At 40.9% G+C, this 71,938-nt stretch overlaps 2 protein-coding genes, 2 long non-coding RNA genes and 8 other non-coding genes across 14 annotated transcripts in view; all 12 read right to left on the reverse strand.

Annotated features, from left to right (window-relative positions):
* Window positions 1-10,956: 10,956 nt before the first annotated feature.
* On the reverse strand, window positions 10,957-11,505 carry LOC124852347. The gene is made up of 3 exons (XR_007032932.1): window positions 11,430-11,505; window positions 11,151-11,204; window positions 10,957-11,053 (listed from the first exon to the last, which is right to left on the reverse strand). It is a non-coding gene; the product is annotated as an uncharacterized LOC124852347 (long non-coding RNA).
* Window positions 11,274-11,346, reverse strand: LOC124852507. Its single transcript, XR_007032983.1, has one exon. It is a non-coding gene; the product is annotated as a small nucleolar RNA SNORD47 (small nucleolar RNA).
* Window positions 11,506-11,526: 21 nt separating the features above from the next.
* Window positions 11,527-11,593, reverse strand: LOC118115702. Its single transcript, XR_004697597.1, has one exon. It is a non-coding gene; the product is annotated as a small nucleolar RNA SNORD78 (small nucleolar RNA).
* Window positions 11,594-11,636: 43 nt separating this feature from the next.
* On the reverse strand, window positions 11,637-14,618 carry LOC118114522. Of its 3 annotated transcripts, XR_007032935.1 has the most exons (10): window positions 14,527-14,586; window positions 14,025-14,068; window positions 13,832-13,879; window positions 13,613-13,656; window positions 13,102-13,150; window positions 12,861-12,910; window positions 12,645-12,671; window positions 12,423-12,462; window positions 12,202-12,251; window positions 11,637-11,681 (listed from the first exon to the last, which is right to left on the reverse strand). It is a non-coding gene; the product is annotated as an uncharacterized LOC118114522 (long non-coding RNA). The 3 variants fall into 3 exon arrangements; XR_007032934.1 differs by having other exon boundaries at window positions 12,423-12,671; window positions 14,527-14,618; XR_007032933.1 differs by lacking the exon at window positions 11,637-11,681 and having other exon boundaries at window positions 12,078-12,671.
* LOC118115711 lies at window positions 12,527-12,609 on the reverse strand. The gene has a single exon (XR_004697606.2). It is a non-coding gene; the product is annotated as a small nucleolar RNA snR60/Z15/Z230/Z193/J17 (small nucleolar RNA).
* On the reverse strand, window positions 12,739-12,821 carry LOC118115712. The gene has a single exon (XR_004697607.1). It is a non-coding gene; the product is annotated as a small nucleolar RNA snR60/Z15/Z230/Z193/J17 (small nucleolar RNA).
* LOC118115709 lies at window positions 12,980-13,058 on the reverse strand. The gene has a single exon (XR_004697604.1). It is a non-coding gene; the product is annotated as a small nucleolar RNA SNORD79 (small nucleolar RNA).
* On the reverse strand, window positions 13,219-13,298 carry LOC118115701. The gene has a single exon (XR_004697596.1). It is a non-coding gene; the product is annotated as a small nucleolar RNA SNORD24 (small nucleolar RNA).
* Window positions 13,725-13,793, reverse strand: LOC118115704. Its single transcript, XR_004697599.1, has one exon. It is a non-coding gene; the product is annotated as a small nucleolar RNA SNORD75 (small nucleolar RNA).
* On the reverse strand, window positions 14,211-14,290 carry LOC118115710. The gene has a single exon (XR_004697605.1). It is a non-coding gene; the product is annotated as a small nucleolar RNA SNORD74 (small nucleolar RNA).
* Window positions 14,619-30,197: 15,579 nt separating the features above from the next.
* On the reverse strand, window positions 30,198-57,964 carry LOC118114479 (protein crumbs homolog 1). Its single transcript, XM_035164913.2, has 13 exons — window positions 57,741-57,964; window positions 50,978-51,673; window positions 49,610-49,805; window positions 47,440-47,579; window positions 46,261-46,446; window positions 46,058-46,171; window positions 41,721-42,674; window positions 40,322-40,863; window positions 39,155-39,320; window positions 37,233-38,094; window positions 36,315-36,431; window positions 35,946-36,072; window positions 30,198-35,099 (listed from the first exon to the last, which is right to left on the reverse strand). The coding sequence occupies exons 1-13, from the start codon at window positions 57,808-57,810 to the stop codon at window positions 34,878-34,880; spliced, it is 4,392 nt and encodes a 1,463-aa protein (XP_035020804.1). The 5' UTR covers window positions 57,811-57,964; the 3' UTR covers window positions 30,198-34,877.
* Window positions 57,965-68,896: 10,932 nt separating this feature from the next.
* Window positions 68,897-71,938, reverse strand: part of LOC118115161 (folylpolyglutamate synthase, mitochondrial-like) — a 12,892-nt gene continuing 9,850 nt past the window's right edge. The window contains exons 12-14 of the mRNA XM_047341239.1: window positions 71,664-71,736; window positions 71,529-71,592; window positions 68,897-70,362 (exon numbers count right to left, since the gene is read on the reverse strand). Coding sequence (XP_047197195.1) covers window positions 70,022-70,362; window positions 71,529-71,592; window positions 71,664-71,736 — 478 coding nt within the window. The 3' untranslated portion in view covers window positions 68,897-70,021. The remainder of the gene's footprint in view (window positions 70,363-71,528; window positions 71,593-71,663; window positions 71,737-71,938) is intronic.

The following is a 71,938-nucleotide window of genomic DNA, read 5'->3' on the forward strand; positions in this document are numbered from 1 at the left end:
TTTCATATGCACCGACCCCACTCCTTTATCTGCCGCAGCAGGTGAGGATCAGGCAGCACTTCTGACACTCGTGGAAAACAGCCATGCACTAGGATATTCTGGCCCCATGCTGAGCCAAAAAATATAATATATTCCTTATTACTGCTCTTTATTTGAGAAGTCATGTTTTATGTGGTAAGTCTATTTCTGCTGCTGACCACTACATGATCAGACATTATATGAAATTCCCTAAATACCAAAGAGTGTGATTGTATCTCTGTTGTAAAATCCATATCAGGACCTTTGTATCTAGCAGACAAAACACAATTGATCTTCAGTGTTAGTTGGTGAATAAAATCAGTGATTACCAAAGCAATCACCAACCATCAGAAACATGTGTGTTTAATTTCCAGAATTAGTATTTCTGGCTTTGACAGTTTTTCATTGAAGACTTGCTTGTGAAGGATCAAGTCATTATCACAGCTCACTGGTCACGGTCACTGGGACCAGGGGTCTCGCATAATGCTTTGTTTATGATACACCCTGCAAGCAAAGCTCCTTGCTGTGGTGTGAAGACAAGTGGCTAGAGAATGTGTATGCAAGCAGAGGAAATCCGAGGGAATTGGCAGTAACAAGTTGTTCCAAATTCGGCTGAAAATAGTAAAAAGTGTGTGAGCAGTTTTACTTCCGCTCATTGATTTAAAGCTGTGTAAGTAAAATGTAAAAAGTAACTATGTGTATAACACATGTTCTATGTGTATGATTTCATTTTATGATTTAATTTAATATGTGTCGAACAGACAATTCCAATTATCTATAATACGCAAAGTAGGCTACAACGTTTATTGTGCTTATGCAAACTTGTTAAGATGCTAACATGCTAAATAAACTAAAACATTATACCCGGTAAAGCATTTTAGCATGGTTTACAATAAAACACTGCTTTGCCCATAAGTACCCTACAGTACCACAGAGCTGCTAAACTGGCTGTCAATATTGTTATTCCAAACCAGACTAAAAACTGGGCTGTCAATGTCAAAATTATTCTCCAACAATGAAATGCACATAGGACGCGGGGAGCTGCTCAGAGCTGTAATCTGCAGAAAACCTAATCAATTTTGACTGAAAACCCTGCCAAAGCTAAACTTGCATGGATTGATTGTTTTTTTTACTATATTTCACCTCGTAAAGTTGTCATAGCTCATATTTTTACACCCTGTGGGTGTATCATGAGCAACGTTGCAAGCAGTGAAAATATAAAAATATTAGTGTAGCTTTAATTCCTCATGTAACTGTTCACACTGTATATTTCCATTGAACGTGGCAGCTGCCAAGTATTGTAACTGAAAGTGTTTGTAACTAAAGAACAGTACATGAGCAAATGTTCCATATGGTGAATAACAGCTAATGGAAATGGGAAAGTCAGGCTTGTTTGACAGGCGGCTCTGCAGTGGCCCTTTCATCTTCAGCTTCATTAAACAAGCTATCATTTCTCTCTCCTTTCCTTTTTACACAGACTCACTTCCTCAGAAACACTGATTTGAAACCATTGCAATTTTTAAACTTTCACATTTGACAAACTGTGTACAGTGTACTGTGTGCTACTGAATAGCTGTTTCATGTTTTTTTTTAACTATCTGCAGAGCATTGTGACCTTTCGATACTGTAGACCACCACATTCACATTGACAGACTGGAGAGGTAGGCATGAATCACCCACATGTCGTTAAACAGGTTTAGCTCATACCTTTCGAAACAAAGTTTCTCAGTGACTATGATCGGCTCAGTCTCATCCCACTCAAACGTGCGGTTTGGTGTCCCCCAGGGTTCAATCCTAGGTCCCATTCTATTTTCCATCTATATACTCCCCCTTGGCAAAATCCTCCACAAACATAATGTCCACTTCACTGCTTCGCTGATGACACAGAGGTCTACATTCCAAAGAGTCCTAATGACTAATCAAACATTCCAACCCTCTACAAGTGCCTTGCTGAAATAAAACACTGGATCGCAAACAACTTTCTTCAACTAAACCTCTCCAAATCCAATGTAATTGTGTTTGGTCCCAAGTCCAGCACTGATGACATCACAACAAACCTTTTAGCACCATTTACTAATTCCTGAGCTAGAAATCTGGGTGTGGTATTTGAACCTGAGAACATGGACTGCAAGTGAGGAAAGAGGATGTGCACTTGGTGTTGATGGAGATGGATCCCAGAGGAGTGTCATTAAGGCAAGCAGGATGTCTTAACCAAAGAGTTACTTCTAAAAAAGGACACAACTCCATCCGGCACCTGGACTTATTGACACTGTCCATGTTTTCTGCATCAAGCATACATCCACCGGTACCTGCACAGAGTACTGCTGCGGTCAAGCCAGCCTCCACTGTGAAACACTCGGTCAAGCTAGCCCCCATTCATTTTGGGGTGCACATTTTCTGTAAGCATTATGTTATGAGCATATTGCCGTGATTTCAAAATAAAAGGCGACCCTTCTGTAAACAGGACTTCACAGTCTATGAATCCAGGAATGAATAATGATTCTCTCCATAGCATTTACTTTAGAAAAACAACCAGCAGCAGGTCTATAAAATGGCACTGAGCAAGAACAGGTTGTAAATCTGCATTTTCAAAGACTATGAAATATTGGTTATAGTCAGGAAGCACTACACTGGAGCTTCCAGCCATATTCAAGTTGTGTGATGCATTATCTATTATCTGTTGTCTACAATAATCTGTGACGTATTTGTACGTTTTGTCATTTCTAATGCGGCATCTACTTTACAGAGGGTAACAACCTTCTACAAGACACCTTATGATCCTTTACCATCACATCCAAATAGAGCACTGTGTCAAGCATACAAGCAGAGGCCGAGGACAAAAGTAAATTATTTGTATTTATTTTGTCTAATAATAAGTTCTCCTTAAAGAGTTAACTTAAAAGTCTGTGATTATTCTGAGTTTGATTCATCAAACTGTCTTAACTGCAAAAACCTTTGTAAATCATTTGTTTCAAACTGATCAATTCCACCATGATTTAATCAAAATGGCCATATACGACTGCCTGTTTTGCTTTGTTTGTAGGAAAGTTTAATTCACTAAAATGTCATAGAGTTTTTAAATAGTTTTAGTTTGTAGCTTCCAGTCAGCAATCAGAAACCAGCAAACAAAAACATATCACTTTTAGCAGCAGAGAAGCATTTTGTTTTCATGACATCCCTCCACTGGTGGAGCTGTAATTAGACCAACATCATATGAGGAGAACTCCCACACAAACGCATTATCCCATCATGCCCATTTCTCCACTTGAGGGTAATTTCATGGCTGCAAGCACTGCTGATGTGTCACTCTGACTAGTCTCTCTGAAATATTATTTCTGGTGTACAAAAGATGTCATCTCACTAAATATATATTAATTTTATCTGATAGATGAAAGAAATGTGAAACTTTAAATGTGTCAGTAATGCTAACACTTGACTCAGTCCTAGGTACTTCCAGTCCCAGAGTTCTTTCACTTTCTTTAGATGTTTTCAGATTAATTGATTGTGTTTCCTTGTCGCACTTTTATAGAATAGCTCCAGTTTCAATCAGAAATTAAATAAATAAAAATGCTGTGATGGAAATTCATCTTGAGATTTGAAATAATGAAATTCTCAGACTGGAGTTGCCTTTGAGTCTTTATAATAGTAAGCTCTGCAGAGGTTACACAACAAGCACGGGTGCTCAAAATGGAACTGGCCGCAAGTTCACAAAAGCCAGAACTTATACAAAGAGGCGTTTCATAAAACATAATATGAAAAAAGACATGAAAGACATGAGATCATCTGTGTCTGTCCGTCCGCTGTAGCAGTTGGAAGAAAAACATCACCAAATAAGGGCATGCACCCTGTTGATCAAGGTCATAGCAGTGAGACACCGCCAAATAAGGGTTCCATCCTGTCAGGTAAACAGTATCACAGCAGTGAGACACCTGGTCAGGGGATTTCCACTACCTTAGACACTGGTCAGTTGAATTTTCCACTACAATGCTTACGTGCTTCTTCTCCTTTTATGCACCTTTATCCAGTGGAGCTCCGTTCACGTTGGCCCTGTTAATCCCTACATTAACTTAGCCCTCAGGTGATACCCTCACAAGTGGACAGCTCTAAGTGTATCAGTTCACACCTGACATTAGAATGCATCTCCACATGCCTCTCGAGTGACCACTTATGATCGGAGCTCCTGCTCGCCTCTTCCTCTGTTTCTCTCTCTCTCACACGCACACTCTCTCACGCACACATTGACAATGGACCCATCGTTGTCAAAATGCCTACAAATAACAAGTAACCGTGTTAAAATGCTTATCAAAGCCGAGGTAACAGCAAAGAAAACATTGGAGTTGGACAAGTTTGACTGTCCCAGACAAATACCCTGTCCCATTTCACCCCTTAGCACTACCACTTGGTCCTAACCCTTCGTTTTGTGGGTGTTTTCCCATTTCTCTTTGTGATGTAGGGGTAGTGGCCATCAAGCCCTTCAAACACCCCTTCCAATGTTGTTTATTTTGGAACTCCCGACTGCTTTACGAACGGACGAAGCGAATCAGTATGGGGACCCCTCAGTTTCAGGGGTACACTCCCAGCGAAGGGCACTTTATAACTAGGGGTCGGGCCAAGGGAGATGAAGTGGGACAGGGCCACAGTCTTAAGACACACACAGAGTGAAGCAGAGAAGGAGAGCCTCCTTGACTCCTGACAACCACTCTCAACTGTGAGTGACCTTGAGTGCTATGAAAGGCAACTATAAACTAGGGCTACGTTGTAGCACTAACGGGCCCGAGCACAGGCAATTTAAAGCCTGTTGCGGTTAGTGGAGAGAGCGATCATTGAACAAGTGCACGTCTCCACGTTGCATGCGTTTTGCGCACTGCGGCAAGGACAAACGCTTCACTTCCTGCGTCCGTCACGTGATGTCGATCGTTCCCTGCTAATTGCTCATTACGGTCCACGCTATCAAATACCACATCACACTGTGAAAATTGTATGTAAATCGAATGATAGTTGTAAAACAAAGCTTACTTCCTGTTGCCAGTAGGTGGCGCCATCACTATTATTACATACATACTAATATATCTGTTGAAGAAGGGGCTCTGATGTAGCATGAGCAATTTTGTGTCAATTGGACAATGTTACAACAACTTAATTATCACACTGATCAGTAGGTGGCGCTAATGACCCTGCACTAATATTAATATATGGAGCTGTGCAGGTCTGGATTGTGATTATAGGTCAGCATTTGGGGTCCGGTAGCTATGACACTGAGGAAATATTGACACATAGAGCTGTTCAGGCTTGATCTCTGATCATGAGACCGAAGTTTGGCAGTGATAGGACAATGCACACTGTAGTTATGACAACATCGTCTCCTTTGGCGAAGGATGATCCTTCGCCGCACCTCAATGTTTACACGGTTTGAGGAAATGTCACAATTCTGACCATGATCCAACTGAGCTCATTTGAGCTGTATATTGTAAAGCAGCCAGGAGCAGTGCATCAAAGTATGAAACATGTCACTTCCTGTTGCCAGCAGGTGGCGCTGTGATTTTAAGTCATGATTTCTGTGTAGATGTCATCAGGCCGGGACTCTTGTCTTACATGTCTAGTTTTGACTCGATTGGACCAAATATATCTGAGATACAGAACCTTGTGTTTTGATGGCGTGTAATCAAACTTTGAGGCAACGCCACGGTCACACCATGTGACGAAAAATCGATCTTTGAGTTAGTTTTTATCTCCATCTTGTTTAGATGACACTCATCTCAATTTGAAGTTGATCTGATGAAAGCCCTACGACAACTTCAAAGTCAAAATGGCGGGCTTCCTGTTTGGTCTAGCATATCTATCCAAGAGACTTATTTGTTTGTTATGAAAAGACACATGTCCCCATCGATTTTTGTACATGTCGGCCAATCGTGGTGCCGGGGCTGCCCTTTAGGGGGCGCTAGTCAGTTATTTTGCCACGCCCATTCCTTAAGGTGGCGCAAGGTTTTGGTCATCGATTAAAAAGAGCAGATAAAACACAAATTAATATCTTGACAGTCCAGTTCGGTCTCCTTATTCAAGATTCAAGATTCAAGATTCAAGATTCAAGAGTTTATTGTCATATGCACAACGATAACATTAAGCAGTCGCTTGCAATGAAATGCTTGGGTCACAGGCTCTCTTATAACAATTCTCAATCAAAATTTAAAATTTAAAATAAAATATACATATCTAAAATATATATATACACCTAAAGAAAAAAAGAAAAACAATAGTGCAAGTGTGTGCAATAGTGCAAATATGCAATAGTGCAAATATGCTAAGGTGCAGAGTTATGACAGATTGGAGGAGTTTAAAAGTCTTATGGCCTGGGGATGAAACTGTCTCTGGGCCTGGTGGTGCGGGCCGGATGCTGCGGTACCGTCGGCCCAAGCGGCAGCAGGCAGAACAGTTTATGGCTGGGGTGATAGGGATCTTTAATGATCCGGTTGGCCTTCTTCCTACACCGCTGGGTGTAGAGGTCCTCCATGGATGGTAGCTCCGTCCTGGTGATGTGCTGTGCAGACTTCACCACCCTCTGTAAAGCCTTACTGTTCAGAGCGGTGCAGCTGCCATACCAGGCGGTGATGCAGCCAGTCAGGATGCTCTCTATGGTGCACCTGTAGAAGTTGCAGAGAATCCTGGCATCCATGTTGAGCCTCCGCAGCCTGCGGAGGAAGAAGAGCCGCTGTCTGGCCGTCTTCCTGATGGAGTCTGTGTGGTTGGTCCAGGTCAGGTCATCACTGATGTGGACCCCGAGGAACCTGAAGCTGCTGACTCGCAGACTATTCCAGTCTTTAGAACTGGAAGGCTCATGTTTGTCTTCTTTGTCGAGGGGTTCCCATCCCTGTGGGATCGTGTCTCTTTCTCATCCTCATCCTGATTGGGCCCGTTTGCCCACTTGTGCCTTTTCGATTGGCTGCCAGTCGTTCACTCCTTCTGACCTTTGCTTGGGAGTCTTCTGGTCTGTGATGTGGATAAGAAAATAATTTAATTCTTGATCTTAAAGCAGTGATTTGACATTTCTAAAAATGCACATTCTAAACTGCACTTGGCTGCAGATCCATAGTTAATGAGAGTTTTATCATTCTTCCCATTAAACTCTGAGCAAAAAACAAGAATATTTACCAAAATGTTGAACTGTTCTTCTACAATATAAAATGATCAAGACAGGAAGATATTTCAAACACTCACATGGTGCCACGCTTTGCATTCATTTTTGAATGCTTCTCATCTGTCATCCCAGCAGGGCTGCGCTCCTTGGCTGGGCTGGCAGTGCTGCTGGAGGCGTCCTCTTTCAGGGACATTTGAAGGACCACCTGGTCTCCATGTCCTCCATCGTCAGAGCTTGGATCCTGACAGATGTCCATCAGGTCCTTACATGACTTCACACTGGAAGACAAATGAAACTGCTGAGCCAAACACCTTAATCACCTTATATCTCAGATATTTTTTAGGCATGTCTATCAGCACAGACTTACACAGACCATCTAAGCACAAACTTACTAGAGGCTGTTTCTGAATGAACCCTGAAGGTGGCTCATCGTGATGAAAGGATGCTGCAGAATTCTGCTGGGGGTAATTCTTCTTAACTGACTCATCATCAGCATCTGAGTCATTAGGTCCAAAAAGCACTGCAGGTCACAGTATTCTGCTTGGACGTCTTCTCCCCCGAGCGGATGAGTCCCCTTTAACAAGATGAGGAAAACCAACATTGTTACATGTCCTCGTGTTTGGATTATGAAAACGTTGTGCTGTTATAAATTCATCCAGGCTGTTGATCACAAACGAGAATTGAAACTATTGACTGAAATGAAGAATTGTTTCATTGAGATAGTTTGCAGTGGATGGCACAGGGGAAAGAAACACAGACTGAAGGAAAGACACCATAATTAGTGAGCTAGTGGAGCCAGCTAAGTGGTTGTAAACTACTTTCTTACCATAAATCTGCCTTCCATCCAGCGTCTTGGCCAGAACGCATGAGGTAGGAAGTTTCCTTCATGCTCTGGATCTCTAATTGCAAACGCAAATTGCCTCATCTGTGGAGAAAACACAACATTGTGAGAGTTAGTTAACTTCAAGTTTACATTGTTGATCATGTACATCAGGTGCACTTCTATTACTGAGACATATGGATGAAGTGTCTCTGATTTGTCTCATTAGTAAAAATCAGTGAACTTCTACTGGAAACCCTCTCACTATAATAATCAAGTGTGTGGATTTAAAAATACACAAACATCACGGCAGAACTGTACGTGTTTGTTGTGATTTAAGTGCAGATACTGACCAATTCATTCTCATTAGAGGCTGGGAACAGTGGTCTGCCCGTAGACAGCTCAGCAGCAATACAGCCGAGAGACCATACATCGATGGCCCCGCTGAAAGGTTCTCTATACAGAACCTCAGGAGATCTTAGGATAAGAAACACAAAACATATTACTGAGGTTTTAAAATGTACTAAACTCCTTGTTACTGTCAATATGTTACTGTCCGTTTCTGAGACATAAACCTGACATGCCAGCGTACAGGACTTGTCTAATTAATTACAGCAAACACAGCTGTCCCAGGTATACAGATGTGCTGTCAGTTACCTACCTGTACCACAAAGGCTGGAGGAGATCACCGATCTGTTCCTCAGGATCATCGAAGGCTAAACCAAAGTCAATGACTTTAACTTTGAGTGGCTTCCTGACATGATCCACCAACATGATGTTATCTGGCTTCAAATCTGCATGGATGATCCCTGCACTGTTCAGAAATTCCAAGGATGTAGCCAGCTGAAATCATGAAAAACATAATAATAATCATGAGCTACAGAGTTATTTCCTCAACAACAACCATAACAGACACATTTTAGCGACCAAGTTTACCCTTCACCCTACAAAGCAGTTAGTGTAAGAGCTTGAGTTTAAAAACAAACCTGCTGTAGAATGGGGCGGATCTGCTTCAGCTGAAGGTGTTGACCCGGCTGATCTGCTTGAATTTCTGCAGATCCATATCCAGGTGCTCAAACACAAGACAGTAATGTCCCTTGTAGGTGAATGACTCGTTGAATCTGACGATGTTGAACCTGTCTGAGTGGAGCGCCTTCATGGTTTGAAGGGTGACCTCCTCTTCCTTGGCGCAGTCAATGTTTTCCATGCTTTTGATCATTTTTAAAGCCACCGTTTCATCGGTGGTCACATTCCTGCATTGGATGACCACTCCATAGACGCCATTGCCCAGGATTGTCTGTGCCTGGTACTGTGTAGTGGGGGAGGGGATCAGGTCTCCTACATTGATTTCTAACTCACTGTTTTGAGACATGGTGACAGAATAGTTCTCCTGTTGATTTTTGTTCATGTGACTGAAGTGATGAAGCTGTGTGTGCCTATATACCTTTCACACGGCCTATATACCTCTCACACGGCTTTGATGTCTAATTAGAATAAAACCACACAATCAACTTCATGCCTTTGTAGTGATTTATTTTCTTTTATGTGAATTTTCTTTCTTCTTTTCGTCACAATTCTTTTATTTTAATCTTTGTCAACCATCGTGATTTAAACAGTAGATGGCGCTAATGCACCTTGATGTCGGTTGCCACCCGCAAATAGACCACAAGGGTGGGCGAAGTGAAACACTGCTCAGCGAAATGACACATAAACACCGGCTGAAATACTAAAACTGCCTTAATGGTAGTTCTCACTCCTGTATGTTTTTTACTGGAACATATTTTTTAAGCTAATACACCCACACACATACAATCTTATCTCAGAAAATGTCTGTTAATCAATATGTGATTTTGTGTGTGTACAAATTTGGAGGTCTTTTCCAGTATAAACATTGACCTTGTCAGGACCAGTAGACCTGACGGGACCAAAGCTCAGTCCTGATGAGGCCAAACTTCATTTCTGTGTTCCTGGTTAAGGTTAAAGATCAGATGTGGATTGTTGTCAGGTTAAGGTAGAAGGATTACGTTAGGCTGTCCATTATGAATGGAAGTCAAGGTAAAGTCTGAAGCATAGCTCTGTGTGTGTGTGTGTGTGTGCATGTCTATCTAGTTATAATGGCCCATCTTGGTTCAATTCATCATTGTGGGGCGGTTTTGCCTGGTCCTCACAGTCAATGGGTTGTTTGAGGGTTAAGACTTGATTTTAGAGTTAGAGGTAGATTTGGGCTATAAGTAGATTCAGGTTAGGTATTTAGTTGCAATGGTAAAGGTTAGAGAATGAATCATGTCAATGCGTGTCCTCAGAAGTCTAGAGACGAGCACGTACTCAAGAAATGTTCTCCGCAATAAAAAAAAGGGATCAGTTTGCCTACTGTCTTTATTTGACCTTGATTTAATGTTGGGTTCATTATGAGTAGCTGTTAGCTTGAAGAGTTTAAGAATCACGCATTTGTTCATGCTGTTGATTTCTTGCCATGTCTATTTTTATAATTGAAAGCTGGAACCTGAAAGTGCACATGAAAATTAAACAGAAAAACAAGGCCCATTCAATAGATGAGCTTAAGGCTTAGGTTGTAACTGATTAAAAACTAAGCACATTCAATATAAAAAAATAATCTCATTTCCACACATCAGACAAATTACCCCATAGCCAAATTATTTTGAGATCAGTAAGAGGCAAAAAAACGTCCTAACGTTATATCAAATACCCCAGATCCACACAAATGTAACGGGTTCTTTGAGACATGCCTGACCCCACACTATTTCATGGCTATCAGTTGAGGTTTTGCATAATCCCTACAAACTGACTTAAGTAACCTACTTAAGTTAAAATGAGTCTTGTTTACATTTTTGCAATCACATTGCATTTTATCATTGATTTCTGGCACAATGAAGACTTCCAATCACTGACCAGCTCTGTAGTTGAGTCAATTATACTTTAAAACACAATTTCCATATTTTTCCAAAAAAACAACATCAATATTTCATTTTGAGTATTTTATTGCAACAATGTTGAAAACACATTTGCCAAGAGATATTAAATTGTCTGCAGGTCAAACTCCGGTCGCCATAATACCACAGAATCTGAAAAAGAGGCAGCTTTGTTTTAATATCCAGAACAATAAAGTCTATTTGATATCATCACGACTCAGATATTGTACTCTAGCAGGCTTGTACTTACCTTTAGAGTAAAACATCAGGCTGTCTGAGGGCCAGAGGACATTACATCTGCTTTCTGTGGAAAGAAACAAGTCTTTTAAAATAAAACCAGGTATCAAGTAACAAAACATTTGTTTTAGACCACAACCTCAGAGAAATATGGAACGGTAAGGTATAATCAAGAGATATCATTTGGCAGAATCTTGTCATCACAGGTAGTGGTCCATTTAAGCAGATTTTCATGTCAATATTTTCTATCAAACCAACATTGGCACTTTGTCATAGACTTTGAAATACTTACCAAGGTCAGCCCAAGAGATGCAGCCTTTTCCTGGAGAAGAGACAGAAATACCCTTATTACAAGTCAGTGATTGGTCTATTAGCTTCAAGTTTGCAGGTTACTCAGCAACAATGTTGTCCACATTACAAGTTCAGGTCAGACATTTGTTAAAGACATCACTGAACCAGCAAAAGCCATTTTGCAATTCTCTGAATTCTCCCCTCGCCAACCTCGTCTTGGCCGTTCAGTCGGATCTCAGAGAGCGATCAGAACCTGCAGACGACAGAACAGCATAAGATGAGTATGCACAACATACATGGGGTGAAGCTTTCTACGTTGACCAAATCAGATAGAGCTAATATAACAAGACTCCATGGTTTCAAGTCAGTCGTCATCTAGTCATCACAAGGTCAGACTACAGGGATCATGAGGTTCACTAAAACCAACCAAGTTCCCAACTAATGAACCAGAGCTGCTTGCTCAGACCCAGATGAGGTGGAGTTCAACCAGCAAATGGAGCTGGTGTCAGTTGTAAATGAATTTACTCCAATTCATGCATTTTCCAATTTGACTTTTATTTCCACTCAACATAAGTTTACATTATGAATAGGTATCCCAATTAAATCCTGCAGTTCTAGCCTAACTACATACCTTTTATTTGATATAAAGTGAAAAAAGCCAACTAGCAGTTTCAGTCTTGACAACTACCTGCTGATAGCTAAAGGGCATGTTTGTGTCCAGCTCCACTTGTCATCTGGGACTGAGGTTCTACAGTTTTTATTTTCATACTCACATTGTTTGTGTGACATCTTCTGCACCCAACTGCCCAAGATCCCATTAGATCTGTAAAGTAAAAACAGCTTCAATTATGATGATTGCAGAAACTAGCAATTTTATCTCTTGCAACAAGTATCAGATCAGAAACATGACATATTTCCTCAACTGGATCAGCGACCTGATTCACATTCATCACGCCTGAACATTAGCAACATTTGATTTGAATGTGAGACGTACCAACAAGGCTGGAAGTTTAGTCGGTGGAGAAGTCACATGTCTGAGGAGAACAGAGGGGACGTTAGTATGCATAATAAGCTGTTTGGGCTAGAGGACAATTACAGGTGACACATCAGCTAGGAGCGAAAGACAAATAGATCTTCTTCATTGTTAAATCTGCTGAACTATGGTATCATCATTGTGTCAAACTTCATTTAAGGATAAAACTTCAGTCTCACTCACCATAGCATTCTGTAGCCAGAGAGGTTTCTGAAAATAAACAAGAAATTCAATTAAAACCAAATCCCATTTGAGGAGACATTGGAGGTCATAGAAGCCGACACATCAGATAGGAGCGAAAGACAATAGTTCTTCTTCATTGATTAACTGTGCTGAACTATGGGATCATCATTGTATCAGACCAGTTTCAAAACTAAACCGGTAAAATCTTAAACTCACCAGTAGCTCATACTAGAGCGTTCAGACCAGATGCACAAACACGAGACCGTCTGCAAGACAAACACCAGAAGTTGAGAAAACAAAAAAACCTGCAAACATACAAGCTTTTCCTAAACCAGCACTGCATCAGAAAACAGTTCTCTTTCACCCTTTATCAGAGAGATTCCCATTGTTTAACAATAATCATCATTAACAGTTTGTTTTGGGGCAAAAATGTCAAGATAAAAGTCTAGTTCGTTACCTTATTGAATGTCGTGAACGAAGAGTGAATTCAGTCAGTGTGATCACACCTGCAGAAACAAAACATATATACGTGAGCCATGAAAGAATCTCAGGACGTCAGACACGGCCTCATCAGTGCCTCAGATAATAAAACATGGTGGTTGCTGGTATCATCATCGTTTGATCAAGAGTAGCAAATAAATGTCATCAGCAGCACAGGGATCACGTGCAGACCGATACTTCTCTGGAGGTGTGGTCAGAGTGGAGCCAAGACTGCACTTTGAGTTTTCAGATGTGGCTCTAAAATCAAATACTTGTAAATTAAGAGATTTGAGAGTTATTAAACTGGTTCAGATTTAATGGATCCTGTTAATAAAAGGATGCAAGTTATAAAATACAATTGTCAGACTTAAGACCAACAACTGAGGCCTCGTCTTTGAGCCTGGTGAAATGTTCAATAGCTAAATAAAGATTTGCAAACACCTCAAGAGAAACAGAAGCCATCGACATTTAGAAAACGTGAGCTTTACCTCATCATCCCCAGCTTCTTCACACCTCTGCATCATACTCCAACCTGCGGATACAAGCGCATTTTGGTATTGTCCACGTGACACCGAGAGCATGGTGCACAGCGGAAACGGAAGTCTCCGTCTAAAGCTGCTCAGAAATCACTTCTGTCCACTACTCTTATAATTGAAATCATCAGCGACTTCCACTTTGGATTAGTAGAGTTTAAAAAGTACAATTACCAGGGATGCATTTGATGAGTCCAAACGCCTGGAAACACCCGTTTGAGCCTGAGGAAAGAAGGGCACGTTAGTTGAAGGGGTCCGGGACGCCATCTTGAGTAACTGGAACTAATCTTTATTTATCACGACTGATTCAAACTCAGTGAGAAGTTTCAGAAACTACTGTCCATCTAACCTAATAGCTTTTACTTACCACGTGCTGTTCACCTTCATTTTGAGTCGATGTCGCTGACGAGTCTGCAAAAAGATGGGAAAACAGATTAAGCACGAAACTGATTGAAATAGATGCAGCCATCTTCTGACTGAAAACATGTCCACACCCTAAAGTCTGGCAGCGCAGGAGCTCTGCAGTGAAAACGGCCTCTTTGTGTCTCAGTGTCCCACGCGGTCAGAAAGTTGGCGTTTCCTCACAGTAGTCAGATGTCCCTACCAACATTTGTTTCATCACACTGCGATGAGACGAGGCCGAGCCGAGCTGAGCTGAGCTGATCTCAACCCGCGCTAAGCAACACGTGGCCGAGGCCTGCTGCGGCTAACCAGGCTAGCATCAGCGCCTCACAGGTCAAACCCGTCAGTGCACAGAGCGCGGGCTCAGCAGAGGAAGTTACATGAATACACATCAGAGTGGAGACATTAAAAGCTAAAAGACAAAGTGACGACACGCAGCACAGAGACACGTGGTGGAGGAGACATACCTGTTGCACAGAGAGAGAGCCGGAGAATGAGACTGAGCTGCTTTTGCCCTTTTGCCCTTTTCTCAAACATAGAAAACAGCCCTTAACTACCCGCCCTCACGGATTTACTGAAATGAAATGCGCATATTCGGCAGGAAGGCAACTCGACTGACTGTTGTTTTGAGAGTAGATCTCAAACAGCCTGGTTCCGGAAGTAAAAGTCCCATTCTGATTATATAGTGTTGTACGGTGGCCGAGAGAGCTCAACGCACTGCAAATTAACAAAACACATGCAAAAAAACAACTTCATCAATTTGACGACACGTGGGCTGCAAAATAAAGTCCCAAAGCACGCAAATACAGAAAAGCGCCACAAATAACGAAAACGACACCGGAAATGTTTCCTGGGGACCCAAAAAAGTGATGAACCTGCCTGTAGTTCGGTGCTGTGTGAAGTTATTGAAGTGTGCTACTCGTCAGTGGTGATGGAACTTCACAAAGAATCACAAACATTATTTGATAACAACTAGAAGTAGGGCTACGTTGTAGCACTAACGGGCCGAGCACAGGCAATTTGAAGCCTGTTGGTGGAGAGAGCGATCATTGAACAAGTGCACGTCTCCACGTTGCATGCGTTTTGCGCACTGCGGCAAGGACAAACGCTTCACTTCCTGCGTCCGTCACGTGATGTCGATCCTTGCCTGCTAATTGCTCATTACGGTCCACGCTATCAAATAGCACATCCCACTGTGAAAATTTTATGTAAATCGAATGATAGTTGTAAAACAAAGCTTACTTCCTGTTGCCAGTAGGTGGCGCCATCACTATTATTACATACATACTAATATATCTGTTGAAGAAGGGGCTCTGATGTAGCATGAGCAATTTTGTGTCAATTGGACAATGTTACAACAACTTAATTATCACACTGATCAGTAGGTGGCGCTATGACCCTGCACTAATATTAATATATGGAGCTGTGCAGGTCTGGATTGTGATTATAGGTCAGCATTTGGGGTCAGGTAGGATAATGCAGAGTGGATTCACAAAGTAATTCCTGTTTCATGGTGAATCAGTAGGTGGCGCTATGACACTGAGGAAATATTGACACATAGGGCTGTTCAGGCTTGATCTCTGATCATGAGACAGAAGTTTGGCAGTGATAGGACAATGCACACTGTAGTTATGACAACATCGTCTCCTTTGGCGAAGGATGATCCTTCGCCGCACCTCAATGTTTACACGGTTTGAGGAAATGTCACAATTCTGACCATGGTCCAACTGAGCTCATTTGAGCTGTATATTGTAAAGCAGCCAAGAGCAGTGCATCAAAGTATGAAACATGTCACTTCCTGTTGCCAGCAGGTGGCGCTGTGATTTTAAGTCATGATTTCTGTGTAGATGTCATCAGGCCGGGACTCTTGTCTTACATGTCTAGTTTGGACTCGATTGGACCAAATATTTCTGAGATACAGAACCTCGTGTTTTGATGGCGTGTAATCAAACTTTGAGGCAACGCCACGGTCACACCGTGTGACGAAAAATCGATCTTTGAGTTAGTTTTTATCTCTGTCTTGTTTAGATGACACTCATCTCAATTTGAAGTTAATCTGATGAAAGCCCTACGACAAGTACTTCAAAGTAAAAATGTGGAAAATGTGGAAAATGGCCACTAAAGTCAAAATGGCGGGCTTCCTGTTTGGTCTAGCATATCTATCCAAGAGACTTATTTGTTTGTTATGAAAAGACACATGTCCCTATCGATGTCGGCCAATCGTAGTGCCGGGGCTGCACTTTAGGGGGCGCTAGTCAGTTATTTTGCCACGCCTATTCCTTAAAACCATCTGAATGTCTGCAGAGGGGGGCTGTTGTTACACAAATGTAGTTTGAGGGAGGTTGAACCTCCAACACCGAAGTTATAGTAATTTTGTGTGTCACGGCGAGTTGATGAAATTTGACGCCACGCCACTATTATGGCGTTTGACGAAAAGTCACAGTAATCTTATGCCTTCATTATCAATGTCTGGAGACCCATTTGACACAGGTTGACATGGCTGCGAGCAGTGGGTGAGGAGGAATACCTCCAAGTGTAAGACGTTCCAAAAACAAGACATTTCCTGTTGCCACCAGGGGGTGCTGTGATTTTAAGTCATGATTTCTATGTAGATGTCATCAGGCCGGGACTCTTGTCTTACGTGTCTAGTTTGGACTCGATTGGACCATGTATGTCCGAGATACAGAACCTCGTGTTTTGATGGCGTGTAATCAAACTTAGATGCCACGCCACGGTCACACCATGTGACGAAAAATCGATCTTTGGGGTAGTTTTCATCTCCATCTTGTTGTGATGACACGCATCTCCATATGAAGTTGATCTGATGAAAGCCCTGGGACAAGTACATCAAAGTAAAAATGTGGAAAATGGCCAATATGGCCACTAAAGTCCAAATGGCGGGCTTCCTGTTGCTTTTATCCAATTCACCTCTGACCTTTTTTGTTTGTCTGGTCATGATACAGCTGGGCTACGATTTTTGTGAAGATCGGTGAAAGCTAACTGAGGGGCTTTTCCTTAGATGGCGCTGTTGAGCCATTTTTCCACGGCCATTTCAAATTACTCCAGAATACAATTACTTTTTGGGGTTTTGAATTCCCTGCAAAGTTTGGTAACAATTTGAGCATGTCTAGGCCCTGAAAAAGCCCCAAAAGGGAAATACAAATCCTTCGAAATACAATAGGGCCTCCCACCGGAGGTGCTCGGGCCCTAATAAAATGTATTATTATTGCTATTGTTATTATTATCTTCTTTGGAGACCCAAGACAGTCCAATGTCAAACCAACTTCTGTCCAGCATTCGAGGCCTAATTTCCAAGTCAGCCCAACGACCAAACGACAATCTCTGTTAATTGGTGGACCGCTCTTCAATGAGAGTGCAGGGAGGCTCTTATATGACACACTCCACAGATGCACACAAATCCACAAATCCATGGTTTTAGAGAATACAAGACACGTTTCAGTACAGACAGAAGCTGGTTCATAACCCAGATACAACATCTACAGTGTTGGATGTCTTCCCCATGATTTCCTTGAAATATCTTGATTGGTAATGATATCTAGGCTATAGATTATTATAACACTGTACTGTGATTGACACTTTCATTCATACTGTACAGAGGAAAGAAATAATGAATATTCTGTGAATTGCATTAACCAGCTCACTTATTTTAGACCGTTTGATAAGCAATACTCCAATGACAGTGAACAAGCATAAATTGTCCCTTAATGTAATATGTTTAAAAACATGTTTTACAATGTCTATGTTATGTGTTAACCGAAAATTTTAGCAAGCTTCAGTTTTCAACGAGTTTTTAGTAATTAAGAAGAGCTATCTTTACTCCTCTGAGAGTTAATGTGGGGGTAACACTTGTATAGTTGACAAATTATAGATGAGAGAGTTAATGTCCAAGTGTTGAGAAAAACTAACTCTGGTTAGAGTGAAGAAGTGTTAAATTTGAACTCCAACAATAGTCAATAATTACACTTAAGTAAGGTACGTACTAACTCTCCAAAAAGAGTTAAATTAACACTTTGTGGTGTGGACCCATATAGACACTGAGTTCATTTGGGTATGTTGATTTTGCTGTGGTGGAGAAACTGCAGATGTGTAAAGAAGACTGGAAGCTGTAGCTGAAAAATGAGCTTCTGTTAAGTACTGAATTAATACTCTGAATACTTTCTCTTCGATTGTTACATGTTTTCACTTTGTCATCACAAAGACAATTACACAATTAAATCCATTTAAAATCTAAATCACAACAATGTAATTGTAAGTGTGCTAAAAGTGAAGGGGTCTGAACGCTGCAGCCTCTGTGTGAGCGTAACGCTGACGTCCCTGCCCTCACCACTGTCTCCCCCTCCCTCACTGGCTCTGAGCCACTTGGCTGCACTGTCAGCTCCACTTGGCTAATTAGCTCTGTTGTTCTCCTCCTCCCCAGATTCCCTCTGTTTCAAGTACAGACAAACAGCACCAGGCTTTCATGTTCACTTTCTCATCTCCTCCACAATGTACAGCTGTGAACAAAGCCTGACTGGATCTCGCCCCCTGCACCCCAGCTAAAATTGTTGACCCGACTGCTGGGTGTGTACTGTCCACCAGACCCGAGAGAAACTTGTCATTAGCATGTGAGTAGACGGAACACATTTCAGTACAGTAGAGACTGGTTATGTTGACTTTAGTTTGCTAAAAGAATCAACTGAAAACTAATTGGTCACTTTGTAACTCAACCTCAAAAAAAGTTACAACTGTGCACTAAGTGCTGTCAACTGTAAAAGTAATAAAACAACCCACTGCCGTGTGTGTATCTTCTGCTAATCCACCTGTTAATGTGTCTAGAGCAACAAAGGTATCGAGCATCAACCACATGGACCAGTGTGAAGTCATCCACTCTGTAAAATCCAAGCCATTATGATGCCACCCCAGGATATCATAATGATAATGTATCATGGATCAAGAAGTTTTACATGTTTTATCACATTTGTACAAAACAAATAATTTAGGATATAACAGACGTCTTAGTAATACTTCAGCAATCCAACTGTTGTCTGGAGCCTGTTATATGTTTTTAATATATATTCTGATTTATACTATATATTATTCAATGTTGTGGAGTATAAATTCCCCTCTGACATGTAGAGGGGTAAAAGGATTAAAATACAGATGGAATTGTACTTGTATGTAAGGTATTTCAGTAAATTATTTCCTTCAGGTTTATTCCTCATCGCTGCATTACAATATAACATTAAATCAACACCAGGACAATGATGAAATTAAACCATCACTAATTTTATTATTGCTCAGTTACCAAAATAAAAGCAATAGTTCTTTTACAGCTTGTGGCTTTACCGCCCTCTTATCCTTTGGTTCTATATTTCTAAACATCAGAGGTGTGAGACCCTCCTGACCCTCTTTTAACCCAGACTTTAAAAACTGATGCACTATTCATTTTTATTGATTTGTTAGTAGTTCTACAAAAGCAAATCCTCTGACAGATTCCTTCAGAAATCTTTGTAGATAAACCTGCTCGTCTTTGATTTTCCATCTCACCAATGATCTTTAAAGCGCTATATAAATACAAAACCAAAACCATTATTTACACATGTGCTTTTTCTTCGGATACATGTCAAAATCTTGCATAATAATGGTCATTGAAGTCTTTTTGTGCATTATCGAAACAAGCAAATACTGCACCAGGCCCAGCTCAGGCCTGTTGCAATGTTTTTAACTGTCAAAAGTGTTAAATGCTTATTGTCAGGCTGTGTGTGTCTTCTTTGGTACAAAATGTCATTCAGGCCTCAGAAAAAAAAACTTGTTCTCGTGTCTCCTGAAGAGCAGGAAATGATGTGAGAATTGTGCCATTTCTGTAACTACTGTAAACTTTGTAATATGGCTATACGTTCCAGTTAGAACACTTCCATGGAAGTCTGTATAACTTTCTCACTACACTAAACCTATGAGGATTTTGTTTATGTCATGAAAGGTTCATTTTGGTTAATTTCAGAGTTTTTTTTTCTTTATTTCTGTGAGTTATGATACCAATGCATTGACTGAATTAGTTACAAAAACTTGGGAACATGACAATATAACATCAACACAAGTTACACAAGTCAAAACTATTTTTATATCAGACAATCAGTTTAAAATGAGCGCAAGTTGTACTAAACCAGAATTATCCTTCAATGCCAACATCTTTGTTTTATTGAAAATGAGTGAAGTGTTTATTTAATTTAATTTGTTTATTTATTTGACAGGGACATTACCCATTAACCCATCCAGCATAAAAAAATACTTTAATTTTCATCTTAGTTTTTACAAGGCAGCCTGAAATAAAATGAACTGACCTATCTTATATGATTACAAATATATGGATAATTTATGTGCATAATATAAACCATCCAAACTAACTGTTCAAGAAACCCATGATTAAAACACTACACCTGATAAAACAAGCAAATAATCCATGATTAAAATTAATTAAAAAAATTTTACAATACAATGCAACTCTCAGATACAATTCAAAAACCACAGATGTGCATGTAAACTAAATCACATAAGCTGTACATGGAACATGGCTGTTTACATCTGGAGTCCTGTTTGGGGTTTAGGCAGCAACTCGCTTGTGGTTAATCTTCAGGAAAGATGGTGGATCTGGTTTATCTTCTTTTTCCAATAAGTCTGACTGTACTTTTATTTTTGGCACATTATCAGATGAACGTGTCGGGGTGTTACGCAAAGTTAAATGCTTCAATTCAAGCAAATGTAGGACTTTCACAAGAGGGTCCAATGGATTCTCTATGACATAAAGGTTTGTTGAGAGTGGTCCATATGACCACTACTGGAAAGTAGTATGATAAGAACAACAGCATGTCTGTGGTGTCCACATTTGTCTGCAGGAGTATAATTGAGTGTGTGTGCGTGTGTGTGTGTAGGTGTGTGTGTGTGTGTGTGTGTGTGTGTGTGTGAACCAGAAGAAACTGTGCATGCGTGTAGTTTAGTATGTGCATGCGTGCATACATGCATGTCTGAGCATCTTGTGAGTTGTGTGTGTGTGTGTGGTGAGTGGATGTGGATGTGGATGTGGTGTGCATATCTATTCCTGGGCCAGGGGATCCTCTCCTGCAGGTCTAATTACTTTAATGAGGGATGTCTCCCTCTCTATCAGCCCTACCCAAGGGTGCACATTAACATTCCCCCCACATAGTCATACACACCAACACACACAATTAACCACAAATTCATCAGCAGAGTAAATACTCTTTCTTGCCTCTGTGTGAAACTTACTCCGCGCTCAAAACTCTTACTTCCGTGAGAAAGCGTTCCCCGCTCGCCCCCACCTGTGCGGCGAGCGATTCAGTCCAGACTCGACTTGATTCCTGTGGTACTTAAAGTCTGTCTGCCTTCATTTCCATTAGACATTTAAAGGTGAGAAGACATCCAGGCTTTTTTTTTTTTAACAGATCAGACAATATGCAATTGAGTCATTATTCGGCTGTGCTGTATGACTCTCACCCACTCATCCAATTTAGAATTCAAGAAAGTGGCTGACAGCTGGATATCTAATGATGTTTCTGTTGTGACCCGCAACTATTACCTGTGTGTATTTGTGGGTTTTCATGTGTGTGTGTGTGTCTGTGTGACTGTGTATTAAGCTTCAGAGAGCAGTCTAGCGTTGCCAAGAGACAGTGCAGGCACCACTAAGGGCCACAGCTTTATTCATGAGAGAGAAATGGAAGCTGGGAGGGTTAGTTATTTAAACTGATCTGATGAGCAAAGCCCAAGGATGTGAGATAAACACTCTGGAACTTGGACGGTCTCCCTCTGCTTGTCAGTCTCCAGCCACAGTCAGAGCTGCAGCTTGTGTCTGCCATCTAGTGGCCACTATTGGAAACTGCAACACGGAGAAGCGGTGCGGCCTCGAGATAAAAACCATTGCTCCTTTTCCCAGAACCAATGTTGGTGCTTTCTATACAAAGTCCCTGTTGAAGTCCCTTTGGGATTCAGCTTGATCATGTAAAATAGTCATTGTATGGATGTATGGATTTCTTTAATATGTATTACAGTATTTAGTGTTGTCTCACCAGCTTTTACTGTTAAATGATGCACAATTTATTACAAATAATCAAAAAAAGAATGAATCTAATGCTCAGTATAATCGCCCACAAAACAGTCCTATATCACAGGAAACATGTCCACACACTGAGAAAAGGAACAAGAGGAGGCTCTTCACATGCAGAAAGAAAAGATGGTTGGCTTATGACAGCACCCAATGTAAAACAATGTGAAAGGGAAGTGAACATTTTGGTTTTCGGACCGCTGTCGACCAAGCTTGCAGAAGATGTAACTCTCGAGTTTGAATCTGAAAACTCAAAAAATCTGTTTAGTCATGGTGAGCAGAAGATTGTGAAAACAGCTGTATGGTGTTCTCTGTGACTCCATATGAGCTCTGTCCAGAGGAAATATCCCTGATGATCAGGTTTCTATCAGCCTGGGTTGATTATTGACTAGAGTTTAATTGCGGAAAGCCTGTGTGTCAAAACAGAGAAGAGCGTTTGAGGGGACAAAGGCATTTACAGGGAGGGTCTAGTAATAAGATGCTATTGGTTGTAGTATGGGAAGTATCAAGAATCATTGGAAGTGCAAAATGAATGTCCCACCTCACCCCCCTCCCTGTCCTGCAAACAGGACAGGAGTAATGTTGGGCACTATTGCATTAATTGATTAATGTGATAACAGTAAAAAGTGTCAATGCATCAAACACATTTTATTTCGATTCATTTCTGCCGCATAACAAGGTGTGAAATCTTCTGCCCTTAACACTCGACACAGGTAAGAAAGAACTACCAACAAAAAAAAAAGACACAGAAAATTACATAGAAGACATAAAAGATTACAGACTCACCCACAGAGTTTGATGAAGGGTTGATGTCTACTGCTATGTTTTCTGGCACAGGGGTTCGAAAAAACTAGAATGGCACTCAGTGGAGCCCATACCTCTGCCAAGGCCCAACAGTCCCCGTAGGTTCTATCCACCTTCACCAAATTGCACACACTTGGTCAGATATCAGTGTCCTGAATATTGTTTTCATTATGATACATACATTATTCCCTGGAAATAATGCCCACACAACACTGGTATCAGCTGGTCATCTTACTGGGATAGTAGTCATGGTGACTGCTTATTGTTATTATAATATGACGTCTTTACAGAAGAGGTTGGCTGACTAAGTGGGAATTCAAAATATGTAAATACAATATTTCTTCATCCAAAACACAGTCACAGTGGAGACTAGTTACACTATTGTCACAGTCCAGTTTTTCTTGATGTAAATGTATTAGTAACATGCATTTTGCGATTCTGTGACAATGAATGCAAATAATATTAATTTCTCATTAAGGGGAATCCTCCTACCGATCAGCATCAGAATTGAAAATTATTCTAAGATGATTCAGCCCAGAAACAACATCTGCAACGCACAGTAAACAAGTTGAGCTCGCAGCGCTTGAAGCTAGTAAACACTAAGTGTAACTTTGTGCCATGGATTCCTTTTTATTTGTCTTCTTTAATGAGATTTCTGCAGCAGTAAAGAAAGCCCTTTATAGCCCTAAAAATGAATTAGCAAACAGACAGTAAGAGCAATAACAGATAGCAGAATATCAAGTGTCCCCTGCCTTCATCAGGCAGAGTTGAGACAGGAGAGTTTACAGAGAAAGCCCACCTGGCTAAATGAATAGGCAATGTTGTCAGGGTTTAGAAGAGCCAGTCAGCTGTGAGGCTGCCGTATAATACAGCGTCTGTCAGCGCTGACAAGTCTCAGAAACTCACACCTCTAATCTCAACCCCCCTTCTGCTCCCCCTCAACCACAGCGCACAGAAAAAATGACACCCTGCGCAAATATTAAACATCTTCCAAGGCTATTGCAACATCTTCTTTTCTGGAAGACTGTTTTAGCCCCCTCCCCCTCTGCAGCTCGTTCCCCCTCTCTCCATATCTCTCTCCCATCTTGTCTTGTCCTTGTCTCCTCAGAAGCCCTGGCAGTCGGATCATCTCTGTCTCTTAGTGTCAATTAAAAGTGAAATATCTGCATTTGTCAACATATCATTTGTGCTGGGCTCGTGATGCACTGCTGATTTGTCGGCCGCTTCCTGACACTGGGGAGGCAATGCCGAGGCGGCAGTCTCCCTCATTAGACCTGGAGCTGGCACCATGATGGCTGACAACACCGGGAGGCTCCCCCTCCCCCCTGCCGACATGATACTAACCCAGGAACAGGCCTCGTCTGTCAGTTCTGTCACTTGCCAGCCAGCCATCCAGTCAGGGAGAGCACGGGGCAGATGGGTGGAGAAGGAGATGTGCAGAGGGTGGTGGGAGGGTGCACCGCATGCTCTGTGGGCCAAGGAGGGAGAGACTATAATGAAGTTTATTTGTATGGCACAATGTCAATACATATCATAGTGTCTGACGGAAATGTGGCCTAGGGCTGACATTTCAGTGAGGTAACAGCAAGTTGTAAGTTATTCTTATTATGATTTCAAACCCTGGGTACTGCATAAATTCCCAGTTATACACAGGTAACCTCATCTCATGAAATATTACAAATTTATACCAATAAAGAGACAATTAAGGTATGTAAATAGATGGTAAACACCATCTTTAATAATAATAATAATCAAAGTCTGTAGCCCTACCAGTAAATATTAAATGCTGCAATTTACACTACAGAATATATAGAAATGTGCTTTTCTTTCAGGGAAAATATGTGTAGCTTGTCCTTAACATGCTGTAAGAGGTCAGGTAATTGGCCATTGGCCACTATGCTGCTGTATGTGGCTATTCAGAGAGCTTTTATAGCAGTTTATTTGTAAAAAAAAATGTTTAGATTAAATTGATACCTCTTATGACATACAAGTGAATATAAATGAGTTTAGCAGGTAGGAATCTTAAATGGCACAGACTGCTGGGATTAAATGAGGAGCACTAGGCTGGTTTAAGTCGTGTATCAGATAGATTCCAATTTGTCAATGTTGACAATGACTCTTATAAGCACACAAAAGTTAGTCATGGATTTTCACAGGGTTCTGTACTGAGACGCTTCACTTCCTATATGCTTCCTGTAGGCACCATCGTCACATATACGTTTCCATTGTTATGCAGATGACACCCAGCTGTACTTAGCTATGAAGTCTGATGAATCTAATCACTTAAGCCGTTTAAAGGCATGACCTGTGGGTAAAATCCAGAGAATTGGCTACGGACTTTACCCGCAGTTTGCCTTTGACACATGCGCAACACAGCTGGAGTTTCTCTGCACAACAGCAACAAATCCTTTGCATTTTTCAGGCGAGAGATGGAGCAGCAAACAGGAAGTGACGTATTCACTGTGGAGATCATGTGATTTTCTTGACAACACACATAAACAGTCTTCAGCTCTATTCACCGCAAACTCTCTTGAAACATTTGTCACCGCCTTTTTCAACCGGAGATATTTGTTTTCTTTTTTTCTGTTTCATTTTGCATCTGTCGTGTGTTACCTCCCTCCCCACTTGCTGGCAGTGAATCCAGCCGGGGATCCCCTGCTATGTTCTCACATCGGATTCCCCTGGATTTCTACAGACTTTGTACTAGGGGGCCAGGCAGAGAAAGTCTGCAGAAACTGCGAAGCGTCTCACTCAGACATTTGTATTCAAACATGCACATGGAACTGTGGAGTTCAGTGCATGTGTGGAAGCAGCTTTAGATTAACTTCAGAGATGCCTAGACCTGGATGTCCTATAATTTTTACATTATCTGACCAGATAGTTACCTTGCCCCTCAGGTCTACCGAAAGGAATCGTGAAGTCGACAAAGTGGAGAGGTTGCAAGATAGATCTCTAGGATGCGCTGGGATGCATCATCAGTGATGTTCCTGGGCTGGGTTTTGGGTCTTTCAACATCAGACCCCCTCACCCAGGTGACCCAACCGGGGTTGATCAAGTCCCGGATCGCATCCCGGCAGCAACAATCCACAGGCTCGCCCTCTTTATCCAAAGCCACCGAGTGGCTTTCTCTGAAGCTTCAGTGATGGTACGTATGGCCCTCCTCTTTGCAGCTCCAGTCACTCCAAGCCCTGCCAGAGCTTTGCAGGTTGAACGCCCAGCAAACCCCGGCAGAGAGCCCGCCAGCCTTGGCTTCTGCACTGCAGTAATATGGTGGATTCTGAAAATATATTTTATTTTTTTATTTTAAATTCAGCCCTGTCTTATTGAAATTGTATATAACTAAACTGCAACAGTAAATACATTTTGTATGAAATGTTATCTTTGTGCTATCGTCAAACGCAACAGAGCTGCTGGGAGTTTGTTGGGATGAATGGAAGGTTTACAATGTGTACAACTGTCACATGAAAGACCAGCATGAACCCGAAGTCTATGGCAACTGTGGAGGTGGCTGGGAGAGCACCTTCACCTGCACCAGAGGATCAGTCAGCGCAGGTGAGAGATGTTAGCTGACTGATCCTCAGGTTCAAAAGCCAGCAGCAGAGCTGCTTGGAGAGACACATGCAGGGAGACACACGAGACACATGCACAGGGACAGGGGAGACAGAGACTGAGCTGCAAACCTGGATGCCATCAGGAATTGCTGGCCCTTAAGTTTGGTTGGGACTTTGTGTTTTCTCACGTGTGATAAGTAATAAAAGAAATGCTATAAAGCGAATGGTTCGTCTCTGGCTGCTGTGGTGAGACCCCGGTGGCATGGTCAATTGCCACAATGTCAGTTAGTATAATGTCCTTAGTACATTAAGGACCTGATATACTAAAGGTTTGTGTGTGTAAAAACGTGTGCAAACCCGCCAAAAATCATGCAAGCTGATCTACTAAAGGTGCGCACTGAGGATTGCATGCAGAATAACATGTGATCCCAATTTAGTACGCTAGCCTTAATGAATATGTAATATTGGGCGTTTCTACCCGAGTGCGCAGAATATTATGAGGAGTAGATGTAAATACTTTAATTTAGCAAACACAATGTGATTTACAAAGCCTGAAAATAATTGCGGTGGTTGTGACTGCGTCTAAATTTAGGATGTTTGAAAGGTAGGTGCTAATCGTCACAGCGTTACGCACAGATGGCTGCAGTTATTGTGGTGAGGAGGAGACGACAGGAAGAAGACGGAGAGAACGGTCTTTTTCTGCAAGTGTTAGCATGTTTGGATTGACAGAAGCAAAAATAATCCCTCTCTTGGCCATCGTCACACCAGATACAGCACTAACCAGCTGCCTGGTGTGTGCTCCGTGTGCGCTACAATGGCCCAAGTGTCGTGCCTGAGCACTCGTGCCACAGAAAGTGAATTGTTCCTGCTGCTAAATATTGGTCAGAGGCATCTCTTCCACCGGCCCCCCCCACCTGTTTTATTTGCTGAGGTGTTATTATGAGCTATTTCTTTCTTTTGTTCTTCTTCTTACGTCCTGCCATCTTCTCTTAATTTCATCGGTTGTTCTTTTTGTTTTACCCACAGCATTAATTTTCTCACAGATACTCTCCCATATCGTGTTTCTTTGCTGTAGCTCAACAACATGTTTGTTTGCCTCTTCCACTAACACCTCCAATTCCATGGCATTAAATTTCGCTTTGCACTTGCGGTCACTCTGCTCTCTTTTAGTAGATCAGCCGCAAAACACCTACAATTCAAACGTGCAATCTATTTTAATGCACACGCAATTTAGCACTCTTTATTTGGGATCTTGGTAGATCATTACATTTCATTTAGCTGACGCTTTTATCCAAAGCGACTTACAATAAGTGCATTCAACCATGAGGGTACAAACCCAGAACAACAAGAATCAAGAAAGTACAATTTTCTTCAAGAAAGCCAAACTACAAAGTGCTATAAGTAGTGCCATTTAAGTGCTACTAAATCGCTCCTTTATTTTCAGATCCTAAGTGAAAATATTTTAAAATTTCATTTGCTTCAAGATGTATTTGCTCTTGCTGCTTAGTTTATAAATATAATTCTGGGGAAACAAGGTTGATAATGTGTGCACCCAAGCCATCAAGAAGAAAATATAAACTATGGCATTGCATACCATAGCCGATTTGATGTGTTCACATCGTGTTGTGATGAGATAGCTTACAAAGTCGAATTTCGTGTCTCTCGCCCATCAGACACAAATGATGCCTCATTCGCGTAGATTGCTCGAGCACTGACAATTAAATTCAACTGACTCAGATCCTGGCATCGACCCGAGCTAGCAGGTGACCAAACCAACCACTAGTCAGCCTCAGGTAGCCCTCGAAATAAAAGTCATCTGGACAGAGCTCCTGCATGGAGAAGAAATTGGCCGTGTTGCATACTGGTCTTGTAGACGCACACACAATGATACTAACTTCTCCGGTGTTTCCACAACATGTACAATGCCACAGTTTAGTTTGTTTATTTGTTGGTTTTGGTTCAGGCAGTGGTTTTCCAGAGGAAAACAGGCAAATATTTGCAGGTTGTCTATTTTTACGTTATTAATGCAAATAAACACAAATGATCCCAAGGCAGTAAGAGTTTTTTAGTTTGGTGTGAATGCAGCGTTAGACTAGGAATCTATATGGGTACGATTTTATTTGAGACCTTTATTTGGATCATGGTGTTATACAAAATATATTTTTCATAGATATTTCAGGGCATTTCAACTTTACTAAAGGCCACAGGTCTTGATGACCTGACCGGACACAGCTAGAATTATCACACTCTATATCCTTTGACACAATTACCACAATTATCTCTAGAACTTTCCTCAAGTGTTTAAAACAATTCCTGAGCCTCTCCTAACTTGCTTTGCTGTAGCAAAACAATCTCAGTGTTTCATGCCAGCATTCCTGGCTCCCCCACTCACAGGGAGGAGGAGGAGGACGGAGAGGAGAACGCTTTTCCTCCTTTGCCTGACATCATTAGGAAGGGAAGCACTGACCAAGTCAGAAGCCACCGTGGGTGGGAGTCACTCAGAGACACAAAGGAATGCACCATTATAGCTTCAAAGAGAGGGATGAGGGGGGGTGGGGGTTAAAAGTTCAGCTAATCTATTTTTTGTTTTTTTTTGTTTTCTTGTCTTTGAAGGGTGATATCTTTCTACTGCAATGGTGAAGCAACATAATTCAGTTTAAGCAAGTGTGTTCGCCAAAATTCTATTGAATTATTTCCTCCATCCCATCTGTGTGGAGAAAGAAAAGCAGCTGTTGGACACATCGTCTTTAAAGGACAAATTGTCCATCTAATTGACCATCTGAAAACCAGATATAATACGTAGTTGTCAGTCACATTGTTGGTATTTACAAACTGGACAGAATGTTTGACATAGCTGCCGTATTTATGAAACTAAGACATCCATTTTTATGTTTTTAAAATGTTCCTAACCCTAACCCTTTTATGAAAAAAGTTCCTCATTTAACTCTTTATATGTTATTTATTTGACCGCTTGGAATCTGGAATCATAACATAGGTTTAAAATTTGAATTATCGCCATGCAATTGTATGCCTCTACCAACCAATGCAGTATCAGTCTATATACATTTTCTTTCCAGATTCATATGAGGTCACTGTAACCTTTGACCCCTGAAATCTACTAACAACTGGGGTCGTGGACAAAGCAGTCAAGGCACAAAGAAAAGGTTGGGTTTAGTTTCCCAAAATGTTTCAACAATATACGTACATCACGGTAGTTATGTATTAGATGTGTGAAATTAAATCTTCAGATGTGTGGCTCTGTCCATCACAACTGGTCAAAACGTGAAGAAATTCGGGAAAGGCAGATTGCAGGTTCAAGAGACCAAAATTTGATCAGTTAATCCATAAATCGAACTGAACATTTGTGCCGAAATTTAAAGTATTCTCTTCAGGCGTTCTTAAGATAATGTGTTCAGGAGGCAAATAATGACGTCATCCTTGACTCCAAATAAATGTTTGTGCTAGAGGTAATAACCTTCCCTATGGGTGTTCCTGAAATATAAGGTTCAGAATCAACAATCAGAATCTAATCCATTAATCTTTGAGTCCAAGTGAAGGTTTGTACCAAATTTGAAGAAATTCTCTTGAAAAAAATGAATGAAGAATGGGATGGACAACCTAAAAACAAAATGCCTCTGGCCACTGTTTTTATAAAGTGAAAATATCCATCTTGGTTATTTTGTATTTTATTTTTTTCTAAAATACTTACGACAGGTTTCATATCTACCAATTTTCATTTCCAATTAAAGCATCATTTCCCACATTAAACACGTAATTAAAGAGTAACTATCCACTTTTAATGAGAAGTATACATCTTATTTTACAGACGAATCACAAACTCCTGGTCATATATACAGACTTCTCAGAACAAATGAAGAATTATATTCCAAAATGAGACATCAAGTTTTAAAAAATGTGGAAAATGGCTGTGAATACTGCCAATAACTTTCAGCTCCAAAAAGTAGCTAAATATAAGACACTATGATTCATATATGAATGTTAGTGTTAAAAAGTTGTAGCTCTAGTATCACTTACAATGTGGAATTAGAAAACTCCAGCAATATTACTCTGTGGTTTAATGGAATACTTTGGACTAGAACTCGTCATGTACTGATCAGTGCAGTTTGCTGTACATGGTACAGCTTTAGTAAAAACAACTCCAGTGTAAAATCACTACCACATCACACATAGCCGGGATACATCTGTTGTATAGTTACAGTATCATATAACACTGTATGTCTGTTTAACACCATCATGGGTTGAGCACAATTTGGATATTTGAGCAGAAAAACACTTTTTACAATGGGATTTCTATCAGTGGCCTACAGCACCGACTACACAAAGACGTGAATGAGTCTGACATTGGGTTTTGCAGATGCAGGTGAACGTGAAGGCACATACTGTCTCATCATGCACACACCTGCATGGAGACGGATGCATATTATCTCTCACTGTCCCTTGACCTCTTGGAATTACATGCATGGTGAACTAAAGCATGGTGGCCATCTCTTTAACAGGACGTCCCTCAGTTATATTGACAACTCCACTGCTCTCAGTTACATTGTTTTAAAACTCCAATTAAAGCAACGGCATGAAACTTTTTTTTTTACCTTAATAGCGTTGAATTAATTTTGGAATCAGACTAGTTCAAGAGTAATGCTGAACTGCAGATCATTTCAAAGCAAAACTTAAAAAATACCTTCAAAAGAATTACAGATGGAGTTTTGTTGGTTTGTTACAGGGACAGCACCTCTGGTTCAGGAAGCTGGGGACCATGAGGAATATACACCGGTCGACCATGATTTAGTTCAGTTAGCGGGACGCAGTCAGAGCTGCGGTCAATGCACATGAAAACCACTTAGCTGCTCGGGCTCAGAATTAACTAATTACCACCAGTGGCTTTAGAGGCCACTAATGCTCAGCCAAGATGACATTGTTTTGCTTGATTCCACTGTGCAGTTGTTATTTCTTTGCTGTTCTGTAATCAATGGCAAGCTACAGTTACATTATAACCCTACCTTTAAACAGATGGCTGCAAAACTTTCATTTGAATATTGTGAAAGATGTGAGGCGTTTCATTTACGGTAGCTTAGCATCAGTCACATATCAAAGACATGACTCCTTGCTGATGGAACTATCATGGAAATAGACATTACCCTTTATCAAACCAGCAAGTAAACATGGAGGGAGTTTTTGAGTTTCCATTGACTGTGGGAAGCAGGAGACATTAGAAAGTGTTTCTCTAATATGACATGTAGGCCTGTCTCTCTCTCTTCCAACAGAAGATAAATACAATTCACATTGACTTTTTTGAGAGTTTACAATAAATGATTAAGAATCCACTTTTATAATGGTGCATTTACACTCCATGCTCAGATTTTTAAAAAAAAACATTTATAATTTTTCTGCTCTCATTCATCATATCTGATTTCTGCATTTACAGTGCAACTTAAAACTTTCAGCCGTGTTGCCTTCTGCAATAGGTAACACTGAAACTGGGTGTGGGAGTGGATCATGGCCTGTAGTAGATTTGGCATCATTTATATGATTTCAAACTCTGTAAACCTTCATGGCCAGAGGTATGAACACTGTAACATTCCAACCATATCTAACTCCTGAATATCACATTCCAAAACCATGCGTGATTTGCTCCTAGCCAAGAGAGCATTTTAGTTAAGTCTCACTTCTGTTGGCTGTTAAGGTCTGGCTCACAGTCATCCAGTCACATGGAGGGTGGAGTTGGGTTTAGGAGTCTGTGCCGGTCAGTCTTCTTCTTCCACACCAAACTGTGGAAACCAATTCTTTAAGGACCTGGCCTGATCAACACTACCATGCAGTAATTTGCCATGGAATAATCTTTCTCCATTGGAACTGAGAGGCCTCGACAATAAAACAGCATAAAAAAAAGTACACTGCAGTTTGTGGACAGTGTTGTCTGCATTCATTTGCCCTAATACAGAGTCTAATCTGTGCCACATGCAACATCAGGGCAGTAGCACTTAGTCAGATGAAATAAAGTCAATACAAACGTTCAGTAATAAATAAGTCAGTGGTGCAAACCCCACAGTAAATATGACAGATCGTGATCAAAATCCTAATTCATGTTCAGGTGTCACTTGCTTGTGACTTCCCTTTAACAAAATGTTCCTCAACTTTTACCATGAACATTCAACTGGTACAATGTGTCCGTCTGACTTCATGTCACATCAACACCTTACCTGTAAAAGCTTTCAGGTTAACTGGTACAGTAGCAGTTAGCAGCCCTGGTGAGTTCAGAGTGGAAGGCAGGTGAGTGGTGGGATTTTCTGGAGTAACAGTTGCAAATGACTTTAAGGGCTAACTTTGAGAATTCATAGACTAAACAAATGAAGAAATTATTTAAGTTACTATTGAGGTCAAAGGCAGTCGGATCAGTATCAGTACATTGGTTCAAAGCTAGAAAGTAGGTAGCAGTTCCATGAGAATGTAGATTTTACTTTAGTTGTTTCCAAGTGTGAGATGAGGAGATGGATATCAATCACAGGTCTGTGTGTTAAGAAGAGAGCTGGAGTCAGTATATGGTTAGCCAAACTTAGCATAAAGACTGGGAGCAGGGGGAACTGCCATCCAAGCTCAAATTTCCAAAGATATGTCTGCAAGCACCTTTTCACAAGGTATATCTAATCTGTTTAATCATCAGATATGTAAAGAAAATAAATCCTCTGGTTTGAAGGAGTGTCACACCACACAGTATCAATCTGATGTGACAACTTGACAACCTCACTGAGCAGTGAGCACAGTTACTGGATCAATCTGTGTGTCATGAAACAGTCCCTTACGAGGAGCTTTTAATTTGAACTTTCTGATTATGTGGATTGCAGAGCTATGTGAGCTACATGTACTTTGTCACTCTTAACAGTGGCAGGCCAGGTGATCCCCTAAGATAGCCTGACTAAATCTGCCTTCAGCTTTTTAAAACGAACAGAGATATAGAATCGTCTTATCTCACACTTAGAATAAAATTCTTTTAAATTAACTTGAGGTCTTAATTTCTTACATTTGACACTTGAAATGATTCATGCCCATAAATACTGATGTGACCACCTTTCACAACAACAACAAGATTTCTACAATTAAATACTGTTTCCACTGAAGATAATAAACATAATAAAATACAGTGGCTTGAACTTGAGCTACTCATTCTACGCAACACAAGACAAAGACGCTCACAGCATACTTTCACACTAACAAACATGGGTACAGTGGTTAGCCTGTTAGCCATACAGTGCACACAGACAATATAATACAACAATTATTAACACAACAGTTCTTGATGCCTGCAGAAGCAGCAGCGATGTCCATCTGCACATTCAGGAAGGTTCATTACTTTTAGCATGTGTTCATTCACAGTGACGACTGCAGCAGCTCAGACAAGGAGGGACAGAGGCTTGGAGGAGTGAAAGCTTCCCATGGAAGAATCAGTGATCGAGACAACAGTGTACATTTTAAACACTTACGATCCAGCAAAGAAAAACACTATGTTTTCATTTAAAATTAATTAACTCTGAGAAAAAAGTTGAAATTTGCAAGGAGATAAAAATCAAGTGGCAAAGCCCACATGGCATCAGAGTAGAACAAATGCAGGGTGAGCATTACCAAGGGAATCTAACAAGATAGACACAGAATTCAAATAGGTTTCTTAAAATGAACTACTTGTATATCGAGGTAATACTATTACAAGAAGTGAGTTCGTGAAGAAATCTTCTCCTGATAATAATTTGCAATTGATTTTCATGCAGACTCAAATGTTATTGACAGAACTAGTTTCAGGTGTATTTTCCTCCCGCTACACATTCCTCTTTCCCCTGTCATGTAAAACAGAGTCAGATGTGGAATCTGCAGAGGAAGGTTTTCAGTTCCAGAAAGGTTTTGCTTTGCAGAAACAGTTTCAGTGATTTTCCGTCTGAGTGAATACATTGCTCAGTACTCAGAGGTTTGTGGCTTTCCTTTAGTTCATATGCTCCTCATTGGCCTTTGGTTCCATGCGAACCAAGTTTGAGATTTTTATCACAGTTACAAGGGGAGATCCAGGGCCAGTGCATGCTTTGACCACACTCCCAGTAACAGGACAGCTTCAGATATGAGGCGACTGTCCCTCTCTCACCTCTGGTCTTTATTTGTCCACCTCTCAGGCTTCAAAATCAGTAGTTTTCCCAGGCAGATTATCAGTCATTGATTTATCCTCTATCTTTTTCCTGTATAGGGCAGGAGAGCTCAGCAGTGTCACAATTCAGAGCACATGTTCTCTTGGCCCTTTACATAGATACAGTACATCCACTGGATGTGAAGTTGTGAGGCAGAGCTGTAGGACTCAGATGAGCCTCTCCTCTGGAGGAACTTTGAGGACGCTGCCCATCTCCAGCCTGGCACCAGCTACCTCCTGTGAGCTCGGGCTGTATGTGCCCTCCGACTGACGCTTCTTCCGGGCCGTCATGATGAGGAAAAATACCACCAGGATGGCCAGTAACATACACAGGGTGAGCAGAGGGATGGTCACAGCAAGCCAGGGAACTCGCTCCATATACTCCTCTTTCTGCAAAACCACAAGCCATAAAGTAAAGTGTTGTTCAAAATAGTCAAGTCTGTAGTTGTAAATGGGTTTTCCGTCCAAATGAAGCCCAACCGAACATTATTGTTATAGGTAATCTATCTCTTCATATTTTAAGAGAATGTAGGAAGCAGTTAAACTTGTCAAAGATTAAAATAAAATAAAAACTAAACTAAGATTTTAACAAGAGGAAAAGTGTAAATTAAAAGCTAATATAAATGCTAACTATTCGGCTCAACAACATACTCTAGACTCCTCAAGAACATCATATACGTAAATTCAAAGCACTTTTACTTCATATTCTTTATTATAATCTGAATCCTGCATCTGAATGTGTATATTTTTCAAATTGTTCACATTTTGTTTAACATAGATATTGTTAGGTTCATTTGTTGCCTATTTAAATAGTAAATTCTGTTGCTTAACAATATGCACAGGGCGAAGTTTTTCATACTTGTCAATTCTGCCGCTCACTTTCTAGATCTCTACACTCTCAAATGCTTGTGTAAAACACTGGATGCTGGGAAACCTGATCGCTGAATCTTCAAAGCACATACCACATGGGCAGACATGCTACATGCCAAAAGAAATATACTTTAGAATCACTGGACCAGGGCAATAAATTATAAGATTAACATAAATGTATTTGCTTTGCCTTTGTTTAGAGCCACACTTTATGTCTGTGTCACTAATTGTTTCCAGATTATGGAACCAGTGCCAGCGACAAGAGGCCTGAATCGGAGCCATGCATCTCAAACCTTCTGCTCAGATCCAGGCTCTAATTGAGCACGTGACGTGAAAGTAAATTAACTCAGTGTCAGAGTGACTTACATTGCTCTCACACAGTGTGCCGCTGAAGCCGAGCACACACACACACTGGAAGTGGTTGAGTCTGTCCAGACAGGTGGCACCGTTGAGACAAGGGTTGGACTCACACTCGTCTATTTCTGTCTCGCACCTGAAACACATCAGCAGGGTTTTAACACAACGCTGACTGACAGAGCAGCTGCTCACGCTCACACACACACACACACACACACACACACACACACACACACACACACACACACACACACACACACACACACACACACACACAGCCTCATTCTTTCTTGACCTTTACACTTTGGATGTGGTTCAGATAGACTTTCTCCTCAGCTGCAGGTGTGTACTGAGGATTGTGCAGTGTGCTGCTCTCACCTGGCTCCAGTGTATCCAGGCTTGCAGGTGCAGTTTCCTCCAGAGCTGCCTCCTATACAAACCCCTCCATTAAGACAGTCTGTGTATGCATCACATGCCACTGGGGGGAAACGCCACCTAATGGATACACAAACATACTCCCTTTTACAATATGCACCCTGTTGACAGTTCATTAGGTACACGTAGCTAAAACTAATGCAGTCTTATAAAACAGTCCGGTAATAAGTCCTCCTTCGTGAAGATTGTAATTTTCACATTGTGTGGACACTGTCTCTGAGAAGTGTTGACTCAACTAAATCATTGGTGTTATATTGTATAAGTGTTTTTATCATTTTGCTCCCAAACCTTTCTGTATAATGCAGAGCTGTTCCAAAGCAACACAAACTTCAGCCTCCAAAATAAGGATAATGATAATCAGTACATCTCTCAAACAAAGTGAACATTATAACCCTTTTATGAAGGAGGATTTATCGTACAATGAAGCTCAATTGTATCTTTCAAAGTACATGCCTGTAAATTGCCAATTTGAGTCACAACTAAAAAGATTAAGTAAACAAAAAGTTCAGTTTTGTAAATTGTTTGTTAGCTCTCAGGTCATTAACAAGACATGACAAGACTTTGACATGTAAATCAGAGGATAGTCCCTTTAATATCTCCAATATTACTACTCTACAAGTTCATACTAAAACTATTTTGCCTTTATAGTATTCCTGTGACTGTAGAATAATGTAACAAAGGAATTACTTGGAGGAAAACACTCATGTATGTAAGCAAAAGGGAGGGGTAAGGGCTGAAGAAGGTAAAGGCAATGATTGATGGGAAACAGAACTGAGAGGAAAATACAGGTTTTCAGACTTTTAAACAAAACATTAAACGTCCAAAAGGTGCAACAGAGAAAATGTAAAGGTGTGTACTCACTGGCAGCGCTTGCCGACATAGCCAGGAGGACAGAAGCACGTGTGAGTTCCCACTGTTTCCCCGCAGGTTCCTCCATTCACACAACTGAACTCCAGACAGTTATCCAACTCCTCCTGACAGTCTTTTCCTGCGTATCCAGGCTCACAGACACACTGGTAGTCAGCCAGGAGGTCTTTGCATGTACCATAAACACATGGATGTGAAGAGCATTCGTTTATCTCTATCTCGCAAAGCTCCCCCTCCCATCCAGCTCTGCAGCTGCAGTTGAACTCAAAGAATTGGTCCTGGCACTCACCCTGGTTGAGGCAGGGTTGGGAATCACAAATTGGTGCACCTTGGCATCCTATGATTGGCTCATGGCCTCCCAGTCTGGAGAAGCGGCTCACCTGAGGGGCATCTGGTACATTAATGAGCGGCAGGTAGACTCCACCCACTCTCACCTCCCCTAAGCATCCAGTGTATTTCTCTGCCAGCCAGATTTCAGTATCGTTGAGGAAGTTGAGGGTACCACCAACACCAAAGCTGGCCCCCACTCTTTGCCCATCCATGGTTAGGCGCCAGCGGGACACTGACTGTGTGGGGTCGACCATGGTCAGTTGGATACGGTGCCACACCCCATCTGCGATGACCCTGTCACTTGTGAATGCCAGAAGCTCTGTATTCTCCCCGCTGTCCAGCTTGACCAGCAGAGAGGAGTTGAGTAGACCCAGGCAGAAGACCTCGGCTCCGCTGGCGGTTCGCAACAAGATCCCGTTCTCGTCTCGCGTTCTTATGTCCATGGTGATGTTGGTTACAGGGCTCAGCAGGGAGCTGTTGGCAACATATCGGAGAGAGTTGTCCTGGAAAAGGGCTTCAGTTAAACCTGTTGGAGGAGAAGACCATGTTAGCAGCATTTAAAACATAGTGTTACATGTGTTCCATACAACCTGCTGCGTTGGTGTTGTACAGTGGAGGTCTTTCTCATACTATCCAACTATTAAAGTCCATCAAATCAAATAGATCAAATTGAATCCACTATTGTAGCTACTCAACACTTACTTCATTTTTCTCATATAGTCAGTAATCAGTATGATGATATTAATGGAATCGTTTGAATTGTATATTAATGTATGCATCAAGCTTTGATTTGAGTTTTTTTTTTGCTGATCCACCATGTAACGTGGACATTTCTTGTCAGTATGCTGTTTTACATAAAAGTCAAATCACTGTCCTGATTTGAAGCAGTCTGGCTGACTGAGTTTGAATGGAAAGTCAGTCTTTCCAACTGAGGTTGTGGAGTTTGAAAGACATGAACATTTCCAATGCATAGGTCAAATGAATTTCTAAACTATAAATAAAATTTAGCATTTTGGGTGAAGACTTTTGTGCTACATCGACTTTGACCATTTTTTTTTATTCTGACCAGGCATTGATGTAGGATGAAGAGCAAAATGGCACCATCAATCATCAAAACTCTAAATGAAAACCATTCTCAAATGACATACATAGGTTTTGATGCCCAAATATCCCACAATGCATCCTACAACACTGTCTTTTAAAATCCAAGATAGGGGCATTTGACAAACAGTCTACAGTAATGTTTTAAAATTATTTATATAGAGGACCTTGCTTAATCTACAACTGAAGTTTTCAAAAACTACAACTAGCACCATCGGGAGTTCAAATCCCACTGTAGAAAACTCATCATGGTGCTTTTCATGATGCTTGCAACCTCTGCAGGACATTTTTCACTTTGACCTTTGCAGGTATTTTCACTTGAGGTCAGGTTGTCAGGTTGTCCGTAGCATTTAATGAGAAATGGCACTTCAGAAAATCTGTTGACCACTAAGATTAAGAGCTAAACAAATAAACTTGACCTGGCCTGACTTGACTTGCCCTGCCTTGATGAATGCAGTGATAATCACGACCAAAGGATTACTCACACTCATAACCATCCTGTAGGTCCACACAGTCCACTCCATCAAAACAAGGGTTGTCGACGCACCATAGACGTGTCTCACACAGCCGGCCGGAGAAGTTAATGGAACAGTGACAGATGAAGTCATTCCAGGTGATGTTACACTGTCCACCATTGGAACAGGGCTCATCCTGTGCAAAGACAAACACAGATGGATGGATTACAAGATCACTTGTAAAATCTCTCACCTGATGTGACCACAGGGGTTCAAACTGCAGAGAGGACTGAGTGATAACTTACAGACCAGAGGCATTCAACTACAGGTCAGTGTTAATAGGGTTGGGATGAAAAACTAGAGCCAAACAATCAGACAACAGTACAAGGAACCAAAACAATTAGCGTGAGCTCCTTGTTAGAGCCTTGCATTGGTTAAACATGGGGATTTTCATTTTAAATGCAAATTAGCCAGAACATTTTGTTGACATGTATCCATGCCATATAGTGGCTGTAGTGATAATAAGCTTTTGTGTTGATTGGTCATTGAGTCAGATAGACAGAAATTAAATTTGGCACGGATTTCTAATGGTTATGGAAATCCCCTATATTTACATCTACTGCTACCAGCAGCTAACATGGAACCAAATTCTCATTTGCCTGACTTGTACTTTTGCAGAAATACTAACATAGCACGTTGGCATCCAGTGGTTGTGTATTGAGTTGCTGAAAATGCTATTCTTTTGCTATTCTGACTTTATTTACTTGATGTTATTTCAAAAGAAAAAAGTTGGTTAAATCCTGATTGATTTAGACAACAACATGATCTGTTAAGTCAGACCTTGGTAAAAACAGAAATCATACATATTACAAACTGCATGATTTCCAGTAGTAGTTATAGTAGTTGTATTACTTGTGGTAGTGTAGGTAGTCATAGCAGGAGCAGAAATATATTTGATATTAGAAATAGCACATGTAGTTGTGCTGAGCAGTAATTCTGGTGGGGTAAGTAGTTTTCTGAGTTCCTGATCCCTGATCCAAATGCTGTTAGGAGTTACTGTGGGACCCCTGTTTGATATCAAACATTACAAAACGTTCTGATTGTGAGGGGTGGCATATATGTATATATATATATATCATTTTTTGTCTGCTCTTTAGTTAAAGTGGTGATCAACTATCTTCTGTATTTCTCTTTTACCTTGCATGTGTCATCACTTTGACATCCTCGCAGCACATTCTCCTCTGTGCTTGCCTGGTAAACCTCCATGCTGTCTGGATGATCCTCAATGGTCAGATACTTGTGGTCCAGCCGAACGTCCTGCAGGCAGCCCTTGAAGTTTCCACCCCAATTGTTTATGCTCTTGTCCAAAGGGAGCCCGCCAACATACGCTACATCTCCTGCCTCCACACTCACATTCCCTAAGGCACGATGGTTCCCCGCTTTGGGGAAGACCACATGGCCATAGCGTACCTTGATAGTGACCAAATTATTGTTGCCATCAGTGACAAACTTTGCCTCTGACAGCAGTGTGGTGTAAGGACTGTAGATAGCAACAGTGCCTTCCTTCAAATAGATCGTCAGGTAGGACTTTCCTTCTCGACTGAGCTGCAGGAGGAGGCCATTGTGTTTGAGGGAGCGCATTAAAAAGGAAATGGTGAAGTTGTCTCCATGGGTTTCTGAGATATTGAAGGTTGAGTAGCTGGTGATGTTCTCATGGCCGAAGGTCCAGGATGGGTACTCTAAGATGGGAGTTGGAAGCAGAAAGATGTCACACTTACATCCCAAAACACTGGTAAATACTTGCATCAGCAATATTTGAAGTTTTTTATGATATCTACAGGACTGAGGATTTTCAGGACTCATCGTCATGTGCCTCCAGGGGCTTGGATTTCAGCAGTGTAAATTCTTAACAGAAATAAAATACACAGTTTAAAGATAAACTTGCTTAATGGGCAGTGTGGTCAACTGCTTTTGAAGCTAGACCCATACTGATAATGATTATGACCAACTCTGCTGTTCGCCTCAGATCTATTTTACTTCAGCTTATTTCAAATAATTGTTTTGTTTTGACAGCGTTCAACGTTACTATCGTGATTCAAGTCTCGTTCCTCTCTGTTATGTTTTTAACAGCAGCAGGCAGATGTTTTCAGTCAGACGTCTGTCCGCTACCTGCTCAGCAGCAAATGGTAGACAAAGTTAGCAACTAGCTGGTAATCACTGTAGAGCATTTAGCAGCGAAAGAAATTTCTCATGAGTGGTTGCCATCCAAACCAGACTAGGTGAAACTTTGTATCATGTGGATAGAGGTAGGCTATAGATTGAAATAATTCTTTATGCTGCTCTTTGTCTGATGGATGAGTAAATCTTAAACATCAGAAACTTGAATAAAGTGATAATATGTCACTGTTTTGTTTGCAGATATTTCCACAGCCAAAGTAGCCATAAAATCAATTAATGGCTGCATTATTTAGACCACATTATCATTCATGTTTTCCCCCATTTGAGAACCTGTGATCACTAGCCACAATATAACTTTTTCAGTAACCCACTAGTATATTATTAGAGTATTATTCTGCAAACCTGTAACTACTCTCACCTTCCGCACAGCTTTCTCCGTAGTAGGGCCGGTGACACTGACATCTGGCACGAACCCACATGTCCACACACTGCCCACGCTCCATGCATGGGTCTTCATGACACCAGTCATTTTTGGTGCATCCCATTTCCAGGCCTTGGTTCTCCTCTCTGATGAGGTCCTGAGGCAGAAGCAGCTTATGGTCAACATGAAGGTCCTCCATACAGCCAATGAACCCCCTCCCACTGGAAGTATGGCGTAAGTATTCCTGTGGTGCCCCTCCTACATACAGCTGCTGAAAGGAGCTGGGCTGGAGGAAGATCAGATGGTTGTGGCCTTCATTCTTCACCTGGCACCCTTCCTCACAGCCAAGTCCTTTTACAGTCAGGACCAGCCTCTCATCCATGGTCACAGAGACCTGGTACCATTCCCCATCATTGACAGGGCCAGGGTAAATGGCATGCATTACCTTCCCTGACTTTACCCTGGCCTGGAGGGAGCCACTAATAATTTCCAATGAGAAAAAGCGCTCCTTAATGCCCCGGTAGTACAGCACCATGTCAGGCAGAGTACTCTTGAATCTGAGCTGCATGTGGATCCCATGGTTACTGTCATGAATCTCACGCCTAGTCCTGTTTGCAGAAATAGGCAGCTGCATGTGAATGTAGCCCTCCGAGTTGAAGGAGAAGGTAGTTGAGGTGTTGCAGCGTTCTCCAGTCCAGCCGGATGGACACATGCAGGTGTAGCTGTGCTCTCCATCATCTGTCAGCATTGGGTCACAACCTGCTTCGTGTTGACACTGGTGATGTTGGCAGCCGACCAGGCGGACGTCACAGTCTCGCCCACCCAAGGGTTCCTGGTCAGGCTCTGGCATCGGGCAGTGACACCTATAGGAGTTGGCAGCATCTTCGCACGTGGCGCCATTCTGGCAGGGATTGCTATCACACTCGTTGATGTCCACCTCACAGTGTATACCTGCAGCATGGAGAGACACTCACTTTTAACAACAGAGATTCACCTTTTCACTTAATTACACAACCTTCCAAACTCCAGTCACATTTAAAAACTGGAAATTCAATCAAGCAACAAGGCTACAGCACTAGGAGAGAGAGCACGGTGTGCACACATGTAGATGAACAAACAGATGTGCTTGGGGAACAGCATACATATTTCCATCAGTGTCATCAGCAGATGAGGAAACGACTTGAGGAAATAGCTGTTAATAGCAACAATTAGAGATGAATTAGAGTAACAGTCCTCCTTAATGCAATTAAGTATATGTCAAACTGATCGTATCAGCTAGACACTGAAATATTGCAATATATGCTCCCCACACACACACACACACACACACACACACACACACACATACACACAGGTCTATCCTTCTGATTTCTGTAGTCAAAGCCGTCTTATCACACCGCATCTAACATTAAGCCCTGGCAGCAGCAGTCAGCTTGCATTAACATAGTCCTTTAAAATACTCTACACTCAAGGAACCCTAAAGCTGTTCGTCCTCTCCCGTGCCAAGACTCCACCCTTACAAGCACGCAACCTTCTTCTCTGTTAATGTAGTATTCAAAAGTGCTGTACCATACTGTACCTGTCAGCCCCCAGGGCCCACAGCAGCAGCACATCAGCAGCAGTAGCATCAACCTGCCGCCCCCCATGATCCACTGATGAGTCAACAGCCAACACATTCTTCACACTGCTGGGTGGCAGAAATGACACAACCAAGTCCTCTTTCTCTCACACACACAAACTCTACTTCTCTCTCTCTAGCTTACAAAGCAGAAGTGTCACTCCTCCACTCTGTACCAGGCAGAAAGGCAGGAGTGATTAAAGTGCAGCCCTGCCCAGTTTTTCTTTTCCTCCCTTTCGTTCGGCCTCCTCCATCCCCCCTGAATCCCTCCCTCCCTCACACCCACTTCTCCTCTCCTGTCTGCAGCCCAGCCCAAGCAGAGTGGTAAGCTTCCAGGCTCCAGCTGGCTCCTGTCAGTGTTTGACAAGAGGAATGCAGTGCTGCGTTCCCCCCTGTGCTCCATGTGCTGGCCTGTGGATGCCCACTAGTGGCAGGAGGTGCTGATAAAACCACCCACAGGTGGTGCTGCAGGTTCAGGGCTTCAGGTGGGTTAGGCCGGAGCATGGCTGCATCAATACATGGAGCTAATATTGATCTTTTTATTTATTGGCTATAGCAATAAAATACGATTGCAAGACGATTGCAAGCAATGCATTTAGATTCAGCACTAGTATATGCTTCGGTATAGAGACAAAGAAAGAGGATTATCGCATTTCCTAAAATTAATATTGAAATTTTGAGGGAGAAAACATTTATTTTTTTCAGAATTCCAAGTTACCAAAAGTCAAACCATATCTAAATTCCAAATCTAGATTAAATAGTAAAGTAATTTTCTTCACTTCAGACATTGTGACATAAAAGTATTACAGAATCCCTATTCCCTATTTCCCTTTTTTTCAGTTTGACCTTGTTACTAGACATTTGGTTTTCAGGATTGTGCATGAAATTGATTTGTAAAAAAATCTTTTACGAATACTTTTACACAAATCTCATTATTTTCTGTAATTTCATTGTTCTTTATGTATCCTTTCATATTTATTCATTATTTCTACCTTCATTCACATAATGCAAGATTTACCTCAGAAATAAAATTCTTCCATATTGATAATATACATACAATATTCCTTCACAGTATGTGGTGATATGAATGTTTTTTAATTTGGCCTTTGAAAAAAATGCATTAGCAGTTGCAGAGAATGTACACTGGCATAACAAAGAGAGAAACAGAAAACAGGGACATCAACCCTTTGAATGATCGGATATCTTCTTCTTCTCATCTGTGATTGACAGAATTAGCTGTTACCGTGAGCTTTGCCTGTTACTGACAATGTGATCAGCAAACCTAAGGAGGCTACGATGTGGAATGAGCTGTTCACTCGTCCCACAGATTTGTTAATATGACTGAACTAATGACTGTAACATATCCAAGTTATTTTCATTATGAAATGTCCTATGTCAGCTCCAACCATTATAAAACCGTCAACATGGCCCTGGTGCAATGAAGAGGGCACACAAGGTCGTCTCTAGTGGATTAACAACCAGCGTCGACCACTTCATACACGTGGAAGGTCAACCTGTTGCACATGTGCGGTACAGAGTTAACAGGATTATATTTTTGTGCCCTATGGATATTCTCTCTATTTTTGCTGCTGTGTCCAACAGTGATTTGTGTATAATGTAACATACCACTGTAATGAAATGCAGATCATTTAGAAAAATGGCCTTGTGCTGTTCACAATGTTTTATATCATCTTTGTCTTATTTCATTGGGCATTAATTAGTCTGTTAAGCAGCTTTTTGTAATCCCCCCACCCCCGGGGCAATTTACTAAGGAGACCCCGGTTTAATGCCCAAAATGGACACCTGACATATGGCACTTTTATTGGCTTTGTTGTTTTCCACTGTGCTCATCCATACCATATGCCCCATCATCCTCCCCCACCCTATGCTCTGTTGTGGCCTAAACATTGTGCAGCCATAATACTGTTAGCAGATTCGCTTCCTGGTGTGTTGACAAAAGCTTTTGGTTCAATTCCTCACTTCTAAGTCCAGATCCTGCACTTCAAGGTCAGAGTTTGATGCTGTTCCTTCTGTTTTGAGTGATGCAGAGACAAATCTCCTCTAATGAGGAATAAATACCTTTGCTGGCCATGGGGAATGATCAGCAGGAGGAGGATTAACACATTATTGTTTGGCCAAGGGGGGGATAAAGAGGGACAAGGAGTTTAATTTAGCATATTTGCTGTGCATTATATTGGTTTTCTCGATCCATTGTTCTACCAGTTACTAAGGTGAATAAAAGTTTGAAAAAAAGTTTTGAAAAAATCACAATTTAGAAATAAATCTCAATTTTGAAAGCCTGCTATATTTTCAAGTCTTGAGGTGTTTGGCCAACAGTCCTGTCAGTCAGTATAAAATGATAGAACACTTATATGTTGTGCACATTTAGATTTGCCATTACAACAATTTAATAAAAAGGTCAGAGTAATTTTTTGAAGACTCTGTAAAATAACACAATTGACTTGATGTCAATTTTAACACCTCTCAGTCTTGTCAACATTAAGGGCCCATGCCGGTGTCAATGGGAGACACTCCTATGGGTTGTATTATAAGTTAAAGACAAACAACCATGGTCATTCAAGTAGCTAGACATTTACAATCATTGGTATCATGGATGAACACTGACAGGGACAAGGCTGCTTGTTGGGGAAGAGCAGCTTAATGAAGATGTTTTGTTAGGAGATAAATAATAGGACAGCAGATAGGTCCCTCCTACCTGTGAAGCCGTCTGGACACACACATTGATAAGAGTTGACCAGATCCTGGCATTGTCCTCCATGGTGACATGGAGCAGACTCGCACTCGTCCACATTGACTGAGCAGTTGTCTCCTGTGAGAGGAAGAAACCGATCAGATTCTGAACCTTTAACGAGGCAACATATTAAGAAACTAAAAGGTTCCTGCTGTGAGCTAGCTTACCAGTGAACCCTGGCAAACAGTGGCAGATGAAGCCAGCTGCCTCTTCATGTGTGAAGGTGGCTGTGCTGAGTTCAGGCAGCATCCCATAGTTCCTGGCATCTGATCGCTGGAAACACTCTCCATCATTCTCACAGGGATGCTGCTCACACTCGTCTGTATCCAACTGGCAGTTCTCTCCCTCATAACCTGGACACACACACACACAAGCATGCACACAAACATGTTAGGGTTTGGGATAGGTTTTGACTCCCCCCCCTAAGTCTATTTAATTCAATACTCACATGTCAATAATTATTTTTAAACAGTTATCAATCATTGTTATCATTCCTTTTGTCCATAAAGGCGTTCACATGTATAAGCCTGTGTAGATTATAAACTAAGAGGAGATAATGTCTGCGTTGTAAATAGAATTGGTCATTTCTATCAAACATAAATAGAATGGAGAAGAAAAACTTCAGCTGTCAAAAGTGTCTGAATAAAGCTATTATTTCTATATAACAGCCTCTTTAAAATGTTTTTAAAAATACAGATAGATTTAGATGCACAATTATGACGAGGGAGCCTGAAAGACAAAAGCTGAAGTCAGACACATGGATTGTGCAATGATGTGCTTATGATATGTATTGTATGCTCTTCCAGCATACAATACATATGATATGTGAGTATTGTTTTAAATTATGTACTTTATAAAATACTTAAATCTCTTTTTTTTCCTACAAAGTACTTTTAGGACATGCACACATCATTGCATTACATATGGAAGAAAAAAATTAACAGGATGCCTGCCGACGTCTGAATCTCTCTCTCTGCTGAAATGTGCTCATGCATCACTTTTCATAATTCATCACAACCCTGGAGGATTTAAAGACTGCCACACTGCTGCTTTTATTTAGCTGCACCATAAATGACAGAAGGGGCAAAGCCCTGATCTTTAGCCCCCCTTCGTTTTCTAAACTCAAGGCTCAGATTAACTCTCTGGATTTATGTGTGTGAATACCCCAGCCTCCAGGGGACGCTCTTTGTGTGCATAAGGTTGTACTCTTTTAACATTTAGATATGCATTTGTAAATCAATTGAATATCACAGAGTTGGGTCCTAGGGTTTATGTGTTATTAAAGAGTTATTGTGTGTTGTCAAAAAGTTGTTTGTTATCAGGCCCAGTGTTGAACTACAGTGTACCTGGCCAGCAAAGGCACTTGTACTGGTTGATTCCCTCCAAGCAGGTGGCTCCATGTTTGCAGGGGTCAGAAGCACATTCAAGAATATCGTCTTCACAGTGGTCGCCTACAAAGCCCGTCCCCTCACAGTCACATTCATAGCTAGGAAAAAAACAGAGATACAAATAAGCCGGTCTGGTATTGTGATTGTCGGACCAACACACTATATCAAGATTTTCTGTGTGATTTTTTTATCAAGTATCTTTTCTCATTCTCATTCTCCTTCTCATTTGAAAATGATTGCAAAATGGCACAAAGCACCCTATTAAATTAAAACATTCTGAATCAGTGGCTCATGTTGAGGGGGGGGAAGTGTGTTAACTAACAGTTAACTAAGATTCAAGGCTGAATATTGAACACTATGGGGACAATCTAAAATGGCATAGCACAATGACACATTTCCCATTATTTGTCAAGATTCTTTAAAGTAAGTTATCAACTGAAAATCACATGAGCAAGAGTAACTGGAATGTTTTCCTGGTGGAAATCCTGTTTTAGGTTTGAAAAGTATCTATCTGACATGTATAAACCATATAAGCAGGTGATAGACTAAAGAAAACACTTGAAATATAGACACAATGCAGATACTTTGATACAGGGAACAAAAGGTCATTGTGTTTATTTTATTATTGACTGATCTTTTTCTTGATTATTATTTATCTTTCTATCAATAAAATTATCCAACAGTCAAAGTTAACATCCTCAAGTGTCTTGTTCAGTTAACTGACCCTAACCCTAACCCTAACCCTAACCCTAACCCGAAAGCCTCAAATCCTCTCATATAAAATGATTTAACCAGAAAGCACAGTGGCTTCAGAAAGTTAGATTTAACTAACATCCTTTCTTCAAGCATCTTCCTCACACCCTGCTAGTCCGATCAGTTTTACTACTGTACCAGGTATTGTCAGCACCTCCAGCGCTTTAATGACTCATCACAATGACTCACAGATAAGTGGATTCCTTCTCATCCCTGGTCAACTTTAATGTCTGCCGTGCAACCCCGAGCCGACACAACACACTGCTGGATGACACATCGGTCTCACCAGGTTTAACATGAGAGGCAAGTATAAAGAGTGGTAGATTGGAATAGATAAACTAGTATTTACCATTCTGTTGTATTGGTTGTACATGTGATAACTAAGGAAAGTGTCATCTCTTAAGAGACATTAAGAGACATGTACTGATACAATACATATAAACATAGTTTTTAAAATATGTCTTAAAGAAATGCATCTCAGAAAAGAACAAATACCAAATTCAATTAAATTCAGTTTCATTTGTTCATTATCTCAAGGCAGTGTACATAGTAAGGAAGACCTTATAAATTATAGGGATGATCGAGAAGTTTCATTTATCCTTGAACCTCCTGTTTATTTTCTTCATACCTTTTCTCAAACCACTCTGTATATATATATATATATATGTTTAATGTCCTATAGTATATGGGCAGTAACAGTATTCATGCCAATGACGGCAACAGGATTGACGGGATTATAATAAAGATTATAATTGGCCATTTGCACATTTTAAACTTTTCATAATTAAAATTTGTATTCTTAGAAGTTTCATACCAAAGGACCAGTTGAAAGTCAGTTGAAATTAAATAAAAAAACATTCTGAATGTTACATTTTATGTTGTAATGTCAGAAAGTACAACATTAAGTTTGGTGAACTAGGGATGCTGTAAAAATAATTAACTAACTTTATATAAGAGATGAACTTCCTCCTGAAAAAGTAGACTGGCTGCTTATAAAATATTAATTAGTTAGACAAAATGCTTAAATTTAATTAACAAAAAATGTAATTCAAGTTTTTTGGTTTGATTCTTCATTGTTGTCTCAACTAGGAGTGAGGTTTGGACAACTTGAAATGTTTTGTTGGTATAAAAAATCTTGTTGATTAAACTTGAAGAATAAGTTGATGGGACTATTTTCTCAACATCACCTTCGTCACAACTATTTATTCTAAGTTTATGTAACACAGATGTAAGTGGCAACAGCTGAAGTTTGCAGAACTCAACATTTTCAAAATAATAAATTGCATTGTCCTTCAAAAACCAAAATCAGTCTAACTCCAATCAGATTGTTTGTGTGGGAACATTCTCAAAATGTAAACATGTGCGTGTGTAATACCTGTTGACCCCATCTATGCACTTGCCCTCATTCAGACAGGGCACGCTGGCACATTCATCAATATTGACCTCGCAGTCTTGGCCCTGGAAGCCGGCCATGCACTCACACCTGTATGTGGCAATGTAGTCCCAACAGGTGGCGCCGTTCTGGCAAGGGTGCACCTCGCACTCATCGATCTCCACGTCGCAGTTAAACCCTGATGGGAACAGAGGAGGAATGGCAGTGGGCCAAGGCATGAGATTGGCAACACACCTAATTATCTTAGCACAAGTGCAGGTACAACAGAATAACACTGTAGCTGCCAAGAGCTCAGCTGCAGACAGACAACAGCTACACTAATGCTACTTAAACAGAGCCATGTAACCTCCTTCAATGTCGGCAATGAGAAGTGGTATAAAGCTCGGTCAGTCTCTATATACAACAGTAAAAGTAAAGCCATACTGTACTAGCTGCATTGTACACTCCTAAAATATAGATTTACAATTACCTCTTATTTACATTTAAAGTAGATGTCATCAACACTGCTGCTTCTGCAACTGTTAATCACGTTGGCGAGTGGACCAAACTAAAGCACATTACTTCTTCAATGCACTGACATGCACCTGTCACTTTCATCTATAGCAGTATATTGTATGTGCCTCATGTTGCTCCCATTATGATTTAAACTCTCCCACACCCTCTCTGGAGGGGAGCAGTTTGAAAGCATTTGTTGAATTTTAGAGCTGTGATCCAACATTCTTGGAGTTTTGTATGTGTTCCGCTAAGTTCAAGTACTGAGTACCTAGAAACTACATATTGGCTGTTTCTACTTTAGAGGTAAATGAGCTAGTAGCTATATCTTTACTGGCTGTACTAATCTGTAATTCCCAAAACATATATTTCATTTCAAAATCCAGAGATGTTTTTTAATCATCCAAATGCAATCGCAAAATACTGGAGAACAGCATGGTCAGCATAATAGTAATATAAAGTATATAAAAGTATGTTAATATATACTATAATATATGTTTTTGAATTAATTTTCACATCACCAACTGGTTTAACTTTGTTTTTAGTTGTAAAAGTTTGGGAATTACTGAACTATTAACTTTAACAGCTTAATTTTAAAACTTAAATGTTAAATCATATATATACATGACAGTCAGCTGCACTGTAACACTGTTGACATCGTCAGCCTTATAATCCTAAATAAAGGGTTTGCCACTGGATCAGATGAAACAAAAATGACTTGGTTTGACTTAGTATTTTGATTGTTACTTCAGAAACTGAAAATGAAATTTCCTAATGAGCTAATAAGCTTATTAATTCTGATAAGTACATTTTCTTGGTTCAAAAACCCAGCCAGTCATAACCCTGACAGTGTCTTACCTTTGAAGCCTGGGACACATTCACATGTGTAGTGATCCACTTCATCCAGACATGTGCCGTTGTTTTGACAGGGGTGTGAGGCACACTCATTAATGTCCAAATCACAGTGGTAGCCCTGAAATCCTGGGACACAGAAACACTGGTAGGCATTGACCCCATCTTTACAGATGGCTCCGTTCTGACAGGGCTCTGACTGACATTCATCAGTGTCCTCCTCACAGTTCGTCCCCTGGTACCCGGCAGCACACAGGCACTGGCGCCCGGTGTCAAGGATGTCTACACAGATACCACCATTCTGGCATGTTTCCTCTGAACAAGTGGTCACATTAACCTGGCAGTCATCACCTCCAACTCCAGGGGGACAGTAGCAGGAATATCCGTTGATTCCGTTGACACAGTAGGACTTGACACCATTGCAAGGATTGCTGTAACATTCGTCTACATCCAGGGTGCAGTTTAGCCCTGTGAATCCATCTGGACAGAGGCAGCTGAACTCGTCAGTCCCGAGGTTGCTGGTACAGTTGGTACAAGGTGCAGTAATACAGGGATCATACAGCTCCTCACAGTTTTTGCCCATGTACCATACTGGTCCTTTGGGGCATAGACACACATAGTCATCCAGGTGTTCAAGACATGTGGCTCCATTGTTGCAGGGAGATGAGAGACAGTTGTCTGCTGCCACTGTGCACAGAAGACCTGTAATGAGAAGGGAAGCTGCTATTAAAGGTGCAATGGGCCACATTTTCATATAAACATTTAATTTTTACAAGCATGAATCCCAAACTAGAATGGAGTGCAATTGTTTCCCATTGCCAATGCTAACTAAATACAAACTAGTCCCTTAAACATATGAAAGTGAGCACTTTGTCCAGAAAACAAAGTCTCTCGTCTGACCAAAAGTACATCTTGCTTCTTTAGTTCCTCTGGTTTCCAGTAGAAGTCAACTCCATGATGTTGGGATTCCTGGGTAATTAAGTTATAAGTCTTTCAAATGTTCTTTTGTCATGGCCAACAAATGACCAAGTGCAGGTACATGTGCAAGTTTTACTGTGGTCATCTTGTGATTACATGCTGTAATGTATATTAACTTGAGTTTGACCAGGATGGACCATTTTTTTGCTGTCTATTCGTATGCGTCTTCAGTCAAATTAATATTTTGTCATTGTATGACAATGGATACAATTGTTTTTGAGTTATCTGACATGAAGGAAAAAGACATCACAACGGCCTGTGAAAGCATATCTCTGCATGCGCTATTTGAACACCAATGCACTGTGTGCTCATTTTCCCAAAAAATATTCTGTTATGCACCCAGAAATAAATATAATGGAACATATTTCAATGAATTAATTAAAGAGCCTGAAATACATATTATGAGTTAAAGGGAAACTGTATGGCTAACTCAGTACACTGTACCTCTGTAAGATTGGCTGTTAGGGCTTATAGAGTGGGCTACCCACAACTCAAAGGCTATAGGTGCTTCAGGAGATGAAGCCCCTCTTTCCCCTGGACTTAAGATCACAGCAGATGGTGTTAGAAGTAAACGTATTATATGACTGAGCAAGCAGCTGTCAGTGTTGTCAATGAACGTTTAACTCACTACTGTTTTAAAGGCTGCACAAGTTGAATGGACGTGAAAATTAAAGTACTTAAAAATGCAATGGCTTTGTTATGTTCACTATTATTTTTCACTCATTATTTGGTTCAGGGTTTGTTGAGGGTTACTATAAGAGACAGTACATATCTGGTTCAAGATCTGATGTGTGAATGGGTCAGGGGTCAGAGGTCAGAGTATTTTCACCCAGAAGATCAGGGTCAGTATCGAGTAACTTCTTATTTTACTTTTTTCTTTATTGTTACTTTCAGATGCAAGAAAAATACTTACGTTACTAGATCAGGTTTATGTACCAAAATATTTTTCAAGTACATAGAAATATGTATAGTTTAGCATCTGAACAATGAATCACATTGTGATCTTTACTAATTAGGTTGAGTGAACATGTTCTCATTGCACACAAGCTGAAATCCTGCTTATTGGCCAGAAGCAAGTTCATTGTTGTTTATTGATTGATAGCTGTGAGCTCTCAGAACAAACCAAGCACAAAACTGTGTTGACCTGAGCAATGGTGAATTTAAGGGCTTATATATTCAGCCATTAGCCCCCCCTCAACTGTATAGAAAGTAGGGTGATTTGCGTAATAAACATCCAATGTGATTCTCTGCTGGCAAGTTGTCAGCAACAACATTGCAGTAACAATGTGTTTATATTTTCCTGGCAGCACCTATTCCTCATTTCCCACTGCATCCACTTTTAACAATCCCAGTTCCTTTCACATGCATCTGTTGTCACACCTTTTACCTGATCTTTCCTCTTCAGTCTCACTTCTCCTCCCACCACCACCACCGTACCTGATACATCCTGAGAGGTGCTGTGTTGTTTCTGCTTCCTCTGGTTATATTTAAATGCGGAGGTAACAGCATAGTGTTTATAACCGAAGCTGACAGTTACACTGATGTGCATTGAAGTAGTCTGTCATTCTTTCTAACCTTTGTGGGCCTTTTTGTTGCCATTGTTTTGTCATTACAATTTTTTAAGTTGTATTCAAATCCATTGACCATATTAGATTCATGTTAAAATCATGTTTTGAACTCTGAGCATGGTGTTATCATCAACATGCTAAAATGCTCAAAATGACAATGCTCACATGTTTTGCAGGTAAGAGTCCAGTGTTCATCATCTTAGTTTAATATTAGTATAAACCAAAGTACTGGAGAAATCAAACATTTAGATTCATCCTCAAAACGACATTAATAGGACAAATCCAACCAACAGTTGATGAGATATTTTAGTGTGGACAAAAATGGTAAAGCAAACCACTAACTATTTGCCTTTGACTCATCTTTTCCTTTGACGGAACAAGTAGGAGCACATTTAAATGCAAATGTGGATAACTAATTTATATATTCTTTAATTATTAATTATAATCAAAGAGTATTTGATTATTCCAAAGGTATACTTAACTAGTATCTATATCAACCTACTGAGACAGAAGAGAATAATCTGAATGGGTGTTTTTTCTTAGAACCCTGAAGTTGACATAAGAATAGGCAGTAAAGCAGATAAGACAAATAATACAGAATGTGTTAATTTGTTGATAAATGTGGTGTGTTTTGCATCTCCAGGTGTGATCTCTTTTTCAGAGTCATTTCCTCTGTCTTGCATAAACTTCATATGAATCACTCTATGTTTTATCTCCCTCTGTTGGCTCTCACTTGTACTGAAATCATTCTGAATATTTTGTTTATCTATTTGTAAAAGTCTCCCTCTTTGTCTTGTCGAAGATAACCTAGATCCTCTCCAGGCCTGGCCTGTCCGGCTAAACTCCGCACTTTAAACCTCTACTACCTGTAATCTCATGAGTCCTGCAGGCTGACAGGGGCAGCAAGGGTCTCCTCACTCTTCACCCCTCTGTCCAAACCCAATCAACCCCTCACACATTCCAGGGAGCTGATAACCGCTCCTCCAACACAAAGCCCAACCCCCTGCTTCAGAGCACTTCATAGATCATGGTTATTACTGGACAGGGCCGATCCCTGCAGTGACTGGTACCAGCATCTGAGGCCAAGAATAACACTGAGCAGATCTTACTGATCAAACCCCTGACACTATCCAGAGACTTCAGCATCTCTTCAAGAGGGGGTTAGTTCAATTAGACATATTACTGCACCCTCTGATTGAGAAGTCTGATTTTATTTGAATCTGTATTAACAGGATTTCCAAAAACTAAGTCATAAGACCCAATCAACCTATATGGATGTGAAGCAGGAAGTCCAGCCATTTGTTCATGTACACTCACTGAGCACTTTATAGAGAACACCTGTAGGCTACACCTGCTTATTCACACATTACCCGATCAGCAAATCATGTGTCAGCAGCTCAGTGTACAGCATCCTGCAGGAACAGGTCAGGAGCTTCAGTTAATGTTCACATCAAACATCAATATGATGAAAACATGTGAACTCAGTGATTTTCACTCTGACGCTACTGTTGTTTTATTCTGAAATTGTTGACGCAGCTTCAGTCGATCAGATAATCACTCTTTAAAACTGTGGTGAGCAGAAAAACACGTCAGAGTGAACGTGTCCAACCTTGAAATTAGGGTTAGGATGGTCTATAACCGCAGAGAACACGTCAGGTTCCCTCCTGTCAGCCAAGAACAGACACATTTTCTGAGGCTACAGATGGTAGAGTCACAATCTGAAGTCAACGGCATGAATTCATGACAACCTGCTTTGAGTCAAAGGTCCAGACTGCTGCTGGTGGTGTGATGATGCAGTGAATGTTTTTCCGGAACACTTTGGGCTAAGAGAAAAATTATGATGCAAAATATTTGTATTGACTTGCAATAATATCCTCTAACATAGGAAATACATAGATTTAAATTTCAGCACAGGAGGAGCAAAGTAAAAACATGTTTCACCTGAGTGTTGTGATAAATGAGATGTCAACACTTCTGCATAAACTGTACATCAATGAGAAATGCTCATGCTTCCTATTCAAGATGTTTTATTTGAATCAACAACAACTATCTTCATTTTAGCCCAGTCCCACATGCACCGTCCTGCATGCCTCAAATCACCAGAGCAACAAGTGTGTATGGATCTGCTGATGAAAATAGTCGGGAACAAACACTATTTCCTCCTGTTTTAATAATGTTTCATAAAAAGTATTTACTGTGCCCTCCTGGCTTGTGGCTGAGGGGTAAACATGATGGAAAGATGGACTAAGTCTTGTCATTTTGTTTCACTCTTTGCAGGTGCAGAAGGCAGTCTGGGGGGGGAAGTATTTGCTCATAGTCACGGCAACAGCAACACAAAGTCAGTAGAGAAACACGCTGCAGGGTAGAGGAAGCAGCGACGCTGTGAGTCATAGAGGAAGGGAAGCCCCTGGCTAACGCACAAGTTGAGCTCAGAGGAATTTTATTGATTCACCACAAGAGACTGGCAGCTCTGCCTGTGCTCCAAAGGCTCCACAGCAGTTGGTTGCTTTGGTTTAGATAAAAAAAAGCACAAAACCCCCTTGAATCAGTCAAACGGAGTCTGAGACACACATCTTTTTGTCTCCTGCTGCAAAGGCTGCGTTACTCCTAACACATTGTCTGTGTCTAGTTTGGGGGCAAACGTGACAAAACACGTGTTTTAAGGTCAAACCACTTCCATCTTTTACTTTGACGTAGTGTAAGGCAAATCATTACAGTAACAGTTCAAATCGCTGTTGTTTCTGGTACATGTATTAAGAATAATGAGTCATAGCTGAATAATTATCAGTTGAGTGATCCATACAACGTAGGGTTGGTAATCCACCCAGTGAGTTCTTTTTTCATTGAAGAGTAAAATACCTCACTAATGAGTTGAAACATTTCGACCCCAGCTTTCTCTGTCCCTTAACAACTATTAGAGCAAATTCTCCTTGAATTAGTCACAGTTTTCCACTGGAGGCCTTAAAGCACTTGTCCCGTCTGTGTGTATCATCTGGAGATGGCAGTTCTGATGGGGAGGGAGGATGGTTCCTTTGGTGTTTTCCTCTTTTGTTAAAACTGCTATTGTTCAGACTTGATGTGAAAAAATGAAAAAAAATCTGTACTTGTGGGACCCTTTTCCTTCATCTCAGAATCCCTGTCATTCATCTTCATCAACACATGCACTCTGCTTCCCATTCCTGTTTTCAGCTGCTGCCTTTTTCTTGAAATCCTTAAGTGCTCAGATTGCCAGGTCTCTTGCCACGCTCCTTAATACCCATCTCCCCCTCCTTTCAAACATGAGACAAAAAAGCTGTGCAGCAGAGCAGCCGAACGCTCAGCTCGTTACCATAGTGACCTTTAACAATGCCACCCACCAGCCAATCCCCGGTGCCGGCCCGCCACCTTTTAAATGAGGTTCAGACGCTTTACATAAATGAAGGTCGCGGGAAAAATGGGTCAACAGAGTTTCATGAGGTACTGGGGGTCGAGCAACCCCCACAGCTCAGACACACCCTACGAATGGGGCTGCACTGGCTGCACATTCATCACACATGAGGGAGCTGTGAGGAAACGAACCGATTAGAGCCTGTTAACTTAGTTTAGGGAGTTGTAAACACACATTTAGACATGTGCTGTGCTCGAGATAAGACCTACCTGCTCATGAAAGCCCAGAAATCATTAGGATTACAATCATTTGATTCTAAGTTACTGACACATAATTACAATATAGTGCAAAAGTAATGATACTGAAGCTTCCTTTTAGAGATGGTGTCCTTGCTTTTCAGTCAATAGCATTTGCTTTTGTTTAAATAAATAAAATGCATCCTCTGGTTCTATCTTTTACCAATAACTTTAAAGGATGTTTTATGGAAAGGACTTTTAAAATCACAAGGGGAAAAAACTATTTATATCAGTGTTCATTTATATTTTTGCCTTTCTATTATTCTCCACACGTGTTACTGGCAAATTTCGAACCTGCTATGCATTGACTTAAAAACCCTTTGAAAGAATGGACTGAGAATAAGATTTAAAGAAAGGCTCATCAAACGGTGTAGTGGTTCTCGACACACAGAATAAACAAAGGGTGTACACATAAACATGCAGGGCTGCACACATGCACTTTAAGATTGTGGATGAAGTTTGAATGTGTTCCTACTGTGATGTACAAAGTTTTGCATTAAGAGAAGCTGTTTCCATCTTAAGAGCTGCAGTGAACTGCTCCACTGAAGATAATGACTTACCCAGTTTGAACATCATCACAGTGATCAGCAACGTCCTCTGATATCGGGACCAAACTCTTCCCAACTCCATAGTAAAGCAGTTTGTTTCCAGTCAGTGCAGAACAACGCTATAAATCCACAGGTTCTCCATCCAGCACACTGCAGCTCTCCATCCAGGCTGCTCCACCTTAGCTGCTCAGACTGAGTGGTAGTACCTCCATGCCGGACCACTGGGACCCTGTGTATGAGTGTGAATGTGTGTTTTGGAGAGGGAGTGAGTCTCTCTGGGGACCAAGCTTGGCTGGAGTAAAGCACAGTAATCACCCCAGCAGAGGGTGAGGGAAGGAAAACGTGGGATGGATAACTGGATTAGACCGCTTCATCCACTGGTTTGATTGTATGGCATCTCTCCCTCTGTAACAAGAACTGAACACACTGTTTACAGATTTTCACATCCACGTTTCTCAGAGCACACACACATCATCTTTACGCTGTTTTTAAAACTAGTTAAATTTTTGTATTCACTATTTCAGCTTCATACCATCACTGTATTTATTTTATTATTACGCACATTTCTGTTTACTTTATTTTTATAATTTTTCTACTTGAACTTACTTTTAAACTCAAATTCAAATATACCAATTTATCCGTTTTAATATTGAATTCTTGTAATTTTGTCTCTGTGTTGTTTATAATTTCCCTGTATTTTTGTAATTGTTTTATTTGTTTTAAAATTACAGGGACAATGATCATTAATAATCGTTTTTGTAAATGAGCCAGTTTAGCAATTTTGGCTAATTACATGTGATTTTGATATAAGTAAAATATCTCAGGCATGGAGTGCCTAAATAAATCTTGATATTGGTTATTGAACTTTAAGAAAATAAGAAAATCTTCCACAGCAAATGACCAACTCAGTGACTCTTCACTATCAACAGATAGATATCAAGATGTAACAAGCTTCGTCATGACTTCTCAGCAACGTTGCCTCTGAAGCGAGGAGGTTAGGAGCCAATCCTGGAGTCCAGTCTAAGATTAGTATGAGTGTAGGTCTCGGATCAATGAATTGTTTATCCCCAGTCCCTTCAACCTCCACCCCCACCTTTGGGGAAAGATGTGGAGGGAGCTTATCCAGCTATGGTTGGCGGAGGCCTCTGTGGCAGCTAGACTAATACCTCACTCACCCCAACTCCCACTCCCACTCCCATTCCCACTCCCACTCACTACCCCAAACCCCAAACCCACGTCCTGAGCACAGCATAAGGCTTAACTCCAACCTGCTGCGATCAACAACAAAAAGTTTAATTAAAAACTAGCTGTGCTGAGGAGGGAGCAGACACGTTCAGGAGAGACAGGCCCTCTCACTTCAGCGCCTCAACAACCAACATGCTAATGTGTAAAGTGGTGATTCACAGCAGCTCCACAGCTCCACATTCCTCAGTGACGGGCTGCTGCCTTCATTAAAGCTGCCACACAATAGAGAAATAGACAGCCGGCTGACACAGAGTCTCAGCCCTGTCTGCCGCACAAAGAACTGCCCGAGTTCGTATGTATGTCAGGGAATATGGAGGGACACATTTGGTTAATATTCACTGTAGTTTAAATCTTATTTTAGATTTGTGACTCCCACTTCACACTCATCAGCCGCACATGACACCACAAAAAGTTTACAGAGGGGAAGGGATCAGACCTCTTCATAACCACCTCCAATTTGTTAGAGAGACTCTCAAGCGACCACTGTGATCTGCAAAGTGAGGGTCACATGACTGACAGTACTGCTAGCTCTCTTCATCAAAGGGAGACCACAAGTAGTAGAAAAATGGTGGGATGTAACAAAGTGCATTCACTCAATTACATTTTTACTTTACTTATTTATTTTTCAATATTACTCCACATATATATGTACTGTCTACCTGTGCACTGCATTGATTACATGTTTATATTGTTTTTCATATATATACAGTATATATACATATTTCAAAGTAATCAACACTGATGGGAATTAGTTTACTGATCCAATCAGATCTGGCAGGGAACATTAGACCCCGCCTCCTTCAATAAGAGCAAAGTGCATCTGCAGCAGCAGCATCACTGGTGCAGAAACACAGAAGAGGCCACCACTGAAACGCAATCGTGCTGATGTAGTAACCTGTTGCATTAGGGCACAGGACACTTAAATATACTTTAATATTTAAAATCATTTTTCTCAGGTAAAGATTAATGTGGTACTTTTAGTTTAGCACATTTATGTCTATTATTTGTACTTTTACTTATAAGTGTGGTTAGCATAAATAAATTGACTTACACTTTCTGCCAAGATCTGCTAATCTGTAAATTCGGTTTGAGCCCTGTGAGCTAACTGCTGAAGCACCACAGAATAGGCAGCTAACACAAAGAAGAAAACTAAATAACAAAAGAAAGACCTGCATTGGTAAGCCGTTAAAACGGTGGAGAGACCACTGTGATGTGCCTCCGGACCGGGCTGCAGGATGTGGCATGAGCATGCATGAATATGGGGGGGGAAGCTTCTGAAGGAGCAGTGAAGAGAGGGGTGCATTTGTTTTCAAATATCAACAGTCAGTCCACAAAAAGCAGTAACTCAACCTTTAAGTAAAATGTTTGGGTACGTCCTCCACCACTGCCTGGATCAATCAATCAATCAAATTGTATTTGTACAGCCCATATTCACAAATCACAATTTGTCTCATAGGGCTTTAACAAGGTGTGACATCATCTGCCCTTAACCCTCAACAAGAGTAAGGAAAAACTACAAAAAAAAACCTTTTATCAGCCCTTTAAGTGGCACATTCTATAATATTTAGTCATCAATTTTATGTTATAACCACAAAGTCAGACAATCCGTCTAGAGAGATGAATCAACAGACCAACATTGCTTTACAGTTAATGGAGGTGAAAACTGTCCTCGCTCTGTGTGTGGGCAGGGTGATTTATTGTGGGGAACCACACACAGACAACACAGCCGGGAACCATCCATCTCAACACTGGAAAAGAAACAGTTAAACAATTGATTAGAAACCAAATAGTAATTGCAACAAATTGAATGTTTTCTCTTTTAAAGTAAGTTAATGTCTTTTTGAACAAACAAGTTAAGGACATGAGTAGGGGGTCCATGTGAACCTAGTGAACCAGTGGGTCCTCTCTTAAAACTTAACAAAATTTGCTCCCACAGACCCAAATATAATACCCAACCAACCCGATTTGAGAGTCAATCTGCACTATCCACAAAAAGATGTGTTAATATACCACCCGAACCCGACCAGGCCAGCAATCAACCAGCCGTCTCTTTTCCCTGTCCATATCACACACAGGGCTACACACACACACACACACACACACACACACACACACACACACACACACACACACACACACACACACACACACACATAAAACAATGGCAATGTATCCTTCAGATCTTAAGGACAACTGTCCTGTCTAATGCATTACAAATTATAGTGTAGGTGCAGAGAGATGTGCATCTGTGTGTGTGTGTGGAACAGAGAGGGAGAGAGAGAGAGAGAGAGAGATAGAGAGAGAGAGAGAGAGAGAGAGAGAGAGAGAGAGGTGGATGAAAATGTCAAAATGTCTCTGAAAGTTATTTGTATACTCCCACCCACCTCCCACCGGCTGACCTGTATGATGCATTATGAGCTGGAGCGAATGGTTGTTGACCTGGCATTGGCAGCACTTGCACGTCCACTTGCCATCAGATCTTGCGAGACAGATGTTCATAGCAGGTCTGAACAGGGTGAGCCCTGCCTCCCGTCCCCTTCAACCCTCAAGCATAAGCAGGGGTAGATGGAGTTTTATTATAATGTTGATGTTTGTTTCTATTATTAATGCAACTGCATTAAAAACGGCATCTTGAGGAACTGATAGTGTGAATAATGTGTCTGCAAGGTACATGATGATAAACTAGGTTTGCTTCACCTGACCAGTCAGGCAACCATGCAAACATGGTGTATTCGCTCAATCCAGTTTCCTCCAGAGCACAGACAAACCATGACAGGGGGTCATCTTCTCTGGAAACAAATACTGTCCAGATTAACTCACAACAACACAATCTGTCCCTCTGAGTCAGTATTTGCAGCTTATACATGGCACCATATGGGGCAGTGGTCTGTGGGGAAACAAACATGCTTACCATACACAATACAATCACACGCAATGAGAGATTTCATGCCTGAAAAATGACAGCTATTAACAGGATGTTAACTTACATTCTCCTTTTACATCTGCACAGTATGGTATTAGAGGGAGACTTATCATGAGTGCAGCAGGAAGATTCACAGATCAACAAACATCTAAGAGTGTGTTTAAGAGCAGGAACATGGGCTTTTGTATTCTGACTGTTGAGTGAAACTGCACAATCTTTCTCTGTTGCTTTTCTGAAAAGTAACTAATCAAAATTTTTGAGATGCGTTTTCTGATATTAAACTGAAAGCTGCACTGAATCACTGCATGCTCCATTCCACTGTATACACTGAGACTTTCTCTTCGTGGACAATTAAAGGAGTGCTCTCTTAAAAAGTCTTGTAGCAACTTGCTCCACACTTTGAAGTTGTAAGTGAAAGTCAGGGTTAATTAATTTATAAATATGTTCTGTAAATCATCAGGAAATTTGTTACCTTGTATCTGGGAATTTACAAATGTTTACATGTTGTACTTTGAATCCCTCAGATGTAAGATGCACTTGCTGCTGTTCAGGTTTCCACTGGTACAAAGCAGTTAAAGAAGAAACACTGTTGGTGGTATTTAACAAGGTGTGGGAAGAGCAGCAGCTGGCTGCTAATGGGACGTCTGTACTAATTCTGCTATTGAAGAGAAAGTGAAGTTTACAACAGTCAATCACTGCCCACTGAGGTGCATCTATTAACACTCTGACCACTAGTAGGCCTTTTCTGTTTTCTTTGTAAAAACTCCCAGATAACATTTCCCACCTTCTCTAGTGAGGGGGGGCAGGGCTGTTTATAATTTATGTCTCCTTATAAAGTTCCAGACAGGAGATTTGCTGTGGGCACTCCATCTCACCCACTCCCTCTCCCACTCTCCCCTGCACACAATCGTTCCACGTCTCTACAATGGCATTTCAAAAGAGCTCCAATTGCCTTGCGAGCCTTAACCTCACCCCCTCCTTCTCCTTTAAAAAAAAAAACTGGCAACAAAGAATGCTGCAGTGCTCAGATGGGGAGGCATTCAAACTCCATTTAACACAGAGCAAACAAGCATAACAACTAAGCTAAACTGAAGGTTACTAGGCTAAACTAAAGGAAGATATGAAAAATCCCAAAACAGATCTAAAGGTGGCACTAATGACTGATACCCCACAATGGAAGAGGACATGTATTTGTCAATAGAATTAAAAGGGTGCTTTTCTGCTTGGAGTTTACTCTTCTTGCTGTTGTCTGTGAAAACAGTTGTATCACGTCCAATGTGGCTCTGGAGGAGCTGTTTTCATGACGGCGACAATAACCTGATGATGTCAGGAGGGTTATGTTGGCTTGTGCTTAGAGAATACAGATGATTATGAGACACACTTTTTTACAAGCTGGGGAGGTGCAGTTGAAAGACAAGGACATTAACCAACCTGAGAGTACTAATAAAAGATCATGCTTTATTGCATAATGGGAAGGATTAAGTTTTGTAACATGATTCATTTAACCATAGGCTGTATACAAAGATGATGGGACTCCTCCCCAAAAGTGAAGCTAAAGGGGCCTGATCACCCCTTGGTGGCTGGGTGCAGAATATGTCATAATTCCCACCTCCTCCATGTTAGCATATGAGACATGCGTTATGCGTTTTTTCAATAGTTGTAGTGAAGGCGGAGAGAAAATTAGTAGGGCAATGACATAAGTCGTTTTCAGACATGACCTACGGGTTAAAAACCCGGAGAATTGGCTACAGGGTTTACAGAGAGTTTGACTTTCACACATACACATTCACAACAGCAAGAAATCCTCTGCATTATTCAGTGGAGTAGTGGAGCAGCCGGGTGTAGCAGGCAGAGGCAGGAGGTGACGTATTAACTCTGCTGGGTAGATCAGGGGATTTTGTTAACAGCATCCCGACACCGTCAACAGCTCTTATCGCTACACAAAATCTCTTGACATCTTCGTAGGAGGCTTCCACTCCCCCACTCGCTCACGGTGAATCCAGCTGTCTGAAAGCAGAAATACAGTCAAACCTTTATTTGACTCTAATCAGTAGGTCACCTCTACAGCAAGAGTATCACTTTAAAAGCCTTTGATAAAAAGCATTAGTAAGCATGAATGTGTCTAGCAAAGTTCATCTGACATATAGCAAAGGTAAGCAAACAGCAATTGTGGCCCACAAACAAAAGTATTTGGTTCCCTGAGAAAACTTGAAGTCTTCCCTTTCATTTTTATATTATTACATTCACATGACTCCTCTTGACAACATACATAGCTCATGTTATTTTGAATATATATAATCAAAATTAAGTCTATTAACCTAGATAAATACCATAAGTGAATGGTCTAATTTGACCTACTTCAAAAATAGATTTGTGCCAACAACAATGCTTTCATTCAGCCACGAACCACAGTTTATCGTGTGTGGAAAACCTCTTGAATACATCTTTAATCTTGTTTTACAATTAGTCTTTGCCAAGTGAGAAATAGCATAAGCTGCTATAACGCTGTTAACCCTCACATATGGGAATTATGATATTTGCTGCCACTGTTTGATAGTAACATTGTTTTTAAAGATGAAAAAAAATAATAAGTCAATCAAAATAATTTGACAATCAATAGTCCTGGATAAAGTGGCCTTCTTAAATTTCAGACAATCCCCTCCAAAAAAAACCCATATCAATGGGTCATTGAAAATACCTGGAGTTTTAGACTTCAGACAAATGTGGAAAGCCTGTATTTCAGAGAACGTATGGACTCCCTTAATGACATGGTGAAAGCTGAGTGATCCTCTTACTTCTCTAATCTAATATCCTCCAGCAAGAAATATCCTTAAGTCTCGTTAAGGCATAGGCTATCAACTATGCTGTCTTCTTTGACAGTGGCTGCCAGTGGCGGCTGGTCAATACGGGGCCGCCCCCTTCAAGATCCCGAGACAAATAATCGCCTGTGAGCATTCAATATAAGTTTGTTTCAAATTGTATGTGGTTCATTTCTGTCTAAATACATAATACTTCCAGGTCCGGGGCGCTGGCCAAATGCATGTGAATGTGGATCCTGAAAGTTTTGGCTCTTTAATTGGTTGTTCCAGATCTTCCATGGGACGCAGCTCTCTGTGCCCCGGACACTCCCACTTTTTTTTACAGCCGATAGGTATTAATTAAAAATGTTTAATCTAAAGTGATTGGTCGACCCTCGAGGCCGTATCAGGTAGGTCCAATGTCACTGAGTTATGTCCGCTACGAGCTGACCGGTTTCAGGGGAACTGCGGCAAATCTGGTCATTTCTTTACAAAAACACCCCAACATGAAAAAAAGAGGAGAGAGGTCCGGAACCACCTGATTTACAGATTCAGCAGCAAGTATGAGGATGAGCTTAAACCCTGGGCTTCTCCAGCTGTTGTTATGAGAAACAGAGTTGACTAACTGGATGTGGTGTAAGTAATGTCTTTTATTGAGCCGTTGTTTGCTGTTTTGCGAGACCTAAAAAATCTCTCTGAAAAATGCAAATGGATTTGAAAGTGAATGTTGTGTTGTTTTTGTTGAGTCTTGCTTCAGTTTGTTGACCCCCCACCTAAAAGAAATTTAAGAAAAATTATTTTTTATCTTCTTAAATATTCTAAAGATGGCAAACATCTCACCCTCAACCAGTCCAGTGGTTCCAAAAATCCTTCTGTCTTGAGCTTCTTTTGTTCTGTGTAAACAGACACTATTGCAGCTCTTTAAGGACATCTGAAACTGTCATAAGCCGTTGTCAGACATGAACTCCGGAGGATATTTATACAATGGGGTCCGGACTTACAAGAGTTTGCTTTTCACACATAAATAACGCAGCAGGAGATTCTCCGCTCAGACGCATTCACCACAACACAGAAATCAAATCTCTGGAGCGTTCAAGTGAGGGGTGGCACAGCAGGCAGAATGTAACATATTGATTCCACAGCAGAGAGCAGTTTTAGTTTTTGTTTACAGCACATCAATAACGGCATCGGCCCTTATAACCAAAAGTTCTCTTGACATCTTTGTTGGTGTCTTCTATGTCTATGGCACGGCTACTTCATCATGAGATATTTGTTTTCTTTTGTTCTTGTCTTTTTGTAGCGTTTTCCTTGTATTAGAAACATCATCAACATGCAATCTTGCTCACAGTGGATCTCTTGCTGTGTTCTCACCTGGACTCATGTGGACATAATCCAGGGGCTGGCAGGAGATGGTCCGGAGCCTCGCCCTCATTTGACTTCTCAGGGTTAGGTTCGATTTTAACTGTACTGGCCTTCCATGATGAATATTGTAAACCGCTCTCTTTCAACAGAGTGCATTGAGCTAGCTGTTTAGCATCTTTGGTACTGCATTGAAGTGTTTTTCCCCTTATGCCACAAATAGGACTTTGTCAGTCTCAGTTGGTTTGCCATGCGGTGTCCCCCAGGGGTCAATGTTCGGACACACGAACATTGACCCCTGGTGTTACCACTCAGTCTGAGTCATTTATTTTCCTTTCTGAAAAACTGTTGAAATTTAATTAGGAATTTGATGACATGTAGATATATGCAGATAAAGCTGGAGTGAAAATGATTTTCCCCGATAACCTTCACTCAGCCATCAGGCAGAACCTCTGTGAACCTCCTTATTTTCTTCATCTTCTCTGTCCAGTCTACACAATCCATGAGTTTTGAGGCTCAAAATAAAAGCATAGACTCCATTGTGTGTCTTTCACCTCAGAAACAGCCAAATGTAGGTGTTACATGCTATTATCGCATCAACACTGAACAACTGTAAGTCCTCTCTTATAAATCACCCTTACTCTGTTTACAAACCAATTAAAACAGTGCTACTGGGCTTTTAACATTGATTCAACAGATGGTGAAATAATACACCTATTACACCTATAACCTCTCTGCACTGGCTTTCTGTTCATTTTAGAATAAATCTTGGTGCTCACTTACTGAACCTTGTTCACCTCCGAGTTCAGCTTCTATGTCCTCTGCCTGGGATTTTCTAAATGCACCTCATACACATGTAAGAGCAATAGAGAGTTGGATAATTCAACTCCCCTAAGGTTTGGAATGGCCTTGCTTGCTATATTTGGAGTTTAGAAAGGCATTAAGCCAGGATGCAGTTATTTTGTGTTTAAACTTGAAAGGTGAAATGCACTTTATAAAGGAACTAACTAAGAAAATACCAAAGACAATAACTTTCTTTTTGTTATTTTGGAACACTATACAGTTTTGAATCAAAATAAATAACAAAAAGGGATTAAAAACATGTATGCCCCCCCATTTTCACCAGGCCCACACCAATCCTGAAAAAATGTACTTTTTATGTTTATTTTTTCATATTTAGTTAGAAGACATTGGTGGTCATCCAGACTTGATAATCCATCCACTGTGGACCATGAAAGTCTAAGAAGTGTGGTTCAATTTGGCAGAGATCAAAGGTTTTCCATCATCATTAGGAACTCTCCTCTGGGGACCATGAACATAAAAGTACAAAGTTCAATGGAATTTGAACAATATTTGTTAAGATTCAGACATGTAGCATTCTGTCAGTCTGTTGAAGTTTCATTGTTCTTTTCTGCAAATAAATTAATGATGATAACTACAACCATGTTTTTTCCTCCTCTTCTGGAGAATTAGTGCAGAGTGGGAGCCCCAGTAAGAGGATTCTGGCCTGTCCAAGCATCTTAAAGAGCCGCAGTATTAGATACGTGACCAAATCCCTGAGGTTTCTCACTGAGGGAGAAATGTTGTTTCCTGACAGTAACTCGCCTAAACAGATCTGTGTTGTGATTTCACTAATTGCTCCCGTTGTCTCTAATACCTGATTAGCACAATAAAGTGATTTACATGCCAACTGGGGTCTTACTCACTACATGTCTGTACATGGGTCTGTCATTCTCTTTTGGCTCTTATTAAGATGTGATCCATGCTCTCCTGGAGTCTACATCGTACTATACAACATATTTTCTTTTCAATAAACTAGGTGGATGTGTGCCTAAATCTCCGAGTTTAATATGAGAATGTCTGCTGTACAGAAAAACAGCTGACCTCTAATGATATTTTCCCTGTATGGTACAAAGAGATTGTCAGGCCTCAATCTGTTGTCCTGTCCACTGGCCCCATGTGTGCAGTAATCTTGATGAGGGGCTAATAAGCTAGAGAGACAGCAGATCCGAGTAGTGCCTACTTCACCCCACCCCCAGTGGGCCCCTCGACCTTCTAAAACATCCCCCATTAACCCTTCGTCACCCAAACCTGGTCTGAAGTATGGCCGCTCAAATACTCAAGTAATGAAAAGGGATTGGAACAAGGCTAGGAGGGATCAAAGCAAACTTCCTCTAGTAATATTTGAAAAGTAAATATAATAGAAAAACATTGAATTCCACTGAGCTTTTAAGATTGTGTCTGCCTGTCAGCTTAGCTCTGACATTCCTACCAGGAATTCACAGCAGGGGATTCAGGACAGGCCAGACAGACATGTATGTCTATTCTCTGAATGGTGTGTCATTTTATAAGGCTTGCATTTTTTATATATAACATTGATGAAATATCACATTCATTTCATAAAAAGTTTGTAAAACTTAACTTAAAGGTGCACTCTCATTTTCAAAATAGAGGCTCAGGTACTTCTTATTATAGGCCTTTTTACAAACACTTTCTAGGAGCTCTAATTAGTCAGTGAAATCAGGTTGCCTCACTTGAACTAAAATAATTTAAAAGTCACAACTATACTTTAATCGAATTAAAAGTTGAGTGTGAGTGAGTCTTTAGAAGTTCTGAGGGTTTGTGGAACCGAGTAGTTGCTGCTTTGCCTGATCTGTATTCCAGGCTTAGCATTGGTCATCATCAGTGTTTTGATATGAAACAATAAGAATGCACATCAGTTTCTTTAATGTGTAACATCACACAATACATCTCTGAGACAATGTTCAGATATCTGAATTATACCAACTGTGTCTGAACATGTGACTTCAGTATACACATACACACACAAAAACAAACTATGATCCGTCTCCTGTGATGGTGCTTTTGTTGCATGGGCCTGGCTGCAGGTAGGACTCCGGATGTGGGCTCTGGCCACTGTTGTGACAGTCGTGCTTTGGCCGACTGCACTCTGAATCCATTGCTAATACATGCAGTGCATTTCCAAAACATATTTGCTGCCACAATTTATTTGTATAGGGAGACAGACTTGAATATGCACTCACAGGATGACTTTATTCCATGATGAACTTTTTAAAACAATTTAATTTTAAATCTTTTTCAGTAGTATAATTGAAACAGATCATGTTGTGTCTATTAAATATCATCAGAGTTTCATATTAAACCAGCCATGTAAACAGAGACACAGCTTTCTAGTGAGTGTCACGGGGTTAGCCCGTGCCCTGTTAAGACCTAGCCAGTACAGGTGGAGGCTGGAGGTCCAGGGGGGAGTGTGAGAGGATTTTACCTGGAACAGAGTCAAGCCAGTGGAAACTGCAAGGGCCCAATAGTTAAAGTGGGCATTGCCTAATGCAGAGCTGAGTTTTGTGTTTCACCCAAGATTAACTTTTATTTATTTTTGTAGTTTTTGTCACCAGTATTATTTTTGTAGTTTTTCCTTCTGTCTATATTTTCTTTAAAAAATCAGGCCTGCACTGTTAATATTGCTGCACGGGGAAACAAGTTGCAACTGAAAAAAATAATAAAAATACACTTGGACTGCAGAACCGGGTTTGTCTCAGTGCCAACCTTACAATGGCCAATCTTTTTTATAAAGAAACAAGCCACATATTGTAAATGCTCCACATACTTTTGGCTTAATTACCTGATGTTATACTGGTACCTTGAAAAATCCCCTGGCTAAAATATCATGTAGGAGTTGTTATCACTATGAAGGTGGTCTTCAGAATCTCTAGAAACAGTCCTGGGATTGTTTGAGACCAAAACACTATTTATAAAACTAGAATATCAATGAACTGTTGGGTAGAACAGATTTTGTCTGCAGATGTGAAAATGATAGAAATACTGTTGCAGAGTGACTGTGGTACAAACTGTGTATGTAACTGTTGAATGTAAACCATTAGTGTAGAGTGTTTATCAAAGAGACTATGTCCCTGAGTCAGCAGTGAAACAGTAATGGTTCAGATCAGTCATGAGTCCAATGTAGGCTCCAGATGTTTGAGCACTCCTCCCACCAGGTACAGACTTCCAGTCACCAGCACAGACATGGTACCCGTCTCTCTCAGCCTGCCAGAGAACTCAGTGGAGCCCACGGATCCAGCGGGTTTCGACACTGGCTGTTCTTCCTGGTTTATCCATCGGAGGGCGCTTAGGATGCAGGGGAACACCAGGCTGTGACTCACAGGGCTGGTCACCAGGTGGCGCTGGTGATGATGGATTGTTTCTGCTGCGTTCAGGCTCTGCCAGCTGCTCTGGTTTGCTCTGCAGTGAGCCAGCAGGCGCTGCACACACACACTGATGCTGTGATGAGCTGCAGAGATCAGCAGCATGGGAGAAGCAGGAGTACATGTAAAAACCAAAAGTAAATCACACTAACAAGAAACTATTCTTAAACCCTGCTGACTCATTTTAACAATATCCACCATACTGTATTTGCCATCCACTGTCAGTAATGTATTATTGACCTTCCTAAAACCTGTTTTAACATGTCAAGGACATGTGAAGATATATTGTTGAAAGTTTTAAATCAACGCCCCACCCCTAACCCTCACCCCCAACCCAATGTTAGTGACGAAAACAACTTACTGTAGAAAAGAGAAATATGGAGAGGTGATCCATGGACAAACCAGAAACAATCAAGTATAGCAATAACACTTTGTATTAACATACACCAATTAAAAAGAGATTAAATGTTAAAGTGTTAAGTGTTAAATGCAGTAGTTGTGTGACTCCAGTTATTTGGGCATTAATTACACTTGTAGTTATCGTACATAGAAGACAGACCAGGTTTATTAAGTGCTTTTCAGAAAGAATGTGTAATTACTACCATATAAACCCATACTGAGCAAAGCATATGAAGATTGTAATTCATGTACAACAACTTCCTTACTTACTATCACGTATTTAGAAGGTTAGTCTGTTGATAGACCAACACATGGTTAATGGTCTAATAGTTGTAGAATATGCAGAATTAATCATTGACTTGAGGCTCAGTCGTCTCCTTGAATTCAGTCAGCATTAAATGTGCACGCACTCATAGATATCAGTCCCCTCAATGTGCCAGATTTTTTCTGAATCAAGATCTCATGGGAAATTTATGAAAATGACACAAAACTCTCTATCTTGCAAATTATTTGTTCATCTTTCTTTATTGCTAGTGTCCCATCTGTTCCATCCATTCTGTGTTAACAGATGCAAAAATCACGTAAGATTCACCAAATTCCATTTTTTGGCTCTCTAATATTTCTTGAAATATTCTTTAATATCTTTCAAACCTTTGAATTATCTCTCTCATTGGAGTTCTCTCACATCTGATTGCATGTCTGACAACTGATTCACACTAAATCTCTCCCAGATCACACAGTGTGAACAAATCTGTATTCGAGAGCCAAATGCCTCACTTTGTTCAACAAGCCCCAGAGTTCCACCCAAATGCCAGCAGGGTGAGATCAAGTTAAAGGATCACATGCATCTCACCTGTGTTGTCAGCAGGTGTTTCAGCGACGTTGGGACAGAAGAGTGCGTAGTCAAACTGGCAGGTCTGCAAGTCACACACAGTCACTTAGTGTCATGTAGGTGTTGTAGGAGTACTGAGGATTGTGTTCGACTCACCAGCAGCACTTTGAGTAAAGCAGCAGAGTCCCTCTCTCCTGTTGTGTTAAAGAGCAGGATTTTAAGTGCACGGCTCCTGTAAGACAGAAATGCTCTGTATTTATATAGTACTTTTCGAGTCTTGATGATCACTCAAAGCACAGTACAGTTTATTGCCATTCACACACACATTCATACAGTGCATCTATGGGCAGCACTGAGGGGCAATTTGGGGTTCAGTATCTTGCCCAATGACACTTCAGATGCTGATGGGGAAGACTGGGATCGAAGCAACT

This window comes from Hippoglossus stenolepis, chromosome 9, assembly GCF_022539355.2.
Source record: "Hippoglossus stenolepis isolate QCI-W04-F060 chromosome 9, HSTE1.2, whole genome shotgun sequence".
Classification (NCBI taxonomy): domain Eukaryota; kingdom Metazoa; phylum Chordata; class Actinopteri; order Pleuronectiformes; family Pleuronectidae; genus Hippoglossus; species Hippoglossus stenolepis.

Excerpts from the sequence above, each read along its gene's own strand:
- LOC118114479 (XM_035164913.2), bottom strand. The coding sequence starts at position 57,810 with ATGGAGTTGGGAAGAGTTTGGTCCCGATATCAGAGGACGTTGCTGATC. Across the intron at positions 46,172-46,260 it reads CTGTTTGCCAGGGTTCACTG|GAGACAACTGCTCAGTCAAT; the intron begins GTAAGCTAGCTC and ends TTCCTCTCACAG. Across the intron at positions 36,432-37,232 it reads TATGTCGGCAAGCGCTGCCA|GTGGCGTTTCCCCCCAGTGG; the intron begins GTGAGTACACAC and ends TGTATCCATTAG.